The sequence below is a fragment of the Punica granatum genome, chromosome 3 (genome assembly GCF_007655135.1).
Source record: "Punica granatum isolate Tunisia-2019 chromosome 3, ASM765513v2, whole genome shotgun sequence".
Classification (NCBI taxonomy): Eukaryota; Viridiplantae; Streptophyta; class Magnoliopsida; order Myrtales; family Lythraceae; genus Punica; species Punica granatum.
In genome coordinates this window covers 36464248-36521789 of record NC_045129.1, presented here as the reverse complement: position 1 = coordinate 36521789, position 57542 = coordinate 36464248, and the positions used below count along the sequence as shown (strand labels likewise).

Below are 57542 nucleotides of genomic sequence, written 5' to 3'. Positions count from 1 at the left end.
CACATGGCATCGGTATGTACATATGGATGTGGCTCACCTTATCTTCAATATGAAAAATGAGTCATATCATATCGGTTTTGACGAAGCGCATTCATGTCGTGTCAGGTTCGAGTCGTTTTTTGATATATGATTCAAATATTATAATATTAATAATGTCTATATGTCGTTTTTAGTCCGATGGTCACCGAGAAGGGCGAGAAGAGGATCGTTTAGCGTTAAAATCAAATCATCAATCAAACGACTAATCTAATCAAATTTCTTGGTTATGGTAATAGATAATAATACGTACTTCGAGCAATGGAGAAGAGGTCAAAGGCGGCGAGGGGGAAAGCTCAAACGGCGTCGTCAGCTGTAGCCACGCGCGTTTCAGCAACGACACCGTTTTCACGGCTGATTGAAGCTGAGCACTTCCTCCCCGACCCAGATTCCTCGCACCATGGCTATGCAGAGCGGCGTAGGGCTGTCGAAGATCCTGGTCCTTGCCGGAGCAGGTGGGGGACCACACCCTTCTCATTCGTCCACTTGCTAGTCACTTCCTCTCTGCTCTGTCTTCTTTGTCTACGACTCTGTATGATCTGACTGTGAGTGTCACAGGTTACACCGGCACGATCCTGTTCAAGAACGGAAAATTGTCCGACATCTTCGGCGAGCTTCAGGTACTATTCAGGAAATTCAGCTCACAAATAGCTCAATTATTGACTGTATAATCAGCTCAATGAAAGCAAGGTTCGCGTATCGCGGAATTGGGGATCAGCGCCTCTATTATTGCGCCTCTATTGGATGAGGAGCTCCAATTTGCTTTCGATGAATTCGGCAACTTTCGATTGTTACAAGATTATGGTGGGCCTCCTGCATAAATTTTGAGCTGGACTACTCGTGACTTCGAGATTACGAGTATACCTAGCGTAAAGGCAGAGTTTTGATAATATTGAAAAATACCCGGAACGGATGTAGGATTTGATAGGTGCTCTGCTTTGTTTCGGGTTCTTGAAATGGGGACTAGGGGAAGTTTTTGAATGATTTACGCTCTCTTTGATGTTTGTGGAAGTTGTAGGCTCAGTCCGAAATTGTGCGTCTCATATATAAGTTTAGTTATAAGGTTTTAAACTTGTCCTTCAGTCTGCAAACTAATCGCAGTGAACTGTTGTTTTAAATAGATGCATATATTTAACTTTCGTGTGTTTTTTGTCTTGGTTACAGGAAGATCTTCTAATCAATGAATTTTTGAAACACTGCTGTTTTATAGGCTTTGGTGAAGGGACTAGAGAAATCAGGGAAAGACTCAGAGGGTGAAACAGATCATGCTGAGGCTATTGCTGCACAGGTATTGGGATAGCATACATATATATGTCTTCGTCTGCACGAGGTTTTGGTGTTGAGCTAGCACTAATTCTGCTATCATAACTTCATAATTACATATGTTTTTCTGCTTGTGAAAGGTTCGGCGACTGGCCATGGAGGTTCGACAGCTTGCCTCTTCACGACAGATAACTGTCTTAAATGGAAATTCTGGTCAAATGGGTATTTATCCTTCCCTGGCTTTCCCCATTTCTCTTTTTGTATTTCTGTATGCGTCATATTTTTCATGCCACAGATAGATGCTTTACTTTATTACTATTGTAAGCTTATTAATGAGGTTATCCAAATACCTCCACTGGAAAAATATGTGGTTTGTTAGTATTTCTGGGTTTCTAAATTTCTTGATTGGCTGCATTATACACCACTTCTAACTGAAGTGATGGGGAATTCTCAGGGAACTTAACATCTATGGTCGTTCCGGCAGCTGCTGTTGGGGCATTAGGTTATGGCTACATGTGGTGGAAGGTGGTCATTTTGCCCATTGTTTTCATTCTTCCCTCTCCTTCAAGAACCTGAAGCTTCTAATATAGAAGCAGTTGCCTTATTGTCCTTTTTAAAAATTTTCTATTTTTGGAAGGTTTCACTGATTTAAAAGATTAGTAAAGTCAGTCTGTTTTCTTCTGGTTTTCAGGGCATTGCTTTCTCTGATCTTATGTATGTCACTAAGCGGAGTATGGCGAATGCTGTCACAAGCTTGACCCAGAATCTGGAGAAAGTAACAGAGGCACTCAGTGTAAGTTTCTGCGTGCCTTTGTTTCAACGACATTAAGTTGTCATCGAATAACAATATCTTGGTTGCCTAATAGATGTTCTCTATAGTTGTTGGTATAATGGCTTGTTTTCCGGCATTTTCATTAAATATTGTGAAAATGGCATGTATGGTGAACCTGTAGTAAAAAAATTAAGCTTTGAACAACAAGAACAACAACACAAAGAGGGGGAGAAAGGGAGTTTTTTTTCTCTCTCTCTCTCTTTTTTTTGGATAAGCAAAAAAGAAAAAAAGAAATCCCTTTCTTTTTGGTGTATCCTATCTTATTATTTCTTCTGTTGGCAGGCTGCGAAGAAGCATCTGACACAGCGAATGGAGAATTTGGATGGTAAAATGGACGACCAGAGGGAACTATCTAGAGAAATTAGGGAGAATGTATGTCCCGATATCAGCTTATATTTTCTATGTGATGGTCTCATAAATTTTAATTTTTTATGGTGGTACAGAGAGCTGTTAGTAGTAAAAACATTTTTGGTTTTCTATTCTGAGAAGATGAATTCACCCAAGATTTTTTATTGGCAATGCTAGTTAAAGTTCTTATAGAGGACTTTATCAATCTGACTTTGACCTCTTTCAATCATCAAGCAGCTTTTCTTTCCTGCACACCCCCCACCCCCAACTTCTTCTGTTTGTGTTTTCCAGTTGTGTTCTATTAGTATCTAACACGGATTGAATCTATGAAATAGGTCTCTGTTGTTAGAGAAAATCTTAACGGGCTCGGATATGAGCTGGACTCATTGCAAAAGATGGTCTCTGGACTGGTGAGTTCTCATTACATAAGAGTGCTATGGCTTATGATGTTAAAGCTGTTGTAATGGTGGTCTTTTTACTGCTCTTGATTTTATGTTTTAGTTGTCCACTGTAATAGACATTACTCCTTAGACTCATTTTTTCCTGAAGAATGTTATTCTAAAAGTTAATTGATTCTTTTAAATTTTTCCTGCTTGCAGGACTGGAGGATGGGTACTTTGGAATTTAAGCAGGTGAGTTTACTTTGATATTTTATATTTGAATATAGGATTTAGAGACTTTTACGAGTTACAAATGCTGACCAATAGAGAATTAAAGTGGAAGACGTTATAAGTATATATAATTATGGTCGTTCAGTCTGTTAAGCAAGCAACCTATATTTCTATCTGTTCAGTGTTTTTATGCTTTTTGAATCCCTAGGGCAGCTCAAATTATTTCTTGTTATTAAATGTCAGTTAAAACCTAATATTTTATTGCTCTTTCATGACAGGACTGGGCAAATGAGGGTGTGAGATATCTCTGCCATGTTGCCAGTGGGCAAAAAGTTGAAATGCCGAAACTGCTCCAGGTTCGTGAGGGTTGCTATCCAATTTAATTTGGCTCTTTTGTCAGTCCTTGAAGTTATATGAATCTCTTGATTTTTGTTGAATAATATGCAACTCCTTCAATGAATGATTATATATGTATTGAAGAATGCTTGGTGTGTCACTTGTCCATTAGAATGAAATCAGGACGTTCGGTTAGCAGGTTGTAATATTATATGTTACAAGTTTATTTCTTCCTGCTGCTGTCTTTATGTGTGCGTGCGCGCGCACTTGTGTGACCTGCTTGTCTTTATTATTGTATCTTATTCTTTTCCTTTTCTTTCCCAAATCTTTTCTTCAGGAGCAAATAAAAGTTTCAGGGACATCACGGGGTTCCCTGACATATCCTGACCCTCAGGTGTGTTTCTGAGCAAGTTCAATTTCTTCTTTTGTTTTTATTAAATTTCAGTTCATTTTCCTCCGATGCGCTTTCAGCTTGTCGGAGGTGGTTGTCATGGATATATCCTTGCAATGGATCAAGGTTTCAAAAAACTTAAATACGGCTCTGTCTCTTTCTTGCTTATAGGGTCTCAAGGAGTTTGCAGATGCATTTTCAGTGGGTACTGTAAGATCAGCCTCAGATGCTGTTCTGCAGGATCATGATGATAGATCAGATCAACGACCAAAAGTATTGGCAAGGTTCGATTTAAAAGTTTATTTCTTGATAGTTATTGCTCGATTCTAGTTTAGTTTAGTACCTGGTATTTTTTTTCTTCTTTTTTTCGTGTGGTTAGATCCTTTTACCCCATTTTTTATTTGAAACTACCCATCTATCCAACTATGTGAAATCCAACATGTTTCACTATAGCTCCGCTCAAAATTCTTCAGTTTGAGATTCATTGTTCTCGTATCGAAACAAAATCATGTTGTGGCTTGACATAAATTAAGCTTCCCCTTTGCAGGGCTAGTTCAACCAGATGTTGAGGCAGTCTGTCATCTGCCATCTCAGTAGCTGGCAGATATTCGAGTTTTGATTCTTCCTACCTACAGCAGCGAAGCATGACTTATTATCTCGACTTCAGCAACCTCCTCTGTACATAGAAGTAACACGTTTTCTTTACGTATTTATGTAGAAAAACAACTAATAAGCTTGATGCACAAGTTGTACTGTTTGTAGGGTTGCTCGAATTTCTCTGGGATCTGTGTTCGGTGTTCTCGTGTAGTAGAAGTCTATATCTACTATTATAGAACTCCTGAAATTTTTTGTTGAGATCAGGAATTTCTCTCTTGCTTCCTTTTGATTTTGATCTACATTCGTACAAGGGCAACACATTCCCTTGTGATTCCATGTCTAGGGCAAGGCTTCCCCGTAAGATGAAAACGTGAAGGGCAAAGAATGCCCTGGAAGACCGTCAGTTCCTTTCAATTCCATTTGGCTCTTTGCAGGATTCAGAGAATCATCTTCCTCATTGGCATTCATATTCTTCTCCATGAGTTCTCTAAAAACCGATGACCTGAATAACAGCCCGAGAGCACTCGGGGAAGAAGATGATGCAGATGGCTTAGTCGTATGACCAAATGGCAGAGGCCCCTTCATGCCTTCATTTCTCATGGTGAAAGATCCATAAGGGTTGGAACCCAAGAATGGCAGCCCCGCCTCTTCTCTAGGGATGAGACTCGAAGAAGAAAGCTGCGTAGTGTCCATGGCCATGCTTAACTGGGGGATAGCATTGGATTCAGTCGGACTCGGCCTTAGCCATCTGATGTACGAGCTTAGGTCGAAATTGGTCACTGCATTCATCCCTCGGTACTCGATGGCAGCAATATCATAAGCCCGAGCAGCCTCCTCCTGTGTACCTTAGAGCAACCAAAGAGGCGAGCAATTAGTTCCTTTGTGTTGTGAAACTGTTGGATAGGATCATCAATTTGTAATTAACTTACTGTAAGTGCCAAGGTAGAGGTACCTGTTCCCGTAAACTCTCCCTATTCTTGCTTCCCATCTCCCATTGTGATGGTGCCTGCAGTTCGGTCCGATAAATTAATCACCGGCCCCGATTGAACTTCCTCGAGGAACTCAATGATCCTTGATCAGATCGACTTAATTGGGAAAAAAAAAAACCTATTATACCGAAAAATGTCCAAGAACAGAAAGGAAAATCCAGTCTACCTTGCAACTCCCCGATACTTGGATACGCCTCTTGAGAACCCACTGCTTCTTCTGTTTTTGATTCGGATTACTTGGATCAATTCTCGTAATCAACGAAAAGAAAGCATTTCGAGTGAGCAAAGAGCACGGATTAGTTTTGGTGATCAATTACCTTCTCAAGGATGCTAAATGCTCTTCTCTTGTCAGTGTGTTCATTATCTCGATCTCCGTCTCATAATCAGATATCTGTGAATTACACAAAGGTTAATATTCTCATCAAATTATCAGCCGTTTGCTTCCACTCCTTAAGAAAGAAATGAAACTTCGGGCCCAAGACAGTTCATACTGGGAAATTAGTGAAAGTCGAAGTTCCCCAGTACTTGACAGCGGCCAAATCGTATGCTCGAGCTGCTGATTCTTCCTCATCATAGGCTCCTGATGAATGGTCAGAGTCAAAGGAGTTAAAACTTTGCTCTAAGGTACGATCTTCATAAAATCTATAATGAAACGAAGGCTCACCGAGATAAACTGGTCGATGGAAAAACCCGAGAGACCGAGTCCAATTCATGACAGAGAAAAGCATGAAGTTAGAAGGCGATCAGTGCTGCTAATATAAACTTGAAACCATGGAAAGGTAAGAAGAACTTACCTTGTTTCCCCTTCTTCCTCTGTGTTGGGTTCCAAGAGCCTTTGTCCCACAAATGAGCTTCGAACCGTCCCGTCCATCGGTGTCTGCAGAAGATCTCTTTTCTTTATATTCAACTTCTCAACCGTAGATCAAACCGAAAGATCAACCATTGTTCTTTTTAAGAATTTCTACAATCTTGTTCCTCAGATGGAGAAAGCAAAAGAACTCTATTACCATTCGATAACAATAAAATTGAACTCTAGTATATGATCCTGCGCAATAACCAGAATTTAAAGAGCTATGAACCTGCTAACTCCTCGGAACCTCGAACTTCTCTTCACGGTGGTAGCAGCAGACTTATTTCCATCACCCTGCTGCTGCTGCTCCTCCTGCTCATGCTTAACTTCTCGGGATAAGTCGTCACAGTTTCTTGAAACGGAACTTCTCCGCCTCCTCTTCACACTCCGGCCATTCAGGGCCGAGGCCTCTCCCTCCCCCATGTACAGAGGCTGTCTTCCCGGGCTCCCATTCTCCGATTTCACGCTCACAGTACTCTCCATCGGAGGGAACATAACAAAGAGGGAGGAAGTATTTCCGAGCGGAAGGGGATGGCGGCCTTGATTTAACTGAACTTCTTTCTAGTAAACCCATTATAAATATGTTACGAGGGATTGTCTGGAAGTGAAGTTCTTGTCTTTTTGGTTCAATTGGGACAATTGTGTCGATGATTTCGGGCAACATCTCCGGGGCTGTAAGAACCAACCCGGACCAAAGCAAACCATCTATGTCAAGAATAGTAACACATCAGAACCGTCGTCTCCTGACAAGATTCAAGCTCAAAGATACACTTCTTTACCATCTACATTATTGATCAAACCTTCAGCCTGGAGAAATCTATTTCGGTTTTCGGTTTCTATACCACATTCAATGGAATCAAATCTTAATCGTTGATTCGAACTTGAAAAACCCGGTTTATCCAGTTTTGGCCTCTCTCTAGGAAGACGGCCGGAGAAATTTGTCTGTGCAAATGAGAAACAAAAATTTACTGTCGTTACCAGAAAATATGGACAGAACTTCGGAGTTACAAATTTTGTGGCCATATATAATATAATAACACACATAATATATATTATATATGTATGCTTGTATATGTATCGTTCATAGGATTCATCGTCCTGTATTCTGTTTTAGTCTGTCGGATGGATCATATGCTGTGGAGAATGGAGTTTCCCTGCTTTCCGCAGCTTTTAGCATGACAAGCGATGATTCTTATGGAATCATCCCTTAAATATCCTGTTCACGTACATATATATACATATATCTATAAACGTATGTATGCATGTAAATTTACATTATCTATACTGTAAGACAAACGAAAAATTATTAATAACCTCAGCTGAATGAAGTGAAAAATTAAAATTTAAGGGGAGTAATGATGGAATGATATTTTTTTGAGTAATTCTAAGTAGCATGAGGAGTAAAACCCAACTGAGAGCTCATCATCATTCTCTAAATACAAAACATACGAGCAAGTCTCTTCTTTCCGCTCGACCCCGTTTCAGCAAATCCGATGGCGAATAATTTCAACAGCAGATACTTCTATACTGAACAAAGGACTACAAAAACAAAACAAGAGAAGAGAAAATAGATACCCGAAAAATCAGTTGAACATTAACTGGTAAGGGTCGCTGGCCCAGCGATGTTAGGGTTTGCCACTGGGTACAGGTGAACGAATCGGGTATTGATTGTTATATGGAGATGCGTGTGAGTTGTTCGGAATGGAGAGGCTCCGGTGAGACTGCCCGTTCCTCATGAAAGGCCCACCCTGGGCCCGTACACCATTCCTGGAATTCGGGCTTAAACCGACTCGGTCTGCCTGCATGGTTTGGAAATAGTAAGACGAGCTCGCCATGTCCTTGAGGTTTGGGAGGGGCTTCAGAGCTTCGACGACTTCGCTCATGAGGGGCCGGGATTTCGGATCTCTGCTCAAGCAGTGGGCCGCAAGCTGGGCAGCTTTCTGTGCCCCCTTTATCGAGAAATGGCCCTCAAGGCGAGGGTCAATCAACCGGTAGAATCTTCTCCTCTCTCCAAGGTGTGGCCTGGCCCACTCGACGAGGTTGTGTTCCCCATTGGGCCGGTTCTTGTCCATGGACCGTCTCCCCGTTAGCATTTCAAGCAGCACAACTCCGAAACTGTAGACATCGCTCTTCGACGTGAGATGCCCTGGGGAAACAAAACACCACAAATTGTGAATATATCATTAACAGCTCATGTGTTGACAACCTTTTTATTTTTTATCTTTTTTCTTTAAGGAAAAACATAACATTCTTTGGGGGAACCAGGAAGATTAATGTCAAATTAGGAACCATAATTAGTTCAAAAGAACTAAGGAGCCCCAATAAATCTGAATCATGAACCTACCATAACTAGTAGTGCACGGGTAACCACATGACAGGCTATACTTGATACTCTAATTCAGAATCGATTAGAAGATATTACAAACAATTATTTGTCTCAAAATGGAACAATTTAATACCAATTTTTTCTGTTTCTCTTGTCCTAAAAAAAAAAATTGTATGCAAGAAGAACAAAGAGTAGCCCCATTTACTTTAGATACATCTCCAGACTTCAAGTTTTATACACTATAAACGCATTTAAATTTGAACTTTCTTCGATTAGACAGGAGAAATAAGAGATAAATCTTCGATTTAAACTGGGGTATGCTTAGGAAAAATAAAAAATTCTTCAGAAATGCAATTCAACTCGTACTAAATGTCTGCATTTTTTTCATCAAAAATATACAATAAAAGGGGCAGTCTTCCACAACCAAAGAGATCTATTAGAACTACTGAGTACTAAACAACAAAAAGTGGGAAAAACAACTCAACCCAGAGATTAAGCACTTTCCAAAAAAGGAAAATGGAATCAACACATACAGCCACACGTGACACTAACCTGTCATCACATACTCTGGGGCTGCATAACCATAAGTTCCCATGACCCGGGTTGAGACGTGGGTCTTATCTCCCTCAGGCCCATCCTTGGCGAGTCCAAAATCTGAGAGCTTTGCATTATAGTCCTACAACAGAATATAACATAATCAGGACAATCAGATAAAAGGGCAACTCAATTCTAACTGAACAAAAAAAATTTTAATCCCATACCGCGTCCAGAAGAATGTTTGAAGTCTTGAAATCACGGTATATGACGGGCCGTTCTGCTTCTTCATGAAGAAAAGCAAGACCTTTTGCAGCCCCTAGTGCAATTTTCATTCTGATGGACCACGGGAGAGGAAGGGCCCCTGCACGTAATACATGAATTACTATTATTTGAAATATCCATACAGAAGTTTTTATTAGTACCAGAAAAGGAATGATCATTGTCAAGAGCTGAAAGATTAAAATATCATAAACTAATAATGAGGCAAAAATCTTCATTAATGTTTATATATAAATGGCAATGGGGCAAAAAGTTTCTAAGCTTGCCCACAAATAATTTTAAAGCAAGAAACATGTCGCAGAGAAACATAAGCCTCCTCAGAAAAGTAGGAAAAATAAAAAATTTATAACCAAAAAAAATCCCATGTCTCTCTCATTCAGCAATCAGTAGATAAAATAAGATTGCGATCCTAAAGTTTCCACGAGTTGGAACCAAAATTGTGCAATGTTCCTAATTATGTTCAAGTCAAGGAATTTGCAACTCTAACTTCAGGGGAAAAAAGTTCAGTTAAATCAACTTCCATACTTCTAAAAAGGTGGTTCTCCAAGCTGCCCCGTGGCATGAACTCATATACAAGTAAACGCTGATCATCTTCAATGCAGTAACCAATCAGCTTAACTAAATTAGGATGCACAAGATCGCCAAGATAATTCACCTCAGCCTGCAACACAACAAAGCCGACATATGGAAATCAAAACCAAGAACACACGTTAGGTAACAAATTAAAAACAAGGGAAAGTAGAAATCTTTCCGAACCAGCCATTCTTTGTGTCCCTGAAGCCCATCGTGATTTAAGGTCTTGACAGCAACGGTAAGCCCTGTCCCCGGTTTCACTGGAGCAGTTCCATTCTCTTCGATCCATCCCTTGAACACGCACCCAAAACCGCCTTCTCCAAGAAGACTTTCGGGCCTAAAATTTCTCGTCGCGAGCTTAAGATCATTGAAGGTAAACTTCCGCAGCCGTGAAGCTATTCTAAGCTCCTCTTCAAGTCTGGAAGTGGATGAGTTACTCTCTGCATTGCTGGTTGTAGTAGATGATACAACAGGAGCAGTAGGTTGATCCCTACTAATGTCGTTTGCAGATTTGCTTTCAACTGTATGGAACAATATAAGTACATCAAAACACAAATTAGTTGAGCAGCAAATTATCAATGAGTATTTTGGTCAGTCACACAATACAAACAAACAATGTTTCTTCCGCGAACAGATGTAACAAGAGACAGCAATCTGACAAGCTGGCAATATAGAAAAACCGATACAATCAAAAAGCCAATTATCTACACCAGTATTTAACTAAAGCATCAGCTTCATTTTTTGGAGTCCAAGACTTATTCAGACTCCAAATATGCTTCTTATTCCTTGCTATTATCTATCGACCCATGGAAAACATTCAATAAAATACAGAAGTAAATTCACTATCCATTTTACGTCAAACCAGACTCTCCACATGTCAGACAAAATAGGACGCCAAGTACATGCTTTCCCTAAGGAAACTTATCCCATACTCAAGCACAAACAATCAATTGCCCTCTCATTGCACCTATAAATTTTATCCACCCCACAACAATGATATTCATTCTCAACAAAAGTGCGAAAAGTAACACCCTCTCCACTGTCAAACGGCCTAAGCTTTCTTTCCAGGTGCTGGATCTTTCCTAACACGGGCCACAATTTACGCAAGCGGGAGATGATAACCTGATTATCAAAGATAACTCCGGGCAAGACTAACAAACACTAACCAGGAAATGTGGTTTACACCTAAATGGGCAAACCAAAATAAGCTCAAAATCCAAAGCCAGCGCCAGGAAGAAGAACAACCTTAAACCTAAACATGATTAGCACATAACCAACAGACAATGCAATCCCAAGCAAAATGAAGGAGGTGAGAAGCTATTACCATAATTAGCACTGCTGCCACTGACAGAGCTATCAACTTTGGATCTTGAAGAAATGCAGCTCCCAATGAACCTGAACTTGTCCCAACAACCAATCTCTTCCCCAATACTCCCATCATCCTCATCGTGTCCTCTCTCTTTCTCCTTCTTCTTCTTCTTCCTCCTCTCCTTCTTCACCTTGTCCCACGGCTCCACTTTCCCTACTCCACCGGCGGCTTCCACGACTGCCCCCATCCCTTGGAAAACCCTAACACCAACCAGACCCGCTTACCATCCACAGCAGACCCAGTAACCCGAACCCCCACCAAGAGCTCAAAAATCGAAACTTTTCTGCTCAAAGGACAGCAAGAATCAGCTCAGACGAGCAAAACCCAGATGGGATATGAAGATCAAAGCACCAAACTAATGAGACCCAGTAAAGCTAAAAGCAAGAAAGAGGAGGAAGAAGAAGAGGAGGTGAAGGTTAAGCTGAGGAGACTTTATGGAAGGGAGAGGAGAGGTGCTTCTTTGTCCCGTGGCAGATACTCATCAATCAAAAATCTCAGTGCAACACCCAACCCCGAAGACAAAACAAGAAAAAAAAAGATCTTTTTTTTTTTTTTTGGCTAGTTCTTCGATTTGGACCAAAGCAGTAGATAAGAAGCCTTAAAATGGGGCGAAAGAAAGAGAGAAAAGCAAGAAGTAAAAAATAAAAAATAAAAGGGAAAGAGAAGAAAAACACGACAGTTTTGTCTTATTGATTTCGACCATTTAATGATTATTAAATTAGCCGTTCCGTAAATAAATTAAAAAAAGAAAAAGATATTACGAAGGATAACCAATCATGCTGCGTCCCATTTTATATTGGGAACAGAATCGTAATAATAACCAAACCCAGCCCAATTCAAAAAGTGAGGAAACCTGCCATATGATCTCAACAGTGAAGTTAAGAAATACTCGTAATAAACCACTAGGTTCGATAAAAATAATAATCTTATCCACAAACAAAACGAGCAATATAACAGATGAGTGAAGATTGTCATCGGAATTGCTCATACTTGGACAATTGGATAAGTATATAAGCGTATTTCAAGTGATGATGTGACACATATAAAAGGGAGCTCTGTGCAAATATACTCACGTAGTAAATATACTTACGTATTCTGAGACGCTTGGTGTGTAACGATTGTCTTGTGAATCAATGTCACTTACCAAACATATTGACAAGCGAGATAAATTTTCTATTTATACGATGATCTAAGCGAATTTAAATAACTCAAAAAAAAAATAATACCCATAGCAGCTATATATCGGGAGCATTATGAGAGATTTAATGACACATGTTATAAATTAGTTGTAACTGATAATTATAATAGGAACATGCGCGTAATCGCCGATTATAATATATAATTAAATATTAGAATGACATGTTATTGATTCGGTTTTTCTGATTTCTTTTTATTATTGAATATATATGTACATATATTATTTTTCTATGATCATTCTAATTCTATCATGTCTCAGCAAAAGCAAACGAACCAATGCAGTATGTGCCTCATGACGCTTTCTTATCTCACGTACTTGAGCTTCTAATACATCAACTCGCTCACTATCATTCGACTAACTAAAAATGTTGGGACGATTTCTCTCCTACATAGAGAATTGTAAGGGTGAGTGTTGGAGATAATCCCACATGAAAAAAGTTAGAGGTAATCTCACATGAAAAAATTGAGAGGAAATTCATAGGTGTATAAAAAATAATGGTTTGACAACATATTGATTTAAACTTTTGAGTTACGGATAGACCCAAATTCTAAGTAAGCCTATGAATTTTTCCTAACAAGTGGTATCAGAGTTCAAGGTAACGATCATAAGGAAGCGCACACGCTACGCATAAAAACTCATACTATACAGGGTCCAAGTGTGGAACTCGTGACTAGTGAAAATCCTAAAAATTGGTATCCGATTCCGGAAGTGGAAGCCCGGCTCGAAGTTAGTTATATTTAGTATGTTGCATGTCGTCGTATCATGGGATTACGACGAAATCCTCCACATAATCGAGAAGGGGGAGAATTGTTGTGGCGATTTCTCTCCTATATGGAGAATAGTGAGAGCGGGTGTTGGAGGTAATTTCACATGGAAAATGTTGAAGGTAATCCCACATGGAAAAAGTTAAAGGTAATCTCACATGAAAAAGTTGAGATGAAATTCATAGGTATATAAAAGATAATAATCTAACAATCTATTGACTTAAGCTATTGAATTGCGGATAGACTCCAGTCCGAAGTAGGTCTGTGAATTTTTTCTTAACAAAAAGAACCAATGATAAATCGTTATGGTGTCGTTTTAGCTTAACAAACTACAATTATGATGTCTACACATAAAAAGGAAAAAATGATATTACGTGCAAATGCTGACTAAAAACATATAATATACTAATCATTATAGTGATGGATAATACAGCAAACAATAGTGTACTTGTATGTACTCCGCGGGCTGATTATTATTATTAAAATAGAAATAAGAGCAACCCGGGACCGGGCAGGGAGTGCGGGCGGGCGGGCATGGTTCACCATCCGGCGAGTGCGGGGGAGAGGACGGCCAGGCCAGGGCGGGCAGGGCAACGGGACCCACATGACGGTGACGTGTCGGCACATAGGCGAGCGCGCCACGGTTTGGTCTCTTCTTCTCATCTCATGGTGTAGGCCACTTGCTTCCCGCATGCGTCTCTCTCGCTTTGTTCCAACAATTTTCTAAAAACTCCCACTTTTTTTTCCTTTCCCTTTTTAATTAATTTACTATTATTTGTTTTTATTGTTATTTATCCTAATACAAAGAATTTCCACTCTTTATCTAGGGAAAAGATACTGAAAAAAAAAACAAAAGACGAAACGAAATTACCTTTTCCTTTTTCCTTTTTTTTTGGCCGTCAAAGAGGAGAATGTCTGCCTTATCCAAACAAATATTTTCTTAATTTAATGGCAATAATTTTATCACCTTTTTTTCCTAAGTAAATGAATATCTTTGTGTCTACGGTTATAATATTCAAATATATGCTTTCGTTCACTTTCACATTCCCAAAATAATTTATTAAGGAAGAGTCTTTGTGCAGTGACATAAAACATCGACTCATATTCAAGATATCTTGAGTTTGATACTCATAAGTGAGATTTATGTATCATTTTATTTATCTTTAATTTATATTCTCGTACTATGCCCATTGACCCCCTTACAACTGAAAAAATAATTATTATTATATTATGAATAATTCAATTTATAAGAGCAGTTAAATAAAGAATATGATCGTAATTCAATTTATAAGAACCATTTAATGGAGGATATGATCATAAATTTACCACATTCACTGACTTTTACTTCTCATCATTTTTTTCCAACACTCTTTTCTCCCTCGTTCTCTTTCTCTTCCTCCCTGGTCAACTACCCGTTCGTTTTTTTTTTTTTAAGTTATGATCTATACTAGGGGATTGCACCAGTGGGATGTTGCCAGTCAAAAAAATTTATTAATATTTTGATTTATCATAATGACTTGTGTAATAACTAATATATAATATAACCAATTAATGATAAAACTAATTATGTGTAAAAATCATGAATTCTCCATTGATAGTAAATGATTCAAATAAAAACTAAATTAATTGTCTCATTGGACTTTCATACCAAGCGGTACAAACTAAAAAGAAAAACTAAATTCAATAAAAAAAAAAGGGATGGATGGACGAGGTGGTGTAACCCCCCTCCTCGCCACCCCTTCGGATGGACCAATTTTAATTGTTTTATATAATCATAATCTTTGCAAATCATATTAGATTTTTTATTATTAGGAATTTAATTGAGGATAGGAAAAAAGAAATATAAGGAACTCAATATATCACGTAGACGGTATGCCTAAAAAAAATGGCAAGTTCTAAATTAGTTTAATAAATTCTGAGCGTAATGAAAGCACGCATCTAATTTTCGTACTGCAAAACGAACATAATCACGATCTTCATAAGATTTGTCGACAGTCGGTTCCAACTGACTTCTATGAGAATTGCCCGCTTAACTATTAGACCAAACCCCTTGAGCCTATCCAACCTACAAACTCATCGCATCCGTCAATGTGAAAGAGAGCTGACAAGAAATTTCCCGAACTTTTTTCTCGATAATAAATAAATGGGACTAATGAAATGCTCTCCATTTTTTCCCTCCAGAAAAGTATCAAACAGATACAATTCATACACTTCTGTGAGTTCATCTCTAACTACAAGTCTCTTTTCTTCCCATGCAAGGGCGGTGTACAAAAAGAATGCCACTCTCCCAGCTTTTGTATACAACAAAGATAATTAAAAGGCTGTACCCTACGAAAACACATTCTCAATTTGCTTCCGAACCCAATCTCGGGCGCTGGACAAGACACATTCCAAGAGGAACCAAGCACATAGAACCAGACCAGAGAAGCTCCAACAGGATAAGATCCGGATGAAGCAGATGGAGGTCGAACTAAGAACAATGTTAAATAATCCCGGTGGAGATGCTTGAGGTGGCGTTTATCTTCAATGAGTGCTCCGGAATATACGTCCGACCTGTATTTCAGTAGGCAATTCGATTAGAATCTATTCTCACCGAGCTTCTCCAATAAAATCTGCATTGGGCAAGTGCAAAATGAGCGTAAATCTGGAGCATTGTGCCCCTAGGGCTAGCACTTTTTCCTGAAATCAAGCCACTGTTTATTTCCGAAAGTGTCTTCTGCCTCAAGAACACTATGACTAAAAAAAATAGTGGAATATTATTTCTGAAAACATGTGGAGTGGTATTTGCAGCAAAGCAAGCATCATTTGACACCAATAATCCACTCTCTTCCCTAACTGAATCGCCACAAAGGATTTTTTTTTTTTAAATTCTTTTCGATAACTAGCCAGTTTTTCATAAAGCAGAGAAAGAAAACAGTTACTGAAGATCCAGAGGATGCCTCAATCCAGAATTCATATAGCTCGGGCATCAAAACAAGAACTGGTGGAAAAAACGACCTGGTAGATACTCACCTTTCTCTTTAACATCAACTTGCAATGTGTCCAATGTAATTATACCATCAGTCAACGGAAGCAGTTCGAGTTTGATGGTGGCAGTAGTTTGGGAAGGAACGCGCCTGAAATTCGCATCAGAAACATATGAACATGCGCTCAAACTGTATTACTAACTAGATAGAGAGAAAAGTATAGCTAAAGAATATTACCCCAAAGGAACTCTACTCTGCAGCCACAAATGAGTGCAGCCCAGATCAGTATTCAGAATGGCATCAGACATAGGGGATCCCTGCTCATTGACTGAGACCGATCTCAACTCCCCACTGGCATTTTTCTTCTGATTTTCCGCAGCAGGAGGCTTCTGCATCGAACTGCCCAGTTTTCCATTGAACTCGGTAAGGCCCATTACAGGGCTGATGGGTGAAGTGGGAGAAGAATTTAGAGATACTATAGATGGAGGTGATGTGAATGAAGCTGGCGCCAGGATTGTCATTGTTAGATCTTCGGAGGTCATATTTGAAGCCTGGAGGGTTAAAACCTGAAATTTTAAGCTAGTTAGGTCAACAGGTTTTGGAGCACGTCAATCCATGTAATGAACTGATTCTGATAAATCTAGAGGAATTGATTCAAAACGACACCTGATTGATTGCTTCATTGATTTGAATTTCACGGGAAGTAGACTTAAGAAAAATGCGTGAGAGTAAAATTTGGGTGGCTAAATTTCAAGCCATTTATAAGAAAAATGCAGGAGAGTGAAATTTGGGTGGCTAAATTTCAAGCCATTTTAATTTCCCCCTTATTTTCCAGTCACCTTACGAAACTAGCTTGCCGCTCATTTGATGAGTCACTTTTCTTTTTAGATATCAAGAAAAAAAGAGAGATGATTTATATAATGGGGAAAAGAGCACAACTAGCACCTCTACTTTGAAATATGGGTACGTAGAAATTTGGGATGATTTTTGTCCTTTGCACCATTTGGTGCCAACTCAGGGATAATCATTTTATGACCCATAAACCAAATCAGAAATGTATAGATTACAACCTACGAAATTGATTTGACAAATAAATAAAATAGGAAATATGCTGACTTGAGACAATTATTTGAATAAGACAGACCTGCACGGGAAGCTGGGTGTTTGGTCCAGGAGATTCCCTCGATATTTCTGAGGCAACGGAAATCATAATATCCCTAGAGATGCGGGGTCGCCAACTTGTGGGCTTCTTGAAGAACAGTCTTGATTCTACACCACAAATAAATAGAAACAAAAGGAAAAGTAAAAGAAAACTGTCAATTTTGCAAGTCTTGAGATTTGTATAGCATTTTCCAATTTCCTCCTTTTACGCTCTTTGAGCTTTTCTTTGGATAAGTGTACTAAACATTTTGGTGCTTTTAATATCATCATCGCTATTCCAAAAAAATAAAATATAAAAAAACAGATAAGTGCAACTACTCTCCACTTGTAGAAGAAACATCTAATAACTCCGCTGGTACCTGTGTGGTTGCTGTGACAAGACACCATGATTGCATAATGGTCTGTGGATGAGATATTCTTTTCTTCAACAATCTTTGAGGAAACACGCAAGCTTGATGTATTTTTAATTAGTGTCTGCGTTGATGATGATGACTGAGCACTTCTTCGATCTTGAGCATCGAGTTTCTTCCATGCAGAAATCGCTGGTTTAATGATAAAAGAGTGCTCCTCCCCTCTCCTGCAATAAAAAAGGAAACCTCAATTAAGCTCATCAATTCAAATGAATAAAAGAAGCATTAATAATGAAGTAATTATTAGAACTCTTACTGCGAAAATCTGATGCTGCCTTCTGAACAAGCAAAAGTAACATTTCAAACCACAAGACAGTATTTCAAAGAGTGAGCATTTGACTAACCGGAGAGCTAGATTTGGCAGACTATAATCTTCTCCAGGTTCAATAGATGCAATTGGAAACGATACTGGTGGTCCACCTTTTGCAGCCTCCTCAAGAACAATTGTTATTGCATCTATATACATCACAATATCAGGTATATGTGCTGGACAAACATTCTGCGAAATAATTCATACCTTAGTAAATACAACATTGTAATTAGATGATTTATGACAAACATTCACAATTGTTGTAACTTCATCCAGTACAAGGCACAGCACAAACCTTTATCTGCACACAAAGGAGATCATCCGTGTTACACTCAGCAGCAAAAGATTGTATTTCAATAGGTTGAATGATTTCCAGTTTCCTCCGCCACCTTTTCCCAGGCGTATAGATGCCTTCTAGTCCGCAACAAACAGAAAACCTTTCTGGCTCCAATGAGACAGTTCTAAATGATAATAGCCCCTCTTTACCAATCCTTTTACCAGGTAGAGGCTTCTGCTTTGAAACTCGATCCCAGTCGTCAAGGTCCAAGCTGGTAGATTTGGAACTGTGAGCTGTGGGTGTAGGAGGTGCTGCAGGATTCTGAGGAATCGATGACATGGAGTAGCTCCTGAAATTGCCAAAAGAGAATATCTGAGAGCCTGACGCTGCTGAGAAATTGGATCTTTGGGATGTGCTTCCGATTCCTGGCACAGAAGCCAAAGTAGGAGGTGATAAAGGGCGGACTGGAGGAAGAACTGTGTTCTCTAGGGGCAGCAACCATGTTAACAGTTCTTTACAAGGATCCCCATTTGCATAAGCTGCATCTTCTTGGTTCTCTAAAGAGGGACTTTTGGCCTGATATTTCTCAAATTGAAGAATCTCAATAATGGGGTCTCTTAACAAATCGACACCAACATTTATTTGTAACAGAACCTGCATCCTTCCAAAGAAGAACCGAATGAGAATCAGTTATTGAACTTGTTCTAATTAGTAAGCAGTTGAATAATGCTGAGCATGGAATTAACACCAGCAGTAAACCTAATCAAACGACCTTCCTTTATTATTATTATCATCACCATCATTTATATCAAATACATATTAAACTAGTGTGAATTGAGCCGGCTTCAAGTTAACATTTAAAGGCATGCATTTTTCTTATTTTATAGCATATATCATTGCTTCCATGATATCATCAAAAAGTGTTTGGGGCAGTAAATCCAACAGCATGGATTGGGATGTCAAGAGCATTTTTTCTATGCAATTTATATGCCATCTATATCCCCAATAGAGAATATAGATGTAACCCATAATTGGTAGAGTAAAATATTGGTGTTCATATTTCAGAATATGTACAAGATGCACAATAATGCTCGCCAGGGTAGGAAAAGAAGAAAAAGGCTCACATGAAACTTTCTAATGGTAAAATAATTACCAAAGCAAGACAGCACAAAGATCCTAATTCTAAAAGCTTCATTCATGTACATGCAAGAAATGGTAAAAATATTCAAACAGCTTTAAGGTCTGGAGGCACATACCACTAAATCTCCATTAGCAAGAGCACAACACTGAACTGCACCCCTAGCCACTCCACCTGATGCATTGGCTTTAAAATTTCCTTTATCTATAATTGCACTGAGGCCAGAGCTATCTTTTAGAGTTTCATTGTTTCCACTTGTGGCAGAGATTTGATCACTCGTGTCAGAAGACTCTAAAGATTTGTCAGAAACACCTTTCTTAGACCAAAGCTTATCCCCTGACTCTGCTATTCTCACAAAGAAATGGGAATTATTGAATCTTTGCAGTAACGTTTCAGTTTTTAATTTTTGGTCTTCCTTCCGTAGCAGAGATTCACCAGCAGACATATCTTTTTCATGGTTAGTTTTTCCTTGTGATGGGCTTTCATTACTCTGATCTTTATCTTCTTTATCATGGACTTCAACATTCCCTGACACCGAATCCCTTCCAGCTCCTACATCTCCATTTTCCTTTTTAGGGCTCCATCTTATACCATTCTTACTCATCACTGCGGCAACTCTGAAAGGGGTAATAATTTCTGTCTCCTGCTCATTTGCTGATAAACATGCCAATATATGAACCTGTTCGCCTGGAACAGAAACAGAGTTCATCCTATGCCATAAGTACATCACCTCCCAGAGAGAAAGAAAGAGAGAGAGAGAAATTAAGAGGCAGGTATAGCCACCTGGAAAAACAAAAGAACGGTTGAGAGAACGCAATGAACGTATATCCAGTGCATTCTTCCAGTCAGCAGGGAGTTCCTCTGCAAAAGCATTGAAATTTGCTATCAGAATCCACATATCACATAGACTCATAATACAACAACTGCAGAGTATGTAGGCAAAAAAGGATGCTCCACATAACTCAGGTCAATTTGAATTAGTTACAAAACCATAAGACTCACAACATATGAGATCAAACTGATCAGTGGGGTGTCCCCAATTCAGATACGGGAAGATAGCACTACTGGTAAAATTCTTGAATATAAAACTCACTCACCATCCTCCAATCACATAACTTGTCAACATGAAAAGACAATGGTATGCATATATATGTGAGATGTATATAAGACATTGACACCAAGGTGATCAATCACCTTCCATGGAATATACGTGCTAATGTAACGTTTCACTGATTTAAAGATGTGGGAGAGCTTTTCATCTCTACTTGGATGTATTAGTGTATCTATGTCCAAATTCAGTCATATATTTTCAATTTTGGCAGCCCTGTACAAGCAACAGCAATCAAAACTCATGCTCATGTCGAAGAAACAATCACGCTAACTCAACTCTATGATTCCGCATCACAATCCGTGTTTCAAGTTGATTAGATCTTACTAAACAATAAAGAGAGATGGTGATCTAGAGTGATGAGGACATACTGCAGGGGATGGTTATCCACCCTTCTTCTTCGGAAACATCGGAATGTTTGTCTACAATGGGAACATCAGCTGTCGAACTGCGTCCGGTAAGGATCCCATCAGAACTCCTAACACCATCACTCTCTCCATTGTCTTCAGAAACTTCATACCGCGGAAATGGATCCTCAGATATAAGACCCTCTAAAGTGGTCACCGGTTTGGAGACATGATTGGCATCAGCACTGCTTTCATTCACGGGTGGCAGCTCGGAAGCCGCTGGTTGGGGGGACCGCAGCAGAAAATTCATTGCCTAGTTACTGGGGGAGAAGAAAGATGCCCAAGATCAGCATGAATCTGCCATAATTCTCGGTATCAGAAGTAGGTTTCAACGGGAGGAAGCGGTCTATCAGCTCAGATTCTCATATTGCATGCAAGAGATGATTGAGATTGACTGGATGCACCAACAAGAGGAAATGCCGATAGATACCAGCTAGATTAGAAACTACAAGCTAGGGGCCAACTATGATTCCCTTTCCCGCTGAACAACTCCACAGAGACGTTCGCAGCAGCACGATCCGGGCCGGAAGCACCAGATCGTCATAGAAGAGGATCCGGGCCTTGAGAACCCGGATCCGATCTGCAACTAGGAAGCAAACGAAGCAGAAGGAGGGAAGAGAGAGTACTCTGAACTAACTTGGCGGTGGGTGGAGGCTGAGTAGCACGCTCTGCTGAGTGGAATCCTCCTTCGAGCTCACACAGTCATGGAGGCAATCTGAGCAGAAAGAGACCTGCGGTTGAAGGAGAAGAGAACGACGATGTCACGATGGTTTCCATTTTTTTTTTTTGAACTTCTGTTTTTCTTTGCATTTTTTTTTCCGTCTTCGTCCGAATCAGGTGGACTGCTTGATTCGGCCCAGGAGAGAATTTTGGACTATTTGAGCCCACTTACAGGCTGACCCATTTATGGCTCTGTAGGCCCACAGGGCCCATTTGTTTGGCACCATGTGGTAGTTCAGATGGATTCCTTCAATGGTTACATACTAGAGTACGCAAAGAATTAAAAATAATATTAGTTTTCAAAACTATTTCTTGAGCTAAATATGATGTTACATTGTATGAATAATTGTTACATAAAAAGAAGATAAGAAAAAAAAAATTGGAGATGGGCGACGAAATGGTGAGGGGGAGGAAAAATAGGAGAAAGTGGGAAAGTGAGAGAAAATAGGATGGGCGGGAAGAGTTAGCCGACAGTAATTAATTAAATTACCTTTTAACCTAAGAGTGATGGCTTTAATTAATTGATTGAAACATATTTCGTAAGGGCAATTCGAAAAAGTAAAAGTGAGACGGAAGCCAAGTCTCTCTCTTTACACAATAATATAGATTACTTCTGACTTCCGAGGATTTATTTTTGGATAAAATTGTAGCAAGCATTCTCCGCCTATTAGCTAGCTAAGAATGGACGTTCAAACGTCCACTTGATCTTGGTCATTGAATTAGGGATGGATCTATAAATTATGTTCAAGGGAGACGAAATAGGATAATTTTATTGAAATTTTGATAAATTCAACAAATTTTAATAGAGATTTCATAAATTTTCCTGAGTCCAAGGGAAGCGATCGCCTCCCGACGCACCCCCTAAATCTGTCCTTTCATCGGATGCTTCTAATGAACTTCAAATCCGTCAATACAGTTGAAGTTTTAAATTTACAAACTACTTACATCTTATGGTTATTTCTAAAATTATTTTAAGATCTTTTAAGATAACTCAAATTTCATCTTAAGTATATAATAGAAGCATACTTGTGAGGGAAGAGCAAGCCCAATGGATCTAATATTGTCTTTTGAATATCACTTATATCTCAAATGGTATTCTTGATCGAGATATAATTAATGACCAAGTGCAAAACAGAAGTCATGAGCTTCAAGTTTCTTCCATCAAACCCTCTGTAGTTTTCTCTCCCCAAAGAAAATATCTTTGACATTTAGATAGTGACGCAATCCATCGTGATCAAGTTAACATTTTACCTAAATTAAATTCATTTAAGAGAAGTACGATTTAATGTAATAATACTCATTCTTGATTAAAGAAAAAAAAAAATATGCTTCCTATTTGAACTGTCGATTAAGTATTTCATGCTGCTTTTCCCTCTATTATCTCGGTGTGCATCATGGTTTTCGAAATCAATGAATCACAACTAATTTTGTTCGAGACATGTCGGCCTATTAAGGGACGTATCTCTCATATCGTGAATTTTCTCTATTCGCGAGGATTAATCGAGACTTTATTTAAGAAAAATAATCACTTAAAATCAACCCACTTAGTTCGCCCCTCTATTTTCTTATTACAGGCTCATAAAATATCCTTACAATAGAAAAGAAAAAAAAATCCTCAAGAGAAATGAAGTAATTTAACAATATCGTCACTCCCGCTTGATATAAAATTAAAATGTTTTAAGTTTGATTATTATTAGTGGAATTATTAGTTAGGTCCATCAGTCTTCCTAATCACGGAACAAATTAATAAGACGAATTCACCATAATCAATGCATACTTTATGGAAGCAGAGTTCATCTTGAAATAGATGAATTCTTTTTTATCAAATGATTGTGGCCTCAAGTTAACCAGACTCTTAAGCAACCAAAAGCTTTGATTTTCCTCCTTACGCGCCGCCCCCCACCCCCCAAAAAAAACAAAAAATATACCCTTTTCGGGGCCATTCAATTGCTTTTCATTGATGATAGAAATATTACTATCCAGACCATTTAATTCATGTCGCCCTCGTGAGTAAGCTGCATGAACAAATGAGATGCACCGGCTCTAATGGTCCAACCCAAGAAATAAAAATATCAATCATGCAAAAAGCAGTAGTGGGAAATACCTAAAAGCTTTGATTGGACCATTTAATCTTTATAGAAAACCAATATTATAATAGATTAGTATGTATTATCAGAGAAAAAAAATCTAATTAATTAATATGAATGAATCTCCTTATAGTTGGTTGGTTCTACGAGAAAAAAATCTAACTAAATTAATATGAATGAATCTCCTTATTGTTACCATCAAAGTGGTAGTCCAATTAGTAACGGATTTCGTCTTTTATATGATAGGTTAAGAGATCGAAACTCGACTTAAACACAAAGGTAATTATGTTAATAGATCATTATCCTCTATCCTATGAGAACTGTTCTGGTCCATTGTGCGCTTTGATGGAATCATGATAACCTAAGTAAACTATATCTCACCGAACTCTTTATCCATTCAGACGAATAAAACATTCGATGACGGCCGTGAAACCCCTCTGATCTCTAGAGCGGTTGCTATACTGGCCTCCCATTCCTGCCTTTAATTCAACGAAAAAAGAATCTCCTTATAGTTGATTGGTTCTAAAAGAAAAAAAATATTTATTTTGTTTGCATAAACGTCATATCCGTGCCCTTTTTTAATTCCTCACGAAATCAAGAGTATACACCTCCACTCTGATTCTGATACTACACCAACTACAACCGCACGTAACTTTAACGTTTTAAGTATGTATCATCCTTTCTTCGCTATTGACTACTTAAGGATCTCAAGACTGACAAGTAATTTTAAAACAATATCGAGGTATGACGATATTTTTATAGGAGATAAAAACATCTCGGATTAATAGGCAAATTTTCTTGTTTAACTTCAAGGTTAACTTATTCGAGAGTTTTCCTTGTAGTATGCTAGTTATCCATAAATATTAAAGTGAATGCAGTACAATAACGCACATTTTTATTCGGTAATTAAGAAGTTCAAGACTAGATATTTTATAAAATTACTAGACTCGTTTTCTGTGCTCCTCACTTCCTCCTTTCTCCTGTCTCTGTACGAAGGGAGTAAAAAGATCAGATCCCTATGTACAAATAGTGTAAAACTACAGGGACTTGCATTTAATTTAACTTTAATGAGTGAGAGGCTGGGAGAAATATGAAAAAAAAACATTATGACCGTATTACTCATATACTCTGTATGAGTAAGAATCAGTTAGAATGTTCGATGCGAAATTGCGAGACCAATGTGAGATCGAATTTTCACTTTTAATACTCAATTTAATGAATGAATAATACTAATTCAATATTTTCTCGAAAAAATATAGGCGAAGGGGGGTGGTGAGTCATGGCCTGTCCCTAAACTCGGAGCTTCCAAATCTGAAAGTGATTGATTGGACACAATGTCTTAACTTTGCTTTCCCTTCTCCCTCCTCGTTGTCATCGACATCCCTTCTCCTTCCCCTTCTTTACCAAGTTGCCCTCGTCAAGCTCTGTCTTTCTAATTAAAATTTACAATTTGGAAAAGGCAAGCGGAGCCGCAACATGCTCATTCGAAATTGAGATATTCCATATTCGAGACTCGCCAACAAGATTTTTCATATATCTTCCTATTAGAAACCATTCGAATGTGGTACATTTTTTAACTTTCATGACATTATAACATAGTAAATTTCTTCTATATAATATATTATCCTGTCTCCTGGCGAAAACAATACGGAGCAAAGGTTGGTTTGCAAGCGTTATTTATTCCCGATGAAATTGCATTGAAACAAGTGTAAAAAATAATTATTGATTTCAGAATAACTTTAAGTATTTATGATATATTTTAAAATTATTAAAAGCACAATAGGTTATTGATTGATATTTCAATTACACATCAAGCAGAAGTACTTTTCTTTAAAAAAAATCACATTTATAATTGCTAAATGATTTGAAAAATTCTCTCTATATGCAATTTTTGCCCCTAATAAGAAAAGAAAAGTTGAAAAATAAACGTGGCTCTCATCATACTCCCAAACTCACTCTAAGTTGATGAACATAGCATCAGTATAAAATCTATCAACAAATTACCGCAGAGTAACACGTGTCTTCGGACCATAAGTAAGTAGGCAAAACTATCCGTACCCAACCAAAAAATTTAGGTAACCATAGAACAAATCATAGAACACCATGTTTTTCCAGCATTTATGTATATGACAATTATGGTGCCAAAGAAGAGTCATTATATGTAGAAACCACGTGAGTGTTTACTAACTATTCACAGCCACTTGGATGCTCGAACAATAGGGGGGTCGTATTATACAACCTAGCTCGGAAAATCGATCCAGTCGAACAATCCCCCATATACACACCATAACAGTCAATTTTGGCTTGTGTGATCATAACTGACCAAGTATATATAGTACATAGCAACATAGTATTTTTCATAAAGCTATTAGCAGCGCCTCACGACAGACATAGAACTATTATCTTTTACGATGAGATTATGAGTTTTTTTTTTTTTAAAGGTCGTGAGATATTCTTAACCTATTGATGGAATTAATCTTAGCTTGAGCTGCTACTTGACCTGTTGTTCGATGATATAGTAGTCGGGGCAAAACCGTAACTTCAGTAGCTTGTCCCCGAGAAGAAAAAGGGGAAACCCCCGTCCCTTCGGCAAGGGGCTCTCGTGCAAGCTACCATTTAGGCTCTGCCTCTGCCTTCCCAGCTCTGTAGCTCGAAAAATTGGACTTTGAAAAATTCTGAGGCTCCCCCTCAATCTCAAAACTTTCCACATTACCGTGACAATCCTCTCCACGGCATCTTCTCCTACTTCTTCTTCTTCCTTGCTCAGGCTGCGGGCGGTCGATCACCTTCAAACGCATGACTTTTCTCCGCCATTTGGCATCCCAAGTCTCCTGTTAGAACCTTCAGGGCACAACAATGGCAGGCGGGAAAGCTCGTACTCCCGCTTCGAAGTCGAAGGCTTCCGTCAAGACCGACAACGGGCTTCTTGATTCTATCTGGGTCCCCGATTCTTCCACCATCTTTGACGGTGACTAACTTATACACCCTGTCGACTTCTCTCGTGCTCTGTTTTTCTGCAAGATTCTCTGCCACCACTTCTGCTTAGTGTACTTCACGTAAAGCCAAGCTATTTTCCCTGATTTTCTCTGAGAACAAAGGATTGAAGATTCCCTGCATTTCTTGGTTGTATCACTCTGAAACAGAGCTGTCGCTTTTACAGATTAGGAAAACACTCTGCTTTCTCTGACAATTTTCCGTTTTTGAAGTTCTTTCCCCCTGAAACCTTGCCTGTTATGCTGTTTCCAGGTTCGAATTCAATGTCCGACTTCGAGAGCAAGCTAGGCGGGGCGAGCACGACCCCGGGACCGGCATTCTTCCAAGCCGGAGACGTGAGGAATGCCGAGGAGGACTTGGAGCTCGATGGGTGCTTTCAGCTGCCAGGGAAGAAGAGGCGGCTGAGTGCCCATCAGGTTCAGTTTCTGGAGAGGAGCTTCGAGGTCGAGAACCGGCTCGAGCCCGAGAGGAAGGCCCAGCTTGCCAAGGAGCTCGGGTTGCAGCCCCGGCAGGTTGCGATCTGGTTCCAGAACCGGCGGGCCCGGTTCAAGACCAAGCAGATGGAGAAGGACTATGATTCTCTGAGAGCTTGCTACGACAGCCTCAAGGCCAACTGCGACAGCCTCCTCAAGGAAAAGGAGAGACTGAAGCATGAGGTGAGCCTAGCGCAGTTTGAATTTCGGAAGAAGAAACATAGTCGAAATTCAAAACTATTTCTAACGTTTACGTTTTCAGTTGAAATTACAAGTTAGACACTGCGGTCGCGATGTTCTTGTGTAGCCGGATCGCGGTAATTTATAGTAACAATACCTACTGAAGCAAAATATACGGTCGAGCCGGGTGAATAGATGTTGTTACGGCGAGTTTGATACGAAGAAGTGGAACATAGATGAGATGAGATGAGAATCCTATATACAGTGGGAAATGTTTCATGTTGGGAATCCACTGTTCCATTTTCATTCTTTTGTACCAAATGGTTGTTAGCGCTCTTTCGCCGGCAACTTCGCCCGTTGCAGTACTTCGATATCTTGAAGAAATAGTCCTTTAACGCCTGTTTGTAATTTTGTGCATTATTCAGGTGGATTCTCTCAAAGATAAACTGCTTTCCACCGGGGAGTGCAAGGAGGAGGAGAACACATGTTTGAAGTCCGGCTGTCAGTTACATGGAGAACCTCAGGAGTTGAATGCAGGGGAAGCTCCCAAGCCACAAGAGGATGCAGCTTCTGCAAAGAGCGATGTGTTCGACTCCGAAAGTCCCCGCTTGACAGAGCCCGGGAATTCTTCTCAAGGACTCGACCCCGAGAGCTCGGAGATCGAGGATGGGAGCAGCCTGATGATCAGCAAGAGCCTTCTGGCCCCATTGAGTTACTTTCCTAAGATTGAGGATGGCTACAATTGCAGTGAGCCTGCTATGGATTATCCTTCTTGTACTTTTGGGTTCTCATCTTCTGAAGATCATCCATTTTGGAATTGGACTTACTGATTTCAGCTTAAGGCCCTCTCTCTTGTAATAATTTGCACTAAAATAGCAATAAAGTTTAACTAATTATTAATAATCTGTTGACAGTCTTCCATTATGACAGTGAGATTCACGGCGAAAACTTCTATCGTATTTCATGTTTACAGAGTGCTCGGGTCCAGGTATTTTTTTTTATATAGTATTTGGATCTTACTTTGTAAAGAACAAGTTTTAAGTTTTTAAAGTCGGACCCTACGCAGTTAGGTTCTAAATTTGAAATATACCCAAAACTTGTATTATATCATAGATTTTAGGTATCCTATTGAAATTTATAAATTTTTTACTTTCGTTAAATAAAATCGAAAATATATAATTCATAATCAGTAATCATATCAAACAAAACATTGATATACACTTAGATTAATCCATAATATACCTACAACGGAGAGTAATATGTCTCATCAATCTATTTACAAAATAAAATATCCGTAATACGATCAAGTATCACCGATGACACATAGAGGTCGTCGAACCAAAGGTGCTAAGGACTACGAAGCTTTTATTGAAAGAGAGGGAAGAAGACGGTAAAGTAAAAAAGGAAAAATATATATCTGAATATAACTAGGAAAATTATTATTGGGTTCACATATCGGTTTTGGTATCGATTCTAAATACCATATGTGCAGGAATCTAAATCAGTTTTCACCGATTCCTTATTTTAATATTCGGACTCTACTTTATTTTCAATACGAACTATTCAGACCCTATTTAATGGGTAGATTTCGACCGATTCTTTATATACTCGATATCCGTGCACACTCTACGCATCAGTACTTGGGATTCCATCAACTGTTAGATGGGTGTACGTAGGGGGCAAGTCAATTGAATCCAACAGTGTGAAGACACTGGGGAGGTACAGTAGAATTTTCCGATTCTCACTGCTTTTTTTAGTAGGGACAGGTCGAGTTCGACAGGGGGAATAGACTCGTATAGTAGGATTTTCCCACTCTCATGCTATCAATTCTTGTATACCATTCAGCCACGGTATCTGAGGCTCGATAATTGTTAGATCAAGCCTTCTTTATTTAGCAGGAGACAAGAGTCGGCTCTAAGTCGATAGCGAAAGGCACTATGGTTTTTTATGCTATTATGGTGTACAAGAACTGTTCCATCCGATTTATTGAATTTGATACCCATAGGCTCTCAAGGATGACTCCCCACAAGACATGTTTTCTTTATGGTAGAAGCGGTTTTTCGCATACCATACTAAGGATTTAGTTGAAAATCGAATTAAGTATGTATGACAATAAAGAAGTGCTCGTTTTTCCATTGTCGCATTAACACACATGTCAATATGTACTATGTACATAAACAGTTTTACGACACGTGAAGAATGAACGTGCAGAGATCAAGATGGAGAGATTTCGACAAAAGCATGACTAATTGACTTCCAAAGGGTGTAAAAGTCATGGGCAATAAGGACACAAGATGAATGTGAACCCAGGCAATTAAATCCAACAAAAATAGGTTAAAAAAATATTTTGAATTCACGTAAAAATCAAGCATAATTCTGTCAAGAATCTGAGGGTGAATGCCCTCAAAAGGTCAAAATTCCACACTCCATTTTCAATGGCCTCCTTCCATCGGTATGGACTTTCAGTGCCCTATAACTTTCATGTTGACAGCTATTTATTATATCTCAGTGCAAAATGCATTGTATAAGCTTTACTATATGTGGACTCTCATATCTCTCTCTCTCTTTTTATTTTTATTTTTTGTATATAAGTGAAACTCCCTTTTAGGATTAGGTACTCATTTGTGCTATTTTCAAAATGCTCTAGAATGCCATTACAGTATGCTTCCTCTTTTCCGAGCAGCATCAACCGGCCTGCCCCCGAGCTTCGCGTTGCTACATGTTTAAACCGAGACAGATTGCACCACATATGTACCCGTCAGTTTGAACTCGTAAAACACAAATTGAAATTTGAATAGGGGAAGCAAACGCGTGTTGAAAGCAGGAGAAATTTTACGTGATAAGATTGGAAAGGATAAGTATAGTGTAAAATTTTCACTTGTGCCTACATAGATTTGAGCCCATCTGCAATCCAAAAACTTAAGTTAATAGGTTGTTAGACTCAAGTTTCATATAAGCTTGTGGTTTCTTTCTCAATTTTTTCATGTGGGATAACTTATCTCAACACTCGCCCTCACGTGACAATATGTGATCCAACACGTATCACGTGCCCTAAAACACCCGCCCTTAACAACTGACCACGAGCTGGACATCCTCTTCCGTGCTCGTGCAAAGGGGACAAATATCAAATTAGCCTCGAGCTCCACACTCGAGCCTAACTAGAGTTGCACTTTTAGCTACCTCGAAACTGGATCGAGTCACTCTTGGGCCTGATTAATATGAGGCGCACTATTGGCTGTCTCGAAACTGAATATGCGTGGTGTGAGCCCACACAAGCTCACGAAAACATAACCCGCTCTGATACCATTTCTACTTGGGCCTACATAGACTTGGATCCATCTGTAACCCAAAAGCTTAAATTAATATATTGCTAGACCAAAGTCTCCTATAAACTTATGGTTTCTTTCTCAATTTTTCACGTGGGATAACCTATCTCAACATATATATGTATATATATAATAGGATAGGATTGGATTTGCCGTCCTAAATATCAATCTTCCAAGTTTTTTTTTCCGTATTAGACGCCAGTTCGAGTCAAATATTATAAGAACACGAGTGTGCTAAACTTATCAGTCGGTGCGTAATGCGCCATATTGCAGGATGCAAGCTTTGGTTAATAGATCTCATTTGAAATACATCCAAAACCATTCCCTTCTCGACAAAGATATAGGGCCCGAGCCTGAAGATCTTTGCTTATGCAATTAAGCAAGCCTGGCCATTTATTATCATTTCATATAATAATCGATATTTTTCCAAATTGGGGAAAAAAATTATAAAAATTGCTATCAGTCTTCGGATGCGTTGCCTCAGCAGAAAAATGAAAAATGAATTAAGAAAGGCGGAGGTGGACCAGTGGCTGTGATACTGATGAAACTGAGATAGGGTATGGAGGGAGTCCAGTTATCAATGTGCTTCCCCCGCAGAAAATTCATAATTTCACGTTCAAAAACTTGCACGGTGCGTTTGATTTCAGAGTTAAAGTAATTTTGATTTTGATTGTGGAAAATGACAAATGAGATGAGAATATAAATTTGACTTGAGAAATGTGTGTTTTTGTTATGTAGTGTATTGAGTTAAAGTTAAAATTAAAGAGTGCGTTTGAATTTAGAGTTTAGTTGAGTTGAGTTTTAATTTTAATTGATTTGTAAAGATTGTGTTGTTGAATTATGAGAAAAAGTAATGATTAGTTGAGAGAAAGTAATAATTAAGTAATGATTGTATTATTGAATTGTGAAAACGTAATGAATAGTTGAGAGAATTTAATATTAAAAATTGAATTGAATGATTAAAAAATTTAAAAATTTAAAAAAGTAATGATTGTGTTGTTGAATTGAAAATAAGTGAAGATGAGTTGAGTTGAATTGAAAAATTTGTGAAAAACAAACACACCCAAAATTTTTTATTTGAAAAATGTGTATTTTTGTTGAGTGATGTGTTGAGTTAAAATTAAAATTAAAGTTAAAATTTTTTAATTCGGAATTCAAATAAGGTCGTACAATTTTCATCAGGATAAGCTAAAATACAAAAAAAAAAAGAGAGAATAAATAGAACCCCAAAAAATATATTTCATTACTAGGTTATAAATCGGCAGTTACATGGACAGCGTCAGGGTCCACTTGCAAACTAATTGATCCCCGCTTAATTAGATGAATATATATTATATTGTTGAGATTTACAATATGATGTTGAAGTTTTAACACGTTGAATCGGAACATAATTCATATTCAAACATGTCTATCAAGTTCTAAAAAACGACCAATGTTGTAGAACTCCGAGTACTCTTCATAACGGGCATGCAAACATTGTCAATTGGTCACCATCGGCTAAGTCCGTCACCCAAGACATGGCAAAGTACCCCATGCTAGTCTGAGCTATATAACCTCCGAGGATTGGTTGTGAGTAATTAGGATGTGCATATACCTCATGAGTCCAAACCTACCATTCAGAAATAATGCATAACCATTAGTAAAGCCGACGACACATCTATTTGATCATTTATTTGATTGGATCCGTGTACTCTTGGAGTGTTCATGAATTACGAGATAAGTCTTATTAAAGGGGGAAAAAATAGGAAGTAAATTTTTTTCTTTTACAAGTAAGTTTGATGAGTATAATATAATAAAATAAAAATTTTAATAATTAATAAAATAACGCGATTAATCTCCCGTCGAACTTGAAATTTTTTGACGGCCGCACAACACTTCCTTTTCATGGAAGCAATCTCAATAAAAACTGATGAACAGTTCAGAATCCACCGAAAAAAAAATAATGAGCCGGTTTTATATATATATATATATATATATATATATTATATATTTCCCTCTTGCAGATTTTCTATGGGCTGCAGGCTGTATAGGAGACTCCTCGGCTGGCTGGTCTGTGAATTTGTCACTCATAGCAAGCTTTGATCTCGCACATTACATTGAATCGAGTGATCCCTGAAGCTTCATAAAAGAAGAGAATCTACTGGAAAATTGGATAATAACATCATATTATATAACGAACCATATCGCCCGAAGCCGGCCCCCATCGGGTCCACCACTGAAACAACCCCCCAAACACGCAGACAAACACATATATCCACAACCACGACCACCACCACCACGAGGCGAAGGTGACCAGACACGGACGACCCAACAAGTTGTTGAAAGAGGTTAACAACGAATGCTACAAGTCGATCTTGTGAATTCGGACGACCCAACAAGTTGTCTAAAGAGATCAAGGACGAATGCTACAAGTCGGTCTTGTGAATTCTAACTCCCAACCCGCTATAAGGTTTTTCCAATGCACCGTACACGTGCAAATCCATTGTTATCTTGTGTTCACTCAAAATGAAAATGAAAAATGAAAAACCGAACTTATCATTATCCAATCAATATAGTACATGCTACATGAGTTCATCATTTTTTTTTTGGATAAAAAGATGAATTCATTAATTGCCAACCGTGAGGCACTGTATTAGTTTCACGACTTGCATTTTATATGGGCAAACATTACCTAGGAATTTCAAATTCATCGAAAATTCATATCCGAACGAGAATTGATCTCAGCTAAATAATTGATGACATTCTGTGATATGAAAACAAAAAAAGGAGGTTCATTTCCAATCGAATTTCACTTGGATTCGCAATCCCATTATTCAAATTTCGTGTATGGGCAGTGAAATGAAATTGAGTCGTCGACCCTCCCAATCCCAACACTTTCCTAACCATCTTTTCTGCCCCCGAAGGGTCGACGATCCCCAATCTCCACCGTTGAAAGTGACAGGTGCTGGCTCCACGTGTGCGGCCACGATCCGGCTGAGCCGAATCGCCATACACGCGTCGCCCCCTGATTCGGTTGCGGGTCCAGTCAACGTCAAACCTGCCACGCAAGACAGGAAACGTACGCCACAGAACGAAGATGGGCCGGGCCCACAGGGAGACAAGAGTGGGCACCCGACGCGTGGTCACTACGAGCCCAGCTGAAAGGCAGGAAAAGGTATGTGGGGCCCGCTTCCCCCCATAAGGTCGCTTTCTATTGGTTCACTTTCGATGGGACGGGAGGGGTGTGTGTATCAGATAAGGCACAGCCGCTATATATATGTATACATTCATATAAATTGGGGAGGTATTGTGGGCTGCGCCGCAACGTGGCCCATTGGGCTCTTTGTGGGCCGTCAGAGGGCGCACGTGCAGGCAACCTTCACTATGGAATCTGCACGCATGTAGACCCGCACGTGGGTGGGCCTCCACATCCACGCAAAAGCATCAGCATCTGCAATGCATCCCATTTGGTGATCATTTGGGAATAGACATTTTCTTATCTATCCATTCTGCAGGGGAACGTATAATATTCTGTAATTTCTATCTTCTTTTTTTACTATTTTAAATTTCAATAAACAAAAGTCATCGATTCCAAATGAGAGATTTTAATTTTTTTTTCGATTACAAGGGAAGTTTATAAACCTAATATAATAAAATAAAAATTATAAATATCTAATAAATGAACACGGATAGTCTCAATTGACATCGAACTTGAAACCTCAAATTTGACCGATTGTGATTTTAAATTTAATTCTTGATCGGGACTTTCTATACTTTTTTTTATTTATCTAGTATGACCATTTTTTTTTATTGTAAACGTAGTTAGTGTGACTGGCCGGTGACCTTGCTAGTTGATAGGTTTGTGCGTGAATTATACGTCCAGTTTAGCAGGTTAATTCTAGTCATTTCTCTGATGGTGAAATCACGACAAGGTTTACTCCTTAACCAGTTTTGGTAAGTTCACTGTTTTCAACACAAGGTTTACTGTGATTTGAGAGGATTAACTTGAGAGCTGGAGGGAGTATTCTCGGGATTAGTCTCAAGTCACCACTAATGGTTTCATTTGTTGACACAAGCAAATTTAACAGTGGCACTAAACCCGAGGAATTGGAGGAAATTCTTGAGCCTGTGTTTGGTTTTTGATGGATAAATTATTCAACTCAATTACAAATGCTAATAAATATATTAATATATAAGAATATATATGTGTATATATATGTGTGAAAATATATAAGAAATTTATTATTAAAATTTAATTTTAAAAGTGGTTAAGAAAAAATACGAGCTAGCAAAATATTATTAAATGAAAGCTTAAAAATGATTTGAAAAAAATATGAATGAGAATATATTATTAAATAGAACAAAGGATAAACTAATAATTATTATATTTTTTAATTTGAAGAATAATATAGTTGAGTTGAATTATTATTAAAAAACCAAATAATACTTGTGTTTTTCAAATCGAGAAGATTATGCTCCATTTGGTTTCACAGTTAAAATCACAAAAATTGTAACTTTAACTTTAACTGAAAACACTACACAACAAAAATACACATTTCTCAAGTAAAAAATTTTAACTTTAACTTTAACTCAACACACTACATAATCATTTGTCCTTTTCCACAATCAAAATCAAAATTACTTTAACTCTAAAACCAAACGCACCATTAAAGATTCTCTCGTTTGTTATTAGAGAAGATTGCAGGTTCTTGATCTTTTTATTGTATATCACTATATCAGTAGGCAAGCTCAGCCGCCTTTGGCGACCTCACTATAGATCACTAGTTGATGGCCAACAACGAGCCACCCCAGCCTAACTAAGAAAAAGCTCGGTAAATTAGAAAATTACAGCATGCTAATGACCCTCCATTGTATTATAAAAAAGTAGCAAGAAAATTAGGCGTGTCTTTCATAACTGCTTAATCAAATAAATACTTAAAAATTAATAACAAGTTAGTTATTACGAAAAATGAATGGGAGAAAGAGAAAAAGAGAAAATGTGATGGTATAATTACTTAATCATTCAGTCAAAATCAATATAATTCAATTTTTATTACTTATTCATTAATGATTAGACCTTTGTCTTTTCCTCTTCTTCCCATTCTTTTTTTTTTTGCTTATAATTAATTTGTAACTAACTTATAAGTATTTATTGATTAAGTAATTATCAAACACATGCTAACTCTAAAACAAATTCCTATTGGCCATGAAGTAAATTCCACATGAAATCCTGAAAAAGAGCCGCACTTTGAAGCATCACTCTCGGCCATCGGACTATGATCCCCGATAATAGGAAAGCTACCCGTGGCGACTATCTATAATGGTCGCCCTGCCTTAAGATTATTATTCTTTTTTCGATGAATAAAAGGGGTCAAGGACGACTAACGTAGCAACCCTGCAGTGTGTAATCATGTGTCGGAATTACGTCGCGGAATGTCCAATTTGAGCTATAGTTACACCATGATCCAAGGGCTGAGTTTGTCACCAAGATTATTATTCCTATTTCTTCCAAACATAGAACATTCATTTTCTTTTTTCGGTGGACTGTGGACAAATATACAACATTGATCTATATATGTAGTAAAATTCACTTGAAGGCATTAAACTTGTACAAATTAATACACTTGAAAAATAGAAGAAAAATTAATTTTAACTTTCGGAATTAAAATTTTTAAAAGACTCATTTGAGTAGTATTAAATATGCTAAAGTTAATGGACTTGAAAAAATAGGAAAGAAAGTTATTTTAATTTGAAAAATTGAAAAGTAACTTCAGAATTTATATTATATATTCGCATATATATTTAATAAGAAAAAATACAAGACAACTTAATTTGTTTTGGAATTAAAAATTATAGAAAAAACTTACTTAACCAGCATTAAATGTGCTTAAAGTAATGCAGTTAAAAAATGAAAAAATGTATCTTAATTTTCCAAATAAAAAATTATTTAAGAATCTATTTTATATATCCACATATATATTAAACAAGGAAAAAATAAATGACTATCAAATCCGTACTTAAACTTTTAATAAATAAAATAAAATAAAATACAATTAGAACAAAATAAAATTTAAAAGAAAAGTCAAATGTGAAAAAGAACTAAGTTATAATAAATTTGTGGAAATTATGGAATTTTTAATCAACATGGTAAAAGAAGATCCTAATTACACTTAGAACTAAGGGAAAAAAAGCAAGATAATGATTATAAGATATACTTAAAAATAATAAAGTATACTGTTTTCATGGAGACTAAAAATATTATGGAGTTACGATGACGTACATGGGAATCGAAAAATTATAAGTAAAAACATCAACATCAAAATACCAAATAGTGTATTTTCACAGTCTCAAAATTTGACGATGTTTTTAATCTCTTCGTATTATATACATTTTTTAATTCCTTAAAAAATATCATAAATCATAAAATGCCCTAAAGTGTCAATATTGAAAGTTTGAGAATCTTACAATTTTCCTCTTATTTGGTGGTAGCTATTAATTTATTTTAATACGATTATATTAGTAAAAATATTCTAACTCAATTATCATAAACAAAGTTACTCAGTAAAATTTGAAAAATCCTTGCATAATAACATCTAAGCATTCAGTCTCCTTTGCTGGGGAGCTGAACTGAGAAGCGGCCAAGGCCTAATGCAAAAACAAGAACATGGAAGTGAACGAAGATGTCCCAGAAGCCCACCAAGAAGGTGACGAAGAAGAGGAGCAGCAGCAGCAAGTGTGGAGCTGGGGGGCAGGCACGGACGGGCAGCTGGGCACGGGGAGGCTCCAGGACGAGCTCCTCCCTCAGCCTCTCTCTCTGCCAGCCGTCTCCCTCCTCTCCTGCGGCGGCGCCCACGTCGTCGCCCTCTCCTCCGGTAGCCATTCTCCTCCCTCCCCCGCGTCGCCGCTCGCGGTGCCCCACTCTTCACTGGTCAATCGGTTCTCTACCTCCGGTATTTATGGGTTTTGCTTGCTCGTTGTTTTTGGCAGGTGGGAGGGTGCTCACCTGGGGAAGGGGCAGCTCCGGGCAGCTTGGGCACGGCGAGGTCGTCAACCACTGCCTGAAACCGAAGCCCGTGACCTTCCCGGTGAGCTTTCCGATCACTCATGTCTCTGCCGGTTGGAGCCACTCCGGCTTTGTCTCAGGTTTCACTTCTCGAAATTCGTACTTTTCTCGCATTAATCGAAGATTTCGAAGTGGTTTGTGCCTATAAAGTTGTGATTTTTGTTGATAATCTTCAGTTGTCGTGCTTCAATTTGAGGCATCATTCGTAGTAGCCCTGTTCCCGATTTCGCTAGAATGTCAATTCAAATTCGAGAGTTTATACGATTTGCTGCTCCGTTGAAGTAAAATTCTCTAATGGGATATCCCTGTCTCGAATTGTGATCTTTTTACTGATGATTCATTCATAGATACCGGGCGTCTTTTCACCTGTGGAGATGGATCCTTCGGCCAGCTAGGGCACGGGGACTTCAGCTCGCACTGCTGTCCTGTTGAAGTTTTGTACTTTGCCTCGAAGAATGTTGGACAAGTAGCTTGTGGCATGCGCCATTCACTTGTCCTATTAAAAGGTACTTAATGTACGAAGTTAAAACTTTTGGGAAGTGAGAAGTGAGCTAGGAGTGATACGAGGCATTTGTATCTTACGGAGCTATAAAATCTCAAGACTATTTCTTTCTTTGTTCTCGAGTGTTTTACCAGTCATGAAATGATGAACAGGTGAGATTCACAGTCAGGTTTATGGGTTCGGATCTTGCAAACGGGGTCAGATTGGTAGTCATGATGTAAGAATGAAGTCAGTCAACATTCCACAGGTTATTGATGGTTTCAAGAACATCGACATTGTTAGCATAAGTGCCAATGGAGATCACAGTGCAGCATTATCTGGTGTGTTTCAATCCTATCTCGCTTTGTGTGGCAATAAAAATACAGCATTTACAAAATACATTAAGGAGATCACCATATAATATTGCTCATTTGATATGGTAGTTCAATCCTGATCAGTTTGCCCTAGAGCTGATTATTTTATGATCAAATTCCGTCAAGCATTCTATTGACCTAAGTTTGATTTGTTTTGCTAGCTGATGGAAGTCTTTACTATTGGGGGAGAGGTTTCCCGGGTTCTCCAGACTATCATTCTCCTGCACAATTAGATTCATCTCTCGTGATAAAGCAAGTGGCCTTGGGATGGAACCACTCTCTCATATTAACAGGTCCGATGTGGCTGGTTTATATTATAGTGAAGTACTGGTTTAATCATTGTCATTGTTGTTATGTCTTTATTGATTGTTTTGTCCTTTCATGTGAATCAATCAGATGCTGGTGAAGTCTCGATGCTTGGTGGGCGACACCACGGCATATTAAGTGATCCGGAGAAAATTGGCAAAAACAGTTTCCCGGGTAATGCACTGACTTACCGGAAAATTTTGCGAGACTCTAAATTGATGAGAATGGAGAACTAGAAGATCTTCCGGCATAAGAGGAGCCGTCTGAATTGAAAGCTGTTATACCTTTATCTGTCCTTTGGCTTAATTGTGGAAGGAGGAAGCTGCTGATTGATGTTGTTTGATATGCATTTACTTCAACTGATTCTCAATATTGAAAGTTTTTCATTGCTCAGCTGTTGCAGATAGAAGAGAGCCTGCTCTGGAAAGAGTCCCAGGTCTTGATGGAGTGAAGGCAGTTGATATTTCCGCCGGAGCAGAACACTCGGCTTTAGTCACAGGCAAAGATCCTTAACCTGATGTTATTGTCCCATTGGTGTGTGTTAGGTCTTGTGACATAAGAAATCATTTAAAATTACAGAGGACGGGCTGACAAAGACATGGGGCTGGGGCGAACACGGTCAGCTTGGCTTGGGCGATACAAGGGACCAGATTCTACCGCAAAATGTATTTTTAGATCAGGGACAATCCAATGGTGGAGCAAGATGCAGAGTGTACTGTGGGAGTGGCTTCACTTACGCCATAAGGACCCGAAACCTCTTCCCGTAGATTACACTTGACAATTGACATCCTGCTCGGTTAACCATGAGATCGGCGACCTTCGTTTTTCAGTGGTCCAACTCTGATATTCCATGTTAATTTCAAGCAAATGATTCAATCTAGCATATTGAGTACATGAGAATTTACAGACCTGTTTGGGTCAGTTGTCTCTCTCCCAACAGTCAGAACAAATCACTTCTACTAGGAATACATCGACAACGAAAGACAAATAAAAGTTAATGATGAGCAGATTATTCTAGTACTAGTGTCAAGGTCAAAAGAATTGTTGGACCCCAAAGGCCATCTAGAGTAGATATCAGCGCTGCTTGATCATTCTTCACTTTCCAGACAAGTGATCTTTTGCTCGAACTATTTATGTAATGATGAGCAGATTGTTTTCATATCCATTATTGTTGACAATCGGGCGCAGCGGATCGATTCTCCAAACACCATCTACTATGAACTTCATCTGTGGGGATCGAAACAAACAAAAAGTTGGAGCACGTCAGATGTGATTCATGGCAGTGTGTAATAAGAACCTAAACCATGTCATAGTTTCAGTAGAGTGCAGGAAGAGAGCGAAAGAGAGACACCAACCTCGTATCTGCCCGGGTAAAGTTTAAGGCAGAGGGAGAAAATCCCAGTGCTGGACTTCTCCATCCTTCTCTGCAATGAAACACACTTCAGTAAATAAGGAAAAAAAGTAGGTTTCAAGGCTATGATGTTTTAAGACTTGAGTCATAATTAGTCCAAAGACTAGTATCGTCCATTGACTAAAACAGATAATGATGCTCCGTGGAATGAACTAATGCCCTTTTATGTACTTGATTGATATTCCTCAGGTATAAAACAGACCCCTGCAGTGAGTATCAGATCCCCATCACAACTATGGCCCAGTCAGAATTAGCAAAGAATGATACCGGAGCGTCTCATTTTGTCCAGGAAAATTAAGCAGGAGATGAATGGAAGTGAACTGTGTTAAAGCTCATTTGATATCTGGCGAGAAGGAAAGAGAACACTATTCTCATGACATAATGATTATCTGCTAGTTATTTCATGCCACTTCCCAAAAATTGCAAATGGGCCATCGGTATGTTTCTGGCTAATGCCAGAAAACATTTATGGATTATTTTACTCTTCAAACTTCAAGAGACAACAAAGATTCTCTCTTTTAAGATGTACTATGGATAGATGAAAAAGACCATCTTCACACTCAGCTAAGCAGATCTAACCTGGGTAGTCCAACCATCAAATGAGCCTGACAGGAGCACCTCTGACGCTGAGTTCGGCCAAACTACGCAAGCAGTACGGAGGAGCCTCAGTGCTCTACGAGTTTCATCGATCCTCTTCTGCTTCTCTTCCAGAGTCTTTTGAGCATCACTGTTCAAGCAAAGATGATGACAATGACTTGTGGTTCAGGGAAGTGGGATAGAATTAGTCTTCCAGATTAAATGATAGGCCTATAATTAACACTGGACAGATCCGTCGTCGGACTGAACTATTGAGTGGGGTCAGCCAGTCCACGAAAAACTATTCGGACAAGTAAAACCGATTCGACTGACTGGCTCTTGTGAAGAAATAGCCCATACATGTCAGCATCTTAATGAACCAGACAGTTGCTTTTAACTATTCCATGTTTCCTTGCATTTATTACAGTCGTCTTTTCTATTTCAATAATCACTGATATTTAAGTTTATTAGATTCATATTCTCACAGTGACGTTCGCTAACAATTTTGAAAACCTCCTAAGACAACTGACCCAGCCATTAATTAAACCAATAAACCCATGGGGGACCTTTATAATATTGGATCTGTCAGTGAAAATAGTGGATAAAAGAAGATATTGCACTAACATTATTGCCAATGCCATCTTTCCTTCTAGAACAGCTATCCTTGCTCGTATAGATCGCAGTCTGTCCTGGGCATTCATCACCTCATTCTCCTGAAACTCCCAAGCATCTGAAAGCTCCCTCAGATCCTCAGAGGCAGTCACAGATTCCTGAAAGGAGAAACTAAGTGAAGAGCAGAAAGAACCTACTGTATAAACTTAGCCAACATTGAGGGAAGGCACGTACTTTACTGGTAACGTGATATTTCTAATTCACATTCTTATGGACTGCTCACCTTCTCCTCATCTCCCATAGACTTCGATCTCAGTGACTGAAGAACAGAGGAAAGCTCCACTTCTAGGTGCTGGAGGTGACTCTTTATTTGATCATGACTGATCTCACCATGAGAAGGGCCTGAATCTGTAGTTATCTCCACTTGCTCACTGCCTCCCTCTCTTATTTCAATCACATCATTCTTCCAAAAGTCCTTATCTGCTTCTATTCTATCCCGGAGAGGATCTATCTCGGCTGCTGAGGTAGACCTTACATCATTAGTCATGCAGAGAATGAAAAATCAAACTCCAAACTCATACAGGAGAATGGATACCTTCGAAATCATTTTCAGAGAAACCTGCTCTCTGAATGCTCCATGTCCTCCATGATGCAGGCTGAATCGTGCAGCCACCAACATCCACAAAGGTTCCAGTTCGAGTAATATTTGATCTTGAACCATTAATTATGCGGTCATAGGAGATCAACGAGGTGGGATTGAGTCTTCCTTCATTTACAGCAACTGTCTTTTACAGGGTAACAGGCACGGCATAGATTATTTTAGCATATTATTTGATGAAATGAAGAAGCACACTTGATAGCAGCATGAAAATTGATTACAATGCCATGACTATGAATTGAAGCCTTTTACCGCTAGATTAGAGCAGCTTCTTCGGTGTAATCAATGCAAAGAAATATTTTCTGTGACATTCCTAAATGTGCTTACATGAAATAATGTCACATCTACGTAGGTTCTCCAGAACGATAAAAAACAATAGTTATCACAAGAAGAAAATGGAAAATATAAGATTTGAAATTCCTGTGCTCAAATATCCAACTTTATAGGGACAATCTTGTGAATTAACTTACAGAACAATTGAAAGGACAGGCACCATATAAAACTAATAACAAACACCGATATGATTAAGTCAAGGTTATTTACTTATTCAACCAAACCACTACAATTGACTCACCTCATCTGTTGGCATTCCCTGATCACTGCCATCTTTAACATCATTTATCGAAATAAGGTCGTTGCCTCCTTTATCTCTCAAACCAACACCAAACGTAATGTTCCTCTCCTTCTCCAGTCGACTCAGTATACCCTCTATCCCAGAATTACTCTCGATTGAAGATTCTCTGATCAGAAGACACATCTCAGACATAAATTATGGATTCAACTTGAGAATCCACAGGGGATCAAAACATAACAGGTCTCTTCCAGATGGAAAAAATAGAAAAATTTGCTGAATAATGTATGAATCAAAATTCCAGCGTGTGAGGTAATAATTAAGATATGCTAATAAGCTGCCCCTCTTCAATTGCCTATAAATCTACACAAACCTTAAACAACCCGAAAAGAGCTGACGCAGCGTATTGTTAATTCGTTCAACATTTCCAACCACTAACCTTAAAAGGGTCACATTTCTCAATCTCAAAACTCTCAAACATCAAGAAGCCTCAGATATCTTATGAGTCATGATCGTGTATGTAGGTTTGTATGCAAAGAATTCAAAGGTACGGTGCAAAAGAACCTCACAGTGAAACTCCTGAATGTGAGGAATCAATTGAAGAACTGTCCAGCTCCAAATTTCCACGCTGTTGATGGCTGCTGCCTACTTCCCTATCGATCCCACCATCCGATTCCTCCCCGAAATCAACATCATAAGGGCAGTAGCCACTCCCCTCTTCAGAGTCCAAGTCCCAGCCCAGAGAAAGCCACCCACCCCGCTGCGAAATCGCCTCCACCAAATCCGCCCTCCCTGCATGGAGAAGCTGCTTCTTGGTAGGGAACAAGTTGGGGTTCTCGGAGTCCTTCACGAACTCCATAATCTCAGCCTCCAGGGCAGTATCCGTCTCCGTCTCGCCGTCCTGCTCCCTCCTGCACCTCCTCACGAGCCCAGGAACCCGACAAATCTCGCACCTATTCCTCGCCCGCTCAATGCCCTCCGCACCCAACAGAGAACGGGGTCTCCTCCTCCTGGGTCCGCGGCGGGGAAGGAAGAGGAAAGGGGGAGACTTGTTGGGGGCGGAGTCTAGGAGGATGGGCGGGAAGGTGAGGTTGGGGGATGCGGAGGCGAGGGAGAGCATTGTTCAGGCATTTCGTCGAGCAGTTGGAGCGCAATAAGGAAACAGAGTCAGCACGGAACCAGTGACGGGAGAAGAAGAAGAGCGCGCGAGGGGGAGGAAGGAAGAGCACAAGAGAAAGGGGCCGGAAGAGCGACGAGATAGGGGAAGAGGGAGATGAGAGGAACAAGCAACGAACAATGGTACAGGAAAGCGTGACAGTTATTTAAGGCTAGGCTAGGCTCGGCTCGGCTCGGCTCGGCTGTTTGAGATAAAAAAGAAAGAGAAACTTCATTTAATCCGAAGACAGCGGTCCTCCGGGTTGGATCCCAAAAATAAGAATGGATTCGAGCAGTTCGATCTTTTATCTTATTAATACAAAATTTTGAATTAGATTCTTTGATTGAAATAATTTTATCTTTTAATTAGTCGATTCGGGTCAAATTGAATTAATCAGATCTATTATACCTATGATTATCATGATATACATAAAAAAAAAAGACCCTCCGAACACCAAGCTTGATCTCGCCAAAACTCAGGAAATTTCCTTCTTAATCATTTATGCTTGAGCGAATCATCGTTAAGAAAAGTCGGAATCTCCTGATGCTCTTAAAAAGCTGAGAAGCTGCCATTGATCTATAGACTATTTGATAGACTTGGGTTGGGTCGGTCTGATTTTTTGTATGGGTGAATGATTATTGTGGGGTGCACGAAGTAACGTGTGTTTTCTCAAAAGGTTTGCTTTTCTAATGAAATCTTAATCAAAAGATTAAGCTCAGGGCCAGCGTTAAATACTTTATATATATATATATATATAGATACACTTTATGAAAGAGCCCTTTCGCGATATATGTGGCTGTTATATTCATAATATACGTAAAAATATGTACATGAAATACAGAATCTTCTTCAAGCCAAATATAAAAACGAAATCTTGTCAGACCAAGGATTTTGTCGCTTGCAGCGTTTGGGACGTAAGGTCGCGTTTGGATTCAAACTAGTTTCGGGATAGAGACAAAATGTGGGCCGTTGGATCGGGGGAGATTGCGCGCACGGGTGCCGGTGGCTGGGATCGGAGACAAACGAGGCAGAAGCAGCCATGGGATCCTGAATGAATCCTGACCACCTGAGATACTGTTTGTTCTGCAGAAAATCAGAAATTAATGCCTTGCTAAAGGTAACAGCCGCAGCAGCATCCCAATCCTCACAGTGCAAGGCAACGGCTCCAAATCCAATAGAAAGAAAGAACGCAGACACGATATAAGGATTCGGGCTGGTTGGTTGGGATGATTGCGACATATTTCCTTGAGCGGAAACTTTGTCCGTATATGTTTCTCCGTAAAATTCTACCATATCCAAACGGTATATGGTGCTTCGGCCACCTAACAAGATTTCATCGAGAGAGTCTGTCCTCCTCCATGCTACGTAAGGGAGGTCACATCGAACCGTGACGTGACGTTAAGTATACTAATCCAAGCTTACTAGTGCTTAGTTCCCCTATTTTTTTCACAAATTTTGCTTTTCAAGAGGTGCGGTAATGACTAAAATGTGCTTTGCTCACGGTAGGGTCGCAAACAGTTCATCTGACCAAAATCTAGAATCGGAAATGTGTAATGATCTCTTCCAGTTTTACCATCTAACACTCAACGAATCAAGAGGTGTCGAGCCTGATGGATGCGGTGTCACTGAATTCCACGCAAAAAATAATTGTCCCGGCGATGCTACTCGCCTGATATTATGCCTTGGACGTCGGCTGGCTTTCCTAGTGATAGCACGGGACGAACGGGGTACTTGTGATGCTCCATTCCCACACTGCCAATTTCGTTTGTAATTTTGGTAGTAAGTGTCGGGACACGGTTTTCGAGGAGACGATTAGATTTTCAGGGTCTACTCTATGGTCTACTTCGATGATGATAGGTAGGTAGGTAGTAGTCCTAGCTGAAGTTGCTTCTGGCAAAGCTTCTGCTATTAGCCCAATAGTGAAGGGCTGATAGAGCTGAAAGCCCAACGAGTTTGGGCCACTGTTTGCTCCCAAAATGGCCTGGGCCAAGGATTCATAGACCAGTGGGCTCTCGTTCAATGGACCGGAAACGTTTGATGGTACCGATAATTTATGTTTCTTGTTGTCTAGAAATGCTACTGGTGAAAATCTAATTCAGTACCTCTTAGTTTAAGTCATTAGACAGTATCAGCGGCAAGTCCGACGTATGCAAGGGTATTATGCGATTTAACGACTGGTCAAAAGCGTCGACCTGTAAGCTACATATACAAAGAAGTTCTTTCCTTCAATTTGATTTCAGATCGATGATGGTGTGACTGCATCTAATGCACTTTCTATTGGTCTGCTCACTTTAAACGCATCTAATTGCGCGTGTAAGTGTTATGGGAGCGACATTATGCAGTAGTCGATAAGTAGTGACACTAAATAGTATCAGTGGCAAGCCCGGCCAATGCATTGATATGTATGCAGTTTAACGACTGGACAAAAACGTCGATCCGTGAACTACAGATATAATGAAGTCGTGCCCAGTACTTTGGCATGCCATGATGCATGGCCCTCTACAATGTTTTTATTTTTTTTTTGCAAAAATAACAATTTAAGGCCATACAATTATTAATTACTAAATTAGGTCACCGCTTTATATAAAATTTTTTGGGTAAAATGCACTCCTCACCCTCGAGGTATTCTTGAATGACAGTAAGACCCAAACTTGATGAAAATAGACACTCATTCCTGTTGATCGAGTTGACTAACAGAGAGCTAACGAAAAAATTAATGGTAACCACATTCTATAGTTAAATAATAAAAGAATTAGGAAGTAAAAATAAAAATAAAAATAAAAATAAATAAAAATGCACTCCCCAAATTGGCTGATAACACCAAAAAAATGTCCTTTAGACTTCACGAGATAGGTCTTTATTGCAATTTTTTTTAAATATATATATATATATATAATCAGGTAGTTTTCTTTTGTTTTATATAGTCACGTGATTGGAACCGAGGCTATAAATCACTAAGTGAATTTTCAATCCAAATTACTCATCAAAATTCTTTAAAATTGGAGTAATAACACCGAACTCATTTACCCTAAATTTAAGCTAATAAATTATAAAAGAAAGTGGCAATAGTAAATAGTCTGCCATTACATAAATCCGCAAGTACTTCATATGTATCAATGATAAATTTTTGAATAAGATCTTGTCATAGTCAATAGTCTCCACGAATGACTAACACCATATGAGAGTACCAAAATGAGGGTCCTAATAGAATTGCAATAACTAGCACCAAAATGAGAGTACTAATAGCTAAAACCGTCTACAAAAGAAAGTGGCAGCAGCAGACTTTCATCATCTGCCCCTCAAATAGCCTATTCAGTTGCATCTGCGATACTTTGACTTGTGTCTTGACTTGGTTCAGCAGTGGTTTAGCTGTTGCTCCGACTACATCCTTCAATGTCCTTGTATTATATCACAAAGAAATCACATATCAAGTTAGCATTAGTTTATGACATTGCAAGATTAATAAAATAGGATTGAACGTGACATATTACCGCTCGAGCCTTAGTTCGATGAGAACTAGCAGCTTTAGTTGCAACTTTTCGCTTGTCTTTGTCCTTTGTCTTGGAGATTGTAGGTGCACTTAAAACTTGACTCTCAGCATGTGAACCACTCAGATTAATTTGACTCGGTTCTTCACTTGTGATTCCTGCCGTGGTCCTAGCTCTTGAACTCTGCAACAAATTGAAAATTCAGCCACATTATTAAGCATGATATGCTTAGACCAAATTATTAACATAGAGACACTTAAATCTATCAGATTAAAACATTACCCTTGCTGCAGATCCTCTTTTGGAGGCTACTGGTCCTCTTTGACACGTTTTATTATGTCCAAATCGTTTGCAAGTGCTACATCTTAACTGTTAAAGATCTTCTAGCAGATCCAAAACCAGCAGGTGCCTCCCCAAGTTCTCTCGTTCTATTCTTTCTAGGTCTCCCGGGAAGTCTCTTCAAAACCGGAGGGAGCACAACTATGATTCCGTTGATCAAGCTCGCTCGAATGAGAGATCTTGAGAGAGACAGAGAGAGATTAGGGAATGAGAGAACGCTTAGACTTCCTTACCGGATTAAGCATAGCAAAGCAAGAGTGGGAATCGTGGAAAAGTCCGAAAGACGCGAAGGTTTTTTTATTTTTTATTTTTTTCCTCAGCCGATTATGGCAGGTTGGTTCATTTTGGGATTTTGTTTTTTTTTAAAAAAAATCTCAACAGATTATGGCTGATTTGGTCCTTTTTATTTATTTTTATTTTTATTTTTACTTTTTTAATTATTTTATTATTTAACTATGGCGTGGAATATTTGTGGTTACTGTTAACTTTTCTTTTAGCTGTCCGTCAGTCAACTCGGTCAACTGGGAAGTCTCTATTTTTATCAAGTTTCGGTCTCACTGTAATTCAATAATACCTTGAGGGTGGGGAGTGCATTTTACCCAAAATTTTTTATAAGGCCCTTCATATATTGTAAATATATTCTTTAATTTGAGAAATTAGACAAGAGTCAGAAAAAAAAAAAAAGAATCGAACCCAAAAAGAGAAATAAAGACCACGGTCGGCTGCCACCAAATTCCTATTCAATGTCGCCAGAGTACATCGATGACCTCACTTGACACAGCGGTGGCCCTGGCATCTCTTTTTTCAAAGAGAGAGGGGAATAGAGTAAGAAAGTTAGAAGTTAACGACTACCTCGTCCAAAGTGGTGGTGGTCGGCACTCGACAGTGAGCACTATTGTGCCACCCCCTTCTCTCTCTCTCTTCCGAGAGAAAGAAAAAAGAGCTTTGGTGGCCCACCACCATCGGTCGAAGCAACGCTACCGAGACATTTCTCCTCTCTTGAGCATTTTTTGATATTTTTGTTTATTTTTAATTGTTTATTTCTCAAATTAAAGAATATATTTTATGAAAATAAGAAAAGCCTTATATAAGAGTTTTGTGTAGAGTGGTAGCCTTATTAAGTAATAAATAATCGTATTGTCTCAAGAAGAAAGAAGTCCAAAAATGATCCACTAAAATTTTCAAAAAAATAAGGATATGGTCAAACTGGTGAATAGAGTTAAAGTGAATATTTTTTAAACAAATGAGGTTTTAAGTGTTATTTTTCCAAATTTTAGGAGAAGTTTTTTTTTTTTTTTTTTTGCATATTACCCTTTAATTTATATGAACTAGATAAGCATATACATATTATGCCCTCTCCATCAATATAGTGACCTCATATTTTTTAGAGATGTCTGTTAGCATTTATGGAACAAATATCCATATTAAGGTATCTAATTAAGACAGGCTTTTATAAAAAAAAAATCCGTTAATTCATGCTTATAAGTGATTGGATTCATTTTCAATTAAGCCGTTCAAATTGATATGATAGTGAGGCCAATCATCTTATATAAGCTCTTTTTTTTTTTGAACACATGAAACAACAATATAACCGTTAACGCATATACATAGTTTGACCGGGTGACACATGATTTACCTTCCTAGCATTCGAACGTCAGCATAAAACTTTAGCATTGCGGTGAGGCGCTTTGTATTTCGTCAGCCCGTGGATCATCAAACTGAGACACATATGAGTATAGCATCCCCCACTTCTGTATACAAGGGCAGAGCCAGGATTTTCGTTCAGGGGAGCAAAAATGTTATTTGATATAAATAGTACATAAATGATTTTTTTCGGGGGGGCAAAATACTAATTTTACATAATTTTGGGATAAAATTTCAAAGAAATCCAAAGTTCGGGGGCAATTGCCCCCCCTGCTAATGAGCTCTCTCCGCCCCTGTCTGTATATAATGGTGACATGCCTTCCTGTAGGTGCAAGTGACACACATAATGGGGGAAGCTGCAGCTGACAGGTTCCGTAATGGCCGGGAACCTCAGCCGTCCGGCGGCTCATTCCGACTCCTCTGTTCCACCAAATGCTTTCCTATCAGTCCTTCCTGGCCAAGGAAGCCGGCTTCCCCAGCAGAGGAGGAGCAAGATGGTGTGATTCCATCGCTTTTGCCCCCTTCAAAGGCCGCAATGCAGAGGAAACCAGGCGGATGGAGAGCCATGCCTTTCATATTAGGTTCTTTTAATTGAATTCATCTTAATTGCATATTCAAATCTTTGTTTATGTCCTAGTGATAGCTTCAGGGCTTCGACCGACCATTGTGAATGGATGCTGATGAGTACACATATACGCTATGTGGAGAACTACAGGGAACGAGACGTTCGAGAGGCTGGCTACTTTCGGGCTGCTGGCGAACTTCATGGTGTACTTGATGAGAGAGTACCACATGGACCAGGTCTCGGCGTCGAACGTCCTCAACATGTGGTCTGGTTTCACCAACTTTGCCCCCCTGGTCGGCGCTTTCATCTCTGATGCTTACGCTGGGAGGTTCCGCACCATTGCAGTCGCCTCCTTTGCGTCTCTTCTCGTACGTTTGAACTCCTTTAGTTCTCATTTTGATTTAGTTAATTAGAGTGTAAATTCGATCCCCGAGTCTCGACCATCTCATTATCATAGAATTACCTCGGAGTGATAATTTGATTTCAATTTTCCCTTGAACGTACTAATCATGACATGATCTTCACCAACTTGAGGGACTAAAAAAGCAATTAAATTACTAGAAGCTGGGCCCTCCTAGTTCACCCAAGAACAATAAAAATAAATAAATATATAAAAGCTGTCAAAATCCCATGTGCATATATATACACACATAAAAAAGAGATGCATAGCACGGGAGGTTCACATTCATTTATCCTCACATGTTCTTTCAAATTAGTCCAAAGACTCCAAACTGACCCCGCAAAGACATTTCATGGCTGAATTTTATTATTTAATTAAATTAAGTCCAACCATCTATGAAATCGATATAATTTTATCTACATTTCTACTCTATATATATATATATATATTATTATTATTTTTTTGAGACCACAATGTGTCGTAGCAAATTATAGCTGAAACTAACTCCAGTCCGTGCATCTGCTTGTCTTGGTCACGAAAGCAATACAATTCATATTTGGAAATCTATTATAAAATTATCAAAGTATACTCCACGTTGATATAAAAGATCTCCATTTGTGTAAGGATAATATAATGGCACTTCAGTATTTCAATAATTTTAGGAGTTTTTACTTGAATAATCTTTCGTTTCCAATCCATGCATTAATATATACAATATAAATAATTTTATATATGACCTCTATTACTAATAAATTATTAATTCATAATAATATATAGACTATAAATATGATTAATCGTAACTATAAGGTATTTTTGCAATTTAATTATACGAAAATAAGTATATGAAACAAAAAATAAAGACGTGCAAACCGGGTTCAGGAACTAGTATATACATCATGCATCTAAGCTTTACCAAACACACACACACACACACACAAGAAGTATCCCAGTCGGGATTATTGGGCGGATTGTAATTTGATTAACATTTTGATAGGGCATATGGTTATATTATTATTAAGCACGACAATTTTTTTTTTTTGATTTTAGCATGATCTTTCGAAAATTATCCAAAAAAATATGACATTTCATTTTAGTCTCAAATCTAGCATGATGTTAAATTTTTCATCAATCTTAACGGTAGTACCACATGTCGTCACCTTATTAGATGAGTAGACCCCATTTATTTTTATTTAATAAAAAATTCGTGAAATTTTTTTTTAAAAAAGGGAACGGTCGGCTAAGACCCTAAGGAGGAGGGGGCCAGCGGTGGTTTCCTCGATTGAGGCCACCACCGCTCGAGTCAGGGTCTACAACGATAGCAGAGGTCGCCGCCGACCCTGATTGGTGCGGTGGTGGCCGCAATCAAGGCCACCACCGCCGGCCACCTCCTCTCCAGGCCCAACTTGTCAGCCAATACTCTTTTTTTTTTAAAGAATTTTGGAAATCTTTTAATTGAATAAAAATAAGTGGGATCCACTCATCCAATAATGTGACAACAGGTGGCACTACTGTTAAAATTGACGGAAAGTTTAACGTTGTGCTAAATTTGAAATTAAAATGAAAGGTCGTGTTTTTTTTGGTAATTTTCGAAAGGTTGTACTTGAAGCAGAAAAAAATATATGTAAAAGTCGTGCTTGTTGGGCTATTAATCCTATTATTAATATATATTCGAACAAAATGTCTGCTTAAGGACCCTGCCAGATTAATTAAGTTCGGATATAATCTACACTATTACATATCAATATATACATATATGTTCAATAATAATATCATTGTTCTGCAGCGGGGGAAGAAATTATTGTTTAGAGGGATTGGATCAGGGAGAAGCTTCTCGGGGCTAATCTCAGAAAGCCAATTACTATTGTTATTATTATGTATTTTTTAATCTAAAAGAAGTATCATGACAATAAAATATAAGGTAAGAAGCAACGTGAGTTGATCCAAGCAATTCGGCATTTATTTTTCTTAAATAAAGTTTCGAGTTCGAGTTTTATGAATTGAGAAAATTTATGCTATGAGAGTTTTATCTCTTAGTAAGCCGATTCAGCTTGGCTGAATTAGTCGGAATTTATGAGATTTTTTAATATAATAATATCCAAAAAAAAATATAAGGTGAAGAAGATGAAGAAGACGTATCTCATAGAAGTTCGAAACTATCAAATAAAATAAGATAAAATGCTAAATTTTTTGGGATCGTTATGAGTATAATTTTTTAATTAGAAAATATTTAAAATTAATTATTAGGAAGATATAATAATATTTTTTTAATTAAATTTTAAAAGTGAGTCGCTTTTTGTACTCGTCTTGGCTTCCAATCCATCATTCCCGATGCCTTATGGCTCCATTATGATAAGAGAAGGGGGTTGTGGTATACAAAAATTGTACCAAAAAAAAGAATCTGGATTTTGTTCTTGTCGTTTTACCTCTTGTCATTTCTAGGTGAGTAGGCATTTTTTTTTCGGTTGGTGGAGGAGGCAAACGCCTAATATAATGAATAGGCATCATTATAATCGAGAAAAAAATAAACCAAAGTAAATTTTTTTGGTTTTTATGCTGAAAAATCTGTGATAGAGTTGTTTGAAATACATCCGGAAAGTACATAGATTATTGATCCAATGTGTAATTAACACTCCGCTGGATGGGCAGGGCATGGTCACGATCACTCTCACTGCGTGGCTCCCGCAATTGCACCCTCCATCGTGCCCGCCGGGACAGCAACAGGGCCAGTGCAAGGGCCACAACGGTGTCCAGCTGGCCGTCCTGGTCACCGGGTTGGGCCTCCTATCAGTCGGGACCGGTGGGATTCGGCCCTGCAGTATCCCATTTGGAGTGGACCAGTTCGACCCGTCCACAGAGGAGGGCCAGAAGGGGATCAACAGCTTCTACAACTGGTACTACACTACCTTCACGGTGGTGATCCTCATCACTCAGACGCTGATCGTCTACATCCAGGACTCGGTCAGCTGGGTTATCGGGTTCGGGATCCCGACTGCCCTCATGTTCTGCTCATTAGTGCTCTTCTTTGTCGGGACGAGAATCTATATCCATGTCAGGCCCGAGGGCAGTATCTTCATCGGGATCATCAAAGTCCTCGTGGCGGCCCACAGGAAACGCCACCTCAAGGTGCCACCGAGAGGGTCGGCAGAGGCGATAGGGGTTTTTTACGATCCCCCGCTGCCTAAGGACTCGCCGTTCCAGTCGAAGCTTCCTCTCACGGATCAATTCAGGTAAATTAGAATTATTGATAAGATGAACATTTCCCATTTAAGATCTTTTAAAAGAATTATTAGTTTCGATAAGGATATGTGAAGATTCGCGAGCTTTTCAAATTACATTACTCGGAGAGGTGGAATTTTTCCAAATTGGCATAATTTTTTCTTAGACTATAAGATGTTCTCACTTTATTGGTTAAAACTAATTTTTTATCGGACATTGGCTATTGTCCTCGTAAACGGACTGAACACAGGTTCTTGAACAAGGCAGCTATTGTCCTTGAAAATGACCTAAACGCCGAGGGAAGCCCTAAGGATCAATGGAGTCTCTGCCGCATACAACAAGTGGAAGAGATGAAATGCCTCCTCCGGATTGGCCCCGTCTGGGCCTCCGGCATCGTCTCGCTGACTGCCATGTCCCAGCAAGGCACATTCACCATGTCCCAGGCCCTCAAGATGGATCGCCACCTAGGTCCCCGGTTCCAGATCCCTCCCGGATCCATGACTGTGATATCCATGATCACCATCGGCATTTGGCTCCCAATCTACGACCGGCTCATTGTACCTGCCCTCCGTAGGGTCACCGGGCTTGAGGGTGGGATCACGCAGCTCCAGAGGATAGGTGTCGGGATGGTCTTCTCGATCCTGTCGATGGTCGCCTCGGGGTTGGTCGAGCGAGACCGTAGGGCCTTGGCGAATGCCCACCCCAACCCCCTCGGCATCACTCCCATGTCGGCCCTGTGGTTGTCCCCGCAGCTCATCTTGATGGGTTTCTGCGAGGCCTTCAATATAATTGGGCAGATTGAGTTCTATAACCGGCAGTTCCCCGATCAAATGAGGAGCGTGGCAAACTCCCTCTTCTTCTGCTCCTTTGCCGGGGCGAGCTATCTCAGCGCACTGGTGGTGAACATCGTGCACCATGTCACTGGAGGCCACGGCCGTCCCGATTGGCTGACAGCCGATATTAATGCTGGGAGACTAGACTACTTCTACTATCTCTTGGCGGGGATGGGAGCCCTGAATTTCGTTTATTTCCTGTACAGTGCCAAAAGGTACCGTTATAAGGGCAGTGTAGAATCAGATCGTGAGGGCCACTTAGATTTCGAGCTAACTAGCACTATCAAAGTATGAGTAAATTATTTAAGCAATATAATCGTAGCTTGGCTATATCGATACATAAATAAATAATGTTCGGTTGTAGTAAACGGTCCATGATAATATTTATGAGGCCTTCCCTTTGGAGAACTGCGTACATTCTGATTCATGCATATCGAATCTTAATATTAGAATATAGGTCTAATCATGACACCAGGATATGGATATGATGGATCGATCGATGACCCTACCTTCCCAATTTTCACCAGGGATCTTTGCAGTTGGTCGGACGTCAGAATTGAGGCATTGGTGGTTAAATGCTCTTGCCCTAGCTTATTATCTAGGTGTTATTTATCAACTGTTAATTTTATCGAATGTAAACTTATAATATCTATGAGATTTCAATACTCTTATCTAAATTACTAGTCTTCCATTCTGTGCATTGCACAGGAATTTTATCATATAAAATAAAATTTGCAAAAATAAACTGTTATGCATTCATCATTATGTAGTTCTTTAAGTAAATTTTACCTCTATATATAGATAGATTATATAATCATGTTATAGGAAAAAAACACGAATTTATTATTTTAAAATCTTTATATTTTGTTCACCCAAAAATTTTTTTTTGTTATAAAAAAAATTGACAAATATTGAGGTGGGATAAGATAATTCAATGATATTACCAAAAACAAGTCCCTCCTAAATTGAAGAAAGTTTTATATGTAACGGTTATACCACATGACAATGTCACAAGCCATACTTAGAGTTTGTCATTTTGATTTTTAGTATTATCACAAAAATTTTAAAAAAATCATTATTGACAAATATAATTTTTGATATGTCTTGTGACAAAATGTCACATGATATAACAATCACATACAAGAACTTTCACCTAAATTGGTAGGCGGGAAACGATAAACTCGGATGCTCAACGAAAAGCTTAATGAACAAGATCATCAATGTTTATTAAGTTGATTTCATGCATATCATTAATTTTGTTTTGTGCTGCGCTACAAATCCGACCACGTCAATCAAGAGAAACGCGACAAACATGTGTTTTAATATGTACCATTAGTATTAATTATATCCCAATAATATTAATTAAATATACAAACAAGAACGCACCTAGGATTTGGACTTACAAGTACAGAGGAAGAGGGCGAGGTCCTTGAAAGAACGAATAGGAAAAGTATTTCCCCGTTTAGAAAGATCAAATATAATAAATGATTAAAATTTGGAAAATAAAATGTAAATTTACTTAGAAGGTCCAAATTTTAGGGAGCACAATTGTTCCCACAGCCCTCTTGGTCCATCCTGTACACGACCAATTATTCTGTTCATAATCTCGATATATAAAATCGGTGCGTTAAAATAAAATAAAACACAAACAAAAAGTGCGTAAGATATCAAACGAAGAGATATTACTTATAATTAATTATGAAAATTTCGGATCTGAGGCGATCTCCGACTTACTGGTTTGGGTATGCTCGAAAGCAAATATATTTATAAACTTTACATTACTTGAAAATGAATGACCGAAATTATAAGAAAGATCTCCTAAAAGATTGTTTGGATAACATGTTATATATATATATATATATATATATATATATATATATTATAACTCATATGAAGTCTCAATTTATAAAATATTAAAGATTACAACAAAGAGATCAAGGATGTCGTAGATTCCAATGACATGTTCCATTTTAGATTGTTTGGTTCCAACACATATATATGTCTTTCCTCCAGCCGAGATTGTACATATCTATACTTTTGAGCTATATGATCATTGATATTCAGGATAATGTATAACATGCCTTGTGCAGTCGATGTAGGACGCGTCCATGGGCTCAATAATGTACTGTTAATTGGGTCCATGCACAGATTAATTGACAGGTAATGCCTTACCACCCATCAACATCATGCCTTTGGCAATATTCAGATATTTCACGTTTTTCCTATCTATCTTTTTCTCTCATCGATCATTACCCTCTCAATTGCTCGATGATGGAGTCAATTTTGGCTCTACAGTCTTTATATGATTGAGTCCTTTTCATGTGGTAGAGAGACATCTGTCTATTTCTTTTCCCCTCGGACGCAAAGAATGTTTACTAATCTAATAAAAGATAATACAGGAAGCTCGGTTGATAAAAATTGAATGAAAAATACTTTTATTCGTTTTGAGTCGAGAACGAGGTGCCATTATACCGAATTCCCTTTTTCATGTTTATCATCTAATTTCACACATCTGCTCTCTTTTTTTTCTCGATGAGATCAATAGTTATATTGTCCCCGGCATATATCAGCTGAGACTTATTTTCATTTGAATATCGATTTAACTTTGACTACAAAATACTTTCAATAAATTTTATATTGTTACAGAATAAATATCATTTTATACATATAGAGTGCAGTTTGTAACTGTACTACGTCTCGTACTTACAATAATTTTCCTCCTTCTATGAACCTAAACTTGAGGTTGTCACTTCCCACATTATCACATCATCATTCTCGAAGGTACCATGTAACATCGGTGGTCTCCTCACTTTTCAGGCCGACCAAACAGAAGCAGTCCCATATCTTCATAAGAGCAACCACCACCACAACTCCCCTAGAGGTTTGAATAGACATCATTTTCTTGACGATTTGGATCCATCTTCTTCTAAAAGGAATAGTCTGGTACAGTCATATGCTCCAAGTGAATGATACATAACATAAAAACAAAATGTCCTTATATTCTTTTAACGTTG

General features: G+C 38.7%; 8 protein-coding genes across 12 annotated transcripts; 4 read left to right on the top strand and 4 right to left on the bottom strand.

Moving 5' to 3' along the window:
• Window positions 1-332: 332 nt before the first annotated feature.
• On the top strand, window positions 333-4672 carry LOC116199902. The gene is made up of 13 exons (XM_031530484.1): window positions 333-491; window positions 595-656; window positions 1247-1324; window positions 1440-1521; window positions 1754-1824; window positions 1991-2092; window positions 2414-2503; window positions 2815-2889; window positions 3079-3111; window positions 3369-3446; window positions 3764-3820; window positions 3989-4101; window positions 4365-4672. Exons 1-13 carry the CDS (start codon window positions 437-439, stop codon window positions 4384-4386), a joined length of 918 nt encoding a protein of 305 aa, XP_031386344.1. The 5' UTR covers window positions 333-436; the 3' UTR covers window positions 4387-4672.
• Window positions 4673-4725: 53 nt separating this feature from the next.
• On the bottom strand, window positions 4726-7052 carry LOC116199875 (AP2-like ethylene-responsive transcription factor At1g16060). The gene is made up of 8 exons (XM_031530445.1): window positions 6483-7052; window positions 6198-6280; window positions 6068-6076; window positions 5895-5983; window positions 5721-5794; window positions 5570-5620; window positions 5344-5420; window positions 4726-5259 (listed from the first exon to the last, which is right to left on the bottom strand). Exons 1-8 carry the CDS (start codon window positions 6746-6748, stop codon window positions 4754-4756), a joined length of 1155 nt encoding a protein of 384 aa, XP_031386305.1. The 5' UTR covers window positions 6749-7052; the 3' UTR covers window positions 4726-4753.
• Window positions 7053-7573: 521 nt separating this feature from the next.
• LOC116199851 (probable serine/threonine-protein kinase PIX7) lies at window positions 7574-11837 on the bottom strand. Its single transcript, XM_031530406.1, has 6 exons — window positions 11293-11837; window positions 10152-10489; window positions 9921-10056; window positions 9341-9477; window positions 9132-9255; window positions 7574-8399 (listed from the first exon to the last, which is right to left on the bottom strand). Exons 1-6 carry the CDS (start codon window positions 11522-11524, stop codon window positions 7879-7881), a joined length of 1488 nt encoding a protein of 495 aa, XP_031386266.1. The 5' UTR covers window positions 11525-11837; the 3' UTR covers window positions 7574-7878.
• Window positions 11838-15411: 3574 nt separating this feature from the next.
• Window positions 15412-21868, bottom strand: LOC116199805. Of its 4 annotated transcripts, none has more exons than XM_031530326.1 (11): window positions 21714-21868; window positions 21041-21336; window positions 20345-20422; window positions 19680-20248; window positions 18442-19077; window positions 18181-18335; window positions 17786-18003; window positions 17410-17534; window positions 16503-16831; window positions 16312-16415; window positions 15412-15852 (listed from the first exon to the last, which is right to left on the bottom strand). In XM_031530326.1, the coding sequence occupies exons 2-11, from the start codon at window positions 21324-21326 to the stop codon at window positions 15782-15784; spliced, it is 2571 nt and encodes an 856-aa protein (XP_031386186.1). In that variant the 5' UTR covers window positions 21327-21336; window positions 21714-21868; the 3' UTR covers window positions 15412-15781. The 4 variants fall into 4 exon arrangements, with proteins under 4 accessions (XP_031386186.1, XP_031386185.1, XP_031386184.1 ...); XM_031530325.1 differs by having other exon boundaries at window positions 21041-21373; window positions 21714-21863; XM_031530324.1 differs by having other exon boundaries at window positions 21041-21373; window positions 21703-21861.
• A 4597-nt stretch (window positions 21869-26465) lies between these two features.
• LOC116199901 (homeobox-leucine zipper protein HAT5-like) lies at window positions 26466-28435 on the top strand. The gene is made up of 3 exons (XM_031530483.1): window positions 26466-26851; window positions 27130-27533; window positions 27956-28435. Exons 1-3 carry the CDS (start codon window positions 26740-26742, stop codon window positions 28358-28360), a joined length of 921 nt encoding a protein of 306 aa, XP_031386343.1. The 5' UTR covers window positions 26466-26739; the 3' UTR covers window positions 28361-28435.
• An 8999-nt stretch (window positions 28436-37434) lies between these two features.
• Window positions 37435-40076, top strand: LOC116199870 (ultraviolet-B receptor UVR8). Its single transcript, XM_031530438.1, has 8 exons — window positions 37435-37707; window positions 37823-37978; window positions 38246-38404; window positions 38553-38720; window positions 38915-39046; window positions 39150-39233; window positions 39454-39558; window positions 39639-40076. Exons 1-8 carry the CDS (start codon window positions 37500-37502, stop codon window positions 39824-39826), a joined length of 1200 nt encoding a protein of 399 aa, XP_031386298.1. The 5' UTR covers window positions 37435-37499; the 3' UTR covers window positions 39827-40076.
• LOC116199842 (protein PTST homolog 2, chloroplastic) lies at window positions 39913-44295 on the bottom strand. 2 transcript variants are annotated; one of them, XM_031530391.1, is made up of 8 exons: window positions 43457-44295; window positions 42891-43056; window positions 42254-42443; window positions 41942-42177; window positions 41671-41816; window positions 41050-41197; window positions 40415-40483; window positions 39913-40286 (listed from the first exon to the last, which is right to left on the bottom strand). In XM_031530391.1, exons 1-8 carry the CDS (start codon window positions 44005-44007, stop codon window positions 40191-40193), a joined length of 1602 nt encoding a protein of 533 aa, XP_031386251.1. In that variant the 5' UTR covers window positions 44008-44295; the 3' UTR covers window positions 39913-40190. The 2 variants fall into 2 exon arrangements, with proteins under 2 accessions (XP_031386251.1, XP_031386252.1); XM_031530392.1 differs by having other exon boundaries at window positions 41942-42174; window positions 43457-44294.
• Window positions 44296-49835: 5540 nt separating this feature from the next.
• Window positions 49836-54936, top strand: LOC116199823 (protein NRT1/ PTR FAMILY 2.13-like). The gene is made up of 4 exons (XM_031530366.1): window positions 49836-50095; window positions 50230-50447; window positions 53126-53706; window positions 53946-54936. The coding sequence occupies exons 1-4, from the start codon at window positions 49861-49863 to the stop codon at window positions 54820-54822; spliced, it is 1911 nt and encodes a 636-aa protein (XP_031386226.1). The 5' UTR covers window positions 49836-49860; the 3' UTR covers window positions 54823-54936.
• Window positions 54937-57542: the final 2606 nt, after the last annotated feature.

Coding starts and splice junctions, on each gene's coding strand:
- LOC116199902 (XM_031530484.1), top strand. CDS start 437: ATGGCTATGCAGAGCGGCGTAGGGCTGTCGAAGATCCTGGTCCTTGCC. Junction 2,504..2,814: donor CTAGAGAAATTAGGGAGAAT/GTATGTCCCGAT, acceptor TCTATGAAATAG/GTCTCTGTTGTTAGAGAAAA. Junction 2,890..3,078: donor AAAAGATGGTCTCTGGACTG/GTGAGTTCTCAT, acceptor TCCTGCTTGCAG/GACTGGAGGATGGGTACTTT.
- LOC116199875 (XM_031530445.1), bottom strand. CDS start 6,748: ATGTTCCCTCCGATGGAGAGTACTGTGAGCGTGAAATCGGAGAATGGG. Junction 6,281..6,482: donor AGGTTCCGAGGAGTTAGCAG/GTTCATAGCTCT, acceptor GATCTTCTGCAG/ACACCGATGGACGGGACGGT. Junction 5,260..5,343: donor CCTCTACCTTGGCACTTACA/GTAAGTTAATTA, acceptor GGTTGCTCTAAG/GTACACAGGAGGAGGCTGCT.
- LOC116199851 (XM_031530406.1), bottom strand. CDS start 11,524: ATGGGGGCAGTCGTGGAAGCCGCCGGTGGAGTAGGGAAAGTGGAGCCG. Junction 9,478..9,920: donor GGAGAACCACCTTTTTAGAA/GTATGGAAGTTG, acceptor TATTACGTGCAG/GGGCCCTTCCTCTCCCGTGG. Junction 8,400..9,131: donor CCCAGAGTATGTGATGACAG/GTTAGTGTCACG, acceptor TTGTTTCCCCAG/GGCATCTCACGTCGAAGAGC.
- LOC116199805 (XM_031530326.1), bottom strand. CDS start 21,326: ATGAATTTTCTGCTGCGGTCCCCCCAACCAGCGGCTTCCGAGCTGCCA. Junction 20,249..20,344: donor CCGTTCTTTTGTTTTTCCAG/GTGGCTATACCT, acceptor TTTCTGTTCCAG/GCGAACAGGTTCATATATTG. Junction 18,004..18,180: donor CTGCCAAATCTAGCTCTCCG/GTTAGTCAAATG, acceptor TTTTTATTGCAG/GAGAGGGGAGGAGCACTCTT.
- LOC116199901 (XM_031530483.1), top strand. CDS start 26,740: ATGGCAGGCGGGAAAGCTCGTACTCCCGCTTCGAAGTCGAAGGCTTCC. Junction 26,852..27,129: donor TTCTTCCACCATCTTTGACG/GTGACTAACTTA, acceptor TGCTGTTTCCAG/GTTCGAATTCAATGTCCGAC. Junction 27,534..27,955: donor AGGAGAGACTGAAGCATGAG/GTGAGCCTAGCG, acceptor TGCATTATTCAG/GTGGATTCTCTCAAAGATAA.
- LOC116199870 (XM_031530438.1), top strand. CDS start 37,500: ATGGAAGTGAACGAAGATGTCCCAGAAGCCCACCAAGAAGGTGACGAA. Junction 38,405..38,552: donor TTCACTTGTCCTATTAAAAG/GTACTTAATGTA, acceptor AATGATGAACAG/GTGAGATTCACAGTCAGGTT. Junction 39,234..39,453: donor TGGCAAAAACAGTTTCCCGG/GTAATGCACTGA, acceptor TTCATTGCTCAG/CTGTTGCAGATAGAAGAGAG.
- LOC116199842 (XM_031530391.1), bottom strand. CDS start 44,007: ATGCTCTCCCTCGCCTCCGCATCCCCCAACCTCACCTTCCCGCCCATC. Junction 42,178..42,253: donor CTCTGAAAATGATTTCGAAG/GTATCCATTCTC, acceptor GGTCTACCTCAG/CAGCCGAGATAGATCCTCTC. Junction 40,287..40,414: donor TTTACCCGGGCAGATACGAG/GTTGGTGTCTCT, acceptor CGATCCCCACAG/ATGAAGTTCATAGTAGATGG.
- LOC116199823 (XM_031530366.1), top strand. CDS start 49,861: ATGGGGGAAGCTGCAGCTGACAGGTTCCGTAATGGCCGGGAACCTCAG. Junction 50,448..53,125: donor CCTCCTTTGCGTCTCTTCTC/GTACGTTTGAAC, acceptor CTGGATGGGCAG/GGCATGGTCACGATCACTCT. Junction 53,707..53,945: donor CCTCTCACGGATCAATTCAG/GTAAATTAGAAT, acceptor GACTGAACACAG/GTTCTTGAACAAGGCAGCTA.